The 66170-nt window shown below is 43.9% G+C and overlaps 2 protein-coding genes and 1 pseudogene across 2 annotated transcripts; 1 reads left to right on the top strand and 2 right to left on the bottom strand.

The window, feature by feature from the left end:
* Window positions 1-5723: 5723 nt before the first annotated feature.
* LOC129401860 (olfactory receptor 7A10-like) lies at window positions 5724-6538 on the bottom strand (annotated as a pseudogene).
* Window positions 6539-26808: 20270 nt separating this feature from the next.
* LOC101554280 (olfactory receptor 7A10-like) lies at window positions 26809-27663 on the bottom strand. Its single transcript, XM_055124773.1, has 2 exons — window positions 27309-27663; window positions 26809-27023 (listed from the first exon to the last, which is right to left on the bottom strand). Exons 1-2 carry the CDS (start codon window positions 27661-27663, stop codon window positions 26809-26811), a joined length of 570 nt encoding a protein of 189 aa, XP_054980748.1.
* Window positions 27664-63200: 35537 nt separating this feature from the next.
* On the top strand, window positions 63201-64418 carry LOC129402025 (non-histone chromosomal protein HMG-17). The gene has a single exon (XM_055126221.1). It carries the CDS (start codon window positions 63332-63334, stop codon window positions 63602-63604), a length of 273 nt encoding a protein of 90 aa, XP_054982196.1. The 5' UTR covers window positions 63201-63331; the 3' UTR covers window positions 63605-64418.
* The last annotated feature ends 1752 nt before the right edge of the window (window positions 64419-66170 follow it).

Here is a 66170-nt window from a genome sequence, read left to right as displayed (position 1 = left end):
AATAAAGACATCAATTTTATATTTTGTATGTATCTGACCTCCTGTATAGAAATCTGGTGCCATTGCTAATTACCAATCTTGACACACTTTTAGCTTTTTTCCAGTAGAGATCAGGATACACACTATTTTGAGTGATCTTTCATGCATCTGGGGAAGATAAATTGAGAGCTGACCATGCTCCAGATTCTGTTGAAATCAAAAGAAAAATTACAAGCAGTGAAAGTCATATAGCTTATCATATGGTAGTAGATATGTATGGAAGACTAGAGCAGGATATATGGAAGGAATAAAGGCAGTCATGTGCATAAATATTAGGGAAAGACCCAGGAATCACAACTGTCTGAACAGTAACCACCAGTTCATTGAGTATAAGGGGAAGAGGGAGAAGCCATTGTAAAGACACAGAGAAAAGTGCTCCTGAAGACTCTAGTGAAGTCCAAAGCAAAATCCAAACCAAAACAGAATGAGGCCAGTCAGGTGAAGGGAATGAACAAGAGGGAGAGTGAGGAGAGACGGTGACAGAGAATGAATAAGGAAATTTCCCTATTACTCCTAAGATTTTCAGTCTCATAGGTCCTTGTCACATAATGAGCACCAGCACCAATTGTTGCCTGAGGTCCTGCATGTCTGAGTGCACCCCTTTGCACCTCTGTTGTTTGAGTTCTTAACTCTATATTGGAAGAGCTGTTTGTGTGACATGAGCTCAGGTGCCTGTGTCCTGGGAATTTCTCTTATCTCACAAGATGCACACACATTTATACATGTGCACACACACAGCACACACCAGCACAAGGATCCATGGTTGCATAGTTTTATGACTTCCTCACTCCTAATACCATGAAGACTCTCTAGTGAATAAACTCAGATTGGTTATTTCTGAATATATTTTTTGTAGACAATGTACAATTGTAACCCTTAATTCTATCTTGGACTTTTTAAAAAAAAAATTTATTAGTGAATCACCGTGAGGTACAGTTACAGACTTACAAACTTTCATGCTTGCATTTTAGTCATACAATGGTCAAGTGCCCATGCCTCCACCAGTGCCCATTTTCCACCACCCAATGGTCCCAGCATCCCTCCCACTTTTCCCCCATCCTCCCCCCAACCCCACCGTGCCTCTTTGGCAGGGCATTCCCTTTTGCTCTCTCTTTTTGGGTGTTGTGGTTTGCAGTAATGGTATTGAATGACCATCATGTTCGTCTACCTTAGATCTTAATTCTACCATGGACCAATACACTTGAAAATTAACATGTGTTATCTTACTGTCTTTATTTAAAGAAATGTGAATAATGTGTGGGAGACAGACAAAGAGGAAGAGAGGGAGAAGAAAAGATAAAGAAATGGAGGGGACAAATAAAGGGAGAGAGCGAACAAGGGGGAAGAAAAATAGAGAAAGGGAAGGGAGAGAGAGGAAGAAAAAGGGAAGGGGAGGGATATATGAGAAAACAAAATGAGATTGTGAAAATATCTAATAGTCCTTCACCATCAGACATTATAAGGAAGTAAAAAAAATACTCGTTTCTGAGGACATTCCAACTTTTTGTTTGCTTGGTTTTCTTTTTTTTTTTGGGTGGGGGGGGCTTTACTTACTGTGCCCTGGGATTACTTCTGATTCTAGGCTCAAGGATAACTCCTGGTGGTACTCAGGGGACACATGCAGAGCCAAAGATAGAACTGGGCTGCATTCAAAGGAAGTACCATTGTAAGCTTGTACCTCACAGCTACTTTATATTCCACATATGAGTGCAATCTTTCTATGTCTGTCTCTTTCTTTCTGACTCATCTCACTCAGCATGATACTTTCCATGTTGATCCATTCATATGCAAATTTCATGACTTCATGTTTTCTGACAGCTACATAGTATTCCATTGTATAGATATGCCAGAGTTTCTTTAACCAGTCATCTGTTTTGGGGCACTCTGGTTTTTTCCACATTGTGGCTATTGTAAACAGTGCGGCAATGAACATAGAAATGCAAATGTCATCTCTACTATACCTTTTTGCCTCTCCGGGATATATTCCCAGGAGTGGTATTGCTGGGTCATTTCTGGCAGATATTTCTCTGGACTCAGTTACTAAAATACTAAAATACAGAAATCCAAACCTGTGTGGCTGCTAGTGTGGCCTCTCGACCTCATATCTCTTCATTCTCAGCATTGGAAAACAAATTATCAAATGCTTTCTTTTCAGCAGGTCGACTTTAGGGGGGAGAAACTCCAAATCAATAATAGTGAGTTTTTTGTTGAAATATTGAATGTAATCAAAGTAAAGTGAAAGTAAAGTAAAATTTACCAGTTACACATGTGGGGTGGGGGACTGGGGAGGTGGGGGTAGGCAGGAGGTATACTGTGATTCTTGGTGGTGGAATATGTGCACTGGTGAAGGGATGGATGTTCGAGAATTGTTTAACTGAGACTTAAACCTGAAAGCTTTGTAACTTTCCACATGGTGATTCAATAAAAGAATAAATTAAAAAAAATAAAAATAAAGGAAGTGCCATCATCCCTTAGCCATCTCTCTGCCCCATGCCATCTTTTTATTTAACTCCTTTATGCCCCATAAACATATATTGGTGTAAAAACACTTGTCCTAAAGTCAAAGGTAGTTATATCTTTGATGTGAAGATCTTAAAGGTTCAACTCTCAAGAGTAAATGGGTTAAGGAGCAAAACTTAAAAAGACTGAAAATATAATAAAGGAGTATAGTAAACTCTTTAGCATTGCTTTTTCCACATATTAAGTATAAAATGCAATTAGGGACATTATGCCATGAAATGCACATCTCATATACTGCTGTTCTAGGTGGTGCTTGGAAGCATTTCTTGGTTTTGATTTTTATCATCACTAGGAAAACATAATTGAATATAATTGATCTGAAAAACATTTTTTCCATTTCTGCATATCTTTCCTCGATATAAAACCATAGTCAAATATAATCCATCTTAAAAAAATTCTTCCAGTCATTGTATATATTTATTCATAGTTCTTAATCCTAACTCTTTTAGTTTTTTAGTGTATACAATGCAAGCAATTTTTTTTGGTTTAAATTCTCCAGTCAATATATTTTTTTTCCAGTCAATATATTTTTAAACACATGATTTACAGTACCATTACTGGTATAGTTCTTTAGCTAACTGCAAAGATACTGGACTTATGTCCTACTTTACCTAGAAGGAATTACAACACCTATTCCCTTTTCTGATCGAGTTTTCCTTCTTCCTTTTACTGTTGTCCAAAATTCATTTCTCTGGTTCTAACAATATAACACAAAATTTGGGATGTTTGCCTTATATTTTAGTAACCCTGGTTCGACCCCCAGCATGTAATATGGTCCCAGCACCACTAGGAGTGATCCCTAAACACGGAGCCAGGAGACAGCCATGTGTAACCTAAAATATAATAAAATAAAGTTACTTCTCTTTTTGATGTCAGGAATGCATGCACTATTTAATTAAATAAGCAGATGCACTGATCTCACTCTGGCTAGGCTTGAGTTACTCATTAGTAGCATCAGGTAAAATATTCTTGACTTAAATATCTTTGGTATCCTGCAGCATTTATTAGGCAAAGTGGCCCACCTTGTGGGGTGTCTGAGAGGAAGCTCTCAGCATAGATGTCCAAATTATTCCTGGATGGTGGATGATGGAGACTGAAGCTCTGATCCCAGACAGGAGAGCAGGACAGAGTCAGGCATTGGTCCACAGTCAGAACTCCTAAAGAAATACCCAAGTACCCTCCAGTCACAGGTTCAACAGACTGAAGGACAGCAGCAGAGAATATATTCGAAGCTCCCTATCTGTGCTGATTAGGCACATTTCCCTCTGTTCTTAAGACCTCGAAGTAATTGATTTTCCCAAGAGGATGCTGGTGTGGCCTGAAAGGAAAGTCTTCTTCTCTTCATATGTTCCCTGGAGACATGTTACAAGCCAGGAAAATTCTATCATTACCCCTCTTGAGATCTCTCTCCTCATTTTAGAGCCCTGAGCTTCCATTACTTCAACTCTGAGACTAATATTTCTTCAAAGTCTGAGAAGGTCATTTCTGACTCCATTAATCCTTGGACCTTCAAAGCATCAGTCTATGATGGGTATACAAACCCCAATACCATATAGAATTTTTATTCTCCTCATTATAAAGGACTGGATCGATAGCACAACGGATAGGGCATTTGCCTTGCACGTGGCCAACCTGGGTTCGATTCTTCTGTCCCTCTCAGAGAGCCCGGCAATCTACCGAGAGTATCCCGCCCACACGGCAGAGCCTGGCAAGCTACCGGTGGCATATTCGATATGCCAAAAACAGTAACAAGTCTCACAATGGAGACGTTACTGGTGCCCCACTCGAGCAAATCGATGAACAACAGGACTACAGTGCTACAGTGCTAGTATAAGAATGAAAAATCTTTTCCTTTTGTACAAAACCTTATGTAGTCAAAGAAAACAAGTACACAATTAACAAAATTAATCCAGAATCCACAACAAATATGGTCAGCAGCAGGGGAGAGGAAGGGTGGGGAAAATGGTGGAGGGGCCCATGTGGTGATGAGAATGGCACTGTAACTGCTACGATATACTTTCAGGCTTGTGCAAAATAGAGGCATGAAATTTCATACCCAAAATTAACATACTATTGAACTTAATGGTAAATCAATAAAAATTAATAAATAATAGAAGTTGTAATCATCAATTTTTACAGAAACTAAAGGAGATATAGCATATATAGTCCTAGATGAAGAGAAAAACCCTGAATAACACACTATTTTAAGTCCACTATCAGAAGCAAACATAGAGTAGTGATATCCAGAGGAATAATGTAAAATTTAAAAATCTGTCATCTGATAGTCTTCTTGTTAGAACCATAGAAAGTGCCATGGTAGGCAGCAATGGGAAGATTACAGATATTGACTATAGTTTTAGTAAAGCAAATGAAAAAAGAGCTGGAACAACATATTTTATTTGAAAAGAAAATTAAGGAAATTCATAAAATCACATGATAAATATAAATTCCTACATTTTTTCAGAAATGAGTTGATAATAAGTTGGGTTAATTGGAAAATTATCAAGGTGAAACCTAGAAGATATCAGAGAAATCAGAATGCTTCATAAACTGAGTTATACCCATCTTGTTTCTGTTGCTTAATATAAATGAACACAATATTAATGAGGAGGTAACAAGCCCACAACAAACTATAACACCTAAAAGGTTAATATTTCCACAATCAAGAAGGATGGTTAAGGGAATGATATATATGGAAACAATGTTTGAAAAAATTGAAAGGTCTGGTCTGATTCCTCTGTTAGAAATTTTTATACTTTTCTGCGTTTTTCCCATAGGAATAGTACAATTTATGACTATTTTCTTGGTTGAAGAGAAGAAAAAGTTCTAACTATATATGTTTTAGTTGAGGAGAAAATAATCTTAAAAGATCTATTTTCTCAAGTTAAATGAGAACTCCCAAATAGTCCAAATTTAAGGGCCACTAGGCAACTGACAGCTAGAAAAGCCACAGTATCAGAGGGATATCAGAGGGATCACAAATAAAACTTAATGAAGACAATGGCACAGTTGTGCAGAGAGGTTAAAAAATTAAAGGAAGATCTAGGACAAAAGATGGAGACATATTCTACTCCAGAGCAAGATCAAGTTTGTAGCATTTGGCTCAACTCTAAGCAGCCTATCACTGGTAGTTGCTAGGGAAATTTGCCCATTTATAATTCCTATTACAAATATCTTTTCAGAGCCCCCTTTATGTCTTTGTTTCTGAGACTATAAATGAAGGGGTTCAGCATAGGTGTGACTTATACATCACTGAGGCAATTGCAGTTGACTCTGAGTTTTGGATAACAGCAGAACTAAGATATACACCTAGAGCTGTACAAAAAAATAGAAAGACAACTGAGAGGTGAGATGCACATGTGGAAAATGCTTTGTATTTTCCTTGAGCTGATGAGATTCTAAATATTGAGGAAACAATCTTCGAGTAAGAATAAAGGATCCCAGTAAAGGAACCACCAGTCAGGAGTACAGCTGACAAGTACATCACCAAGTTGCTAAGAAAAGTGTCAGAACAGGAAAGTTGGATCATCAGATTTAATTCACAGAAAAAGTGAGGAATTTCCAAATCCATAGGGAAGGAAAGGTGCAATACCATTAAGCTCTCTAATAAGGAATGCAGGAAACCCAAGATCCAGCACATCAGAACCAGCAGTCTGCAAAGTTGGGGGTTCATGATAGTCATGTAGTGCAGTGGGTGACAGATGGCCACGAAGCGGTCATAGGCCATCACAGATAAAAGAAAGATGTCCAGTGCTGCAAAGAGCATGAAAAAGTACATCTGTGTGATGCGTCCATCATAGGTGATGACTTTGCTCTGTGTCTGAATATTCAGCAGCATCTTTGGGATGGTGGTCGAGGTGAAACAGATGTCCACAAAGGACAGGTTGGAAAGGAAGAAGTACATGGGCGTGTGGAGGTGGGAATCTGAGATGACAACCAGGATGATGAGCAAGTTTCCAAGAACAGTGATCAGGTACATGGAGAGGAAAATCCCAAATATGAGAGGCTGAAGTTCTGGTACCTCTGACACACCCAGAAGAAGAAACTCTGAATGTCCTGTAATATTTCCTCTGTCCATGTGGTGGAGGAAACTATCAGAAAGGGGGAAAATAATGACTAATTTCTACTCATCAAACATTATATCATTGAAAAGTTTCAATTTGTGCTTCTTAATACAGAAATCAATTTCAGTAATTTGTGTATGAACCTGTTCCCTTTTGGGTCCCTCTACTTTCTACCTGGTGAGACCGTCTAAATATCCTGAATCTTGTCCTATGGAAGAAAATGACCTTTGATTGAGAATCATGTGTTACCCCTTGATGTCATGCTAATTAATAAGATCATCAAAAGTGTAAATGGTATGGACACACTATGATATGCTCCATTAAAAATTATGCCGTTGTCCTGTTGTTTATTGATTTGCTCGAGCAGGCACCAGTAACATCTCTATTGTGAGACTTGTTGTTACTGTTTTTGGCATATTGAATATGCCACAGATAGTTTGCCAGGCTCTGCCGTGCACACAGGATACTCTTGGTAGCTTGCCGGGCTCTCTGAGAGGCATGGAGGAATCGAACCAGGGTCAACCACATGCAAGGCAAACACCCTACCCGCTGGAGCGATAGGAAAAAACAGTCCAATAAAATCCATCATTTAATGAAAACAATAATTATAAGTAAACTGTAAAGAAAATATAAATCTTGGGGCCAGGAAGATGGGTCAAAGGGTTAGTGAACATGCTTTGCATGCAAGAGGCCTGAGTCCACAGTCCAATGGTTCCCCAAGCATCATCAGGAAAGACCCTGAGGACCTCTGAGCACAGTCTCAAAACAAAACAAAACCTCTCTTTCTCCCCCTCCCTCTCCCGTCTCCCTCCTCCCTTTCCCTCTCCTCCCTCTACCTCTCCCTCTCCTCTCTATATAAAGTTTTACATTTGAAATTTTCAGACTTTTAAAAGTTTTATATTCATTATTGAAAAAAAATTCCTTATATATTGACTTACCACTGTTTGGATCTTACCACCTAACTCTGGGCTGAAGTGAGAGCACAGTAAGGAGGGCATTCGCCTTGCACATGACCTATCCAGATTCTATCCCCAGTACCACATGGTCCCTCAAGCCCCACCAATAGTGACCCCTGAGCTCAAGTAACTCTTTTCTGTTTAATTATGCTATGCTAATTCAAGCATTATGCTATGAATTTAAAATTAGGTACTGTTGAATTTAAAACATAGGGGAGACGAGGTATTAAAAGAGATGCATGCAAGAACATAAAGTCACTTATGATATGCTTTCCTTCCCTGTATTAGAATTTAAGGGTGAGAATATGAGTGCACACATCATATTGTAAGAAAAAGTTGAGACTAAGATCTATGACAGTCATAGAGCAATCCTGTTCAGTACGGTGTTTCAAAATAACCACATAAAAGAGGATTGAAGGGAAATCCAAAACCACCTCTGGGAGAAATATATACAGCACACAGGTCTTATTTAATGACCTCAGCAGGGCCACTAAATGAAGATTACATTGTAAAAAAAGAAATAAGACAGACTTGAAAATAAATAAGGCAGAAAATCTTTTAAAATGCAGGTAGAGGGGCAGGAGAAATAGTACTGTGCGTAAGACCTGTGTCTTGCCTATGGCTGAGCCAGCTTCAATCTCTGGTACCCTTATGGCTCCCCAAACCTGCCAGGAGTGATCCTTGAGTACAAAGCCTGTACCCCCAAAACTGAAATGTGCGAGGTGAGGGGAGGGGAGTACTTAATTAGTATGTCCTTTTACATAGATATTGGTGGATTCCAGTCTACTTGTGAAAGATTAGGCTGTTCTTCACTCACTGTGAAAAGGAATGGTCTGGGAAGGCTGTGGGTGATGCAACATTTAGAAACAGATGCAATTATCAAAGAAAGGAACAGTGACTTCTCCAGAGAGGGCAAGTAGCAGGGAGCATGCCTAAACCATGATATTTTAACATCAAGAAAACAGAAGATAAAGATATAGCAAAGTGGCAGGCTACAAAATCAAAACCCAAAAGCCCATGGCATTCTTATATACAAATAATGAAAGAGAAGAAAGAGACATTTAAAAAAAATCCCATTCACAATACTACCTCAGAAAATCATGTACCTTGGAATCAGCTTAACCAAAGAGGTGAAGGACCTATACAAGGAAAATTACAAAACACTACTTCAAGAAATAAAAGAGGACACTAGGAAATGGAAACACATCCCCTGCTCATGGATAGGGAGAATTAACATTATCAAAATGGCAATACTGCCCAAAGCACTATACAAATTTAATGCAGTCCCTATCAGGATACCCATGACATTTTTCAAAGAGATAGACAAAACACTCTTGAAATTTATATGGAACAATAAACTCCCACCAACAGCTAAAGAAATCCTTGGAAAAAAGAATATGGGTAGCGTCACCTTCCCCAACTTCAAACTCTACTACAAAGCAGTAGTAGTTATAACAGCATGGTATTGGGATAAAAACAGACCTGCCTACCAATGGAACAGAGTTGAATATCCTGTCACAGACCCCCAAATATATGACCACTTAATCTTTGACAAAGGAGCAAGAAATACAAAGTGGAACAAGGAAAGCCTCTTCAACAAGTGGTGCTGGGAAATCTGGATAGCTACCTCCAAAAAAAAACGAACTCTGACCTCTGTCTAATGCCAGGCACAAAATTCAAATCAAATTGGATTGAAGACCTCAATATCAGACATGAATCTATAAGGTTCATAGAAGAAATTGTAGGCAGAATGACATGAAGTTAAAAGCATCTTTAAGGACAAAACAGCACTGACCATGCAAGTGGAAGCAAACATAAACAAATTGGACAACATCAAACTAAGAAGCTTCTCCACTTCAAAAGAAACAGTGACCAAAATACAGAAAGAGCCCACAGACTCCACATGGTGATTCAATAAAATTAAAAAAATAAAAAAGAGCCCACAGAATGGGAAAGAATATTTACCCAATACCCATCTGATAAGGGATTAATATCCAGAATATACAAGATACTTGTAGAATTGTATAAGAAAAAAACCTCCCACCCCATCAAAAAATGGGGAGAAGAAATGAACAGAAGTTTCCTCAAAAAAGAAATACAAATGGCAAAAGGCACATGAAAAAATGCTCCACATCGCTAGTCATCAGGGAGATGCAAATCAAAACAACAATGAGATATCATCTCATACCACAGAGACTGGTACACATTCAAAAGAACAAAAGCAACCAATGCTGGTGTGGATGTAAGGATAAAGGGACACTCATTGTTGGTGGGAATGCCGACTGGTCCAGCCTTTCTGGAAAACAATATAAACAGTCCTTCAAAAACTAGAAATTGAGCTTCCATATGACCCCTCAATACCACTTCTGGGAATATATCCCGAGGATGCAATAAAGTACAGTAGAAGTGACATCTGTACCTATATATTCATTGCAGCACTGTTCACAATAGCCAAAATATGGAAACTACCTGAGTGCCCTAAAATAGATGATTGGTTAAAGAAACTTTGGTACATCTACACAATACAATACTATGCAGCTGTTAGGAGAGATGAAGTCATGAAATTTGCTTACAAATGGATAAACATGGAGAGTATCATGCTAAGTGAAATGAGTCAGAAAGAGAGGGACAGACATAGAGGGACTGCACTCATTTGTGGAGTGTAGGGTAGCATCACATAAGACTGACACTCAAGGACAGTAGATACAAGGGCCAGGTGGATTGCCCCATAGCTGGAAGCCTGCTTCATGAGCAGAGGGGAGAAGGTAGATGGAAAGAGAAGGGATCACTAAGAAAATGATGGCTGGAGGAACTAGTTGGGATGGGAGATGCATGCTGAAAGTAGATAATAGACCAAACATGGTTACCTCTCGGTGTCTGTGTTGCAAGCCATAATGCCCAAAAGTAAAAAGAGAGTATTGGGAATATTGTCTGCCTTAGAGGCAGGGTAGGGTGGGAAAAGGGGGTACCCGGAATATTGGTGGTGGGGAATGTGCACTGGTGGAAGGATGGGTGTTTGATCATTGTGAGATTGTAACCCAAACATGAAAGCTTGTAACTATCTCAGGGTAATTCAATAAAATAAAAAATAAATAAATAAATAATTTTTTAAAAGGAAACAGAAGATAATTCATTATCATTCATTAAAAATAAGTGAAGGGTGTTTAAGTGTCAGCTCATTTCCTTCTGTTAAAATTATTTTTGAGTAAAAGGACACAATGAATGACATGTATTTTATGATAAAATATTTATAAATTGCACCTATGGTGTACAAAAGCTTGTACACAGACTCAAAAAAATTTGCAGGAGTAAATGGCACAAAAAGAATAAATGGGGTACAATAAAGTTAAGGTTAAAAATCTCACTGTTTTTTAAAGAACATAGCTGGAAGCAAGAATAAAAACCATGCTAAATTCACTAAGAAAAAGCAAAAATCATATTTAGATTATCTTTTAATATACTACATATTACAGGTAAATATCAAGCTCAAGAACCTGACACTCTTCATATAATATTTTTCCATGAAATTATATGTTAAAAAGAGGCAATGAAATTGGATATCTTATGCATTGCTGTTCCAAGGAAGTATTACATCCATTCCTTAGTCTGAATCCTCTTATTAATGGGAAGATATAGACAAGTATTATCCAGTTTTTAGAAAAGTCTTCCCATTTCTCTCTCTATATGTCTCTATATACTATCCTAGTGGGAGTTCAAAAAGTGTGGGTGCCCTGCACACGCGTTCAGTGGCCATGAGCCATCTCTCTACCCTGGCCGGCTGCTGCCAATGGATGCATGGAGGGGACAGGTTTGCCAGGTTGGTTGGTGATCAATTGTCATTTATTCCAATTTCTGTCCTTTTCTAGTCGCATACTGCCGCCATTCCAGTCTCCTCACACCCCATATTCCAGTCTCTCATACCCACTCTCACAGCCATAGTTACAGAGAAATCATAAAGGGTTAGGGGATGTCAGTTACACATAGGTGTGGTTGTACAATCAAGAGATATCAAACCCTTCCTTCAGGGGAAGTTTCAAGAACAAAATCACACTCTACAAGAAGATCCATCCAAGGGCAGAATTCCATCTAGGGGTGTACTTCTCTTTTCCTTAGTCATAATCATATAAACTTTCATCTTAAATTTACTTCTTAATAACATTCCTAGTCATTCTGTGTGGACAGAGTAAGAGCTATATTAAGCTATATTAAAGGGTGGCTTTCCTGGGAACATCTCGCTAGAGATCCCAGACTACAGTCCTCAGGCAGGTTAGTCTTTCCTAACTCCAGCAGGGTCGTTATCCAACTAGTTCTTTTTGGGTCATGACACAGTTTGTCTGTGACTGTGCTCTTAACTTATTCTAAGTTTTATGGTGCTTTCTCTGTCCATTTATGATGCCAGAGTAGTTTACAGCTTGTCCCTTTTTGATGATTGGGTAGCCTATGACTTACCCTGGATCCATCCAACTTCCTCATAGGAACCCTCCTTTTGGAATGTAAGAAAGTAAGAAACTAAGGGTAACTGAGGCTTAAATCGAGTAAATATGAGAGATGCCCAGGAGTAAATATGCTCAGAGTCAACTAACTTCCCAAGTTATAGAAGCATAGCATTAGCTGTCTTCCTGTCTATATAAAAATGACATTGTTCTAAAGTAAACTAGGCAAAGGATATAAAGGAAAGAGAAAATTAATATTTCACATGCATATACAAAATTCAGAGTCCTCTGAAGAATCTGACTTTACAAGACACAGGGTCTGATTTAGGGATGTAAGTGGTCAACAGACAGGGGAAGCAGAGCACAAAGAAGTTAAAGATAAACACAGGAATGGGTGTGCCTCGGGAGCACAGTGATGGGTGTTACTTAATAAACCTAAGCTCCCTGCAGCGGAGGAGAAAGACAACTCAATGTTATCCAACACCCTAGTTCTTTTTTATTTTTCTTTCCTTTTTTGTTTTTTGTTTGTTTGTTTTTTTTTTGGCCACACCCAGTGGCACTCAAATCTTATTCCTACTAAAGTTTACTCCTGCTGGGATCACTTCTATTAGGACTTAAGAGACCATATGGGGTGCCTGGAATCAAACCCCATTCAGGTCCGTGCAAAGCAAACACCTTACCTGCTCTACTAACTCTCCATTTTTCTATCCTAATTCTTTAGCTACTTGCAAAGTCCATTGTATTTATGCTTGTGTTCACCTGGAAGGAATCAAAATTCAAATTCCCTTTATGGTTGGGTTTCCCATGACCATCACTTAGTTTCTTTCTCTCTTGCATAGTATTTAAAATTCAAATGTATTACTGACTTGATTAAGTAAACAGGCAACCACAGTGACCTTCTCTGGATCATCTTTATGATCTTTTAGGTGACCCCCAGCTACATATTCTAGGCTTCAGTTATTTTACTTTCTCTAATATTGACTGGGTTTTCCAACTCACCTTGTGAGGTTCCTGTGAAGAAAGTCTCAGCACAGACTTACAACCCCCACCCCCCTGGATGGTTGAAATGGAGATCAAAGTTCTGATTCCAGACCACAGAGCAGGAAAGTGCCAGGCATTGGTCCTCCAGTCAGAGGTACTACTTCCAAAGCAACACCATGAACCTTTGGCCCCAGGTACAATAGACTGTGGGACAGAGGATATACATCCATAGCTCCCTGTCTCCACTCATTATACACACTTTACGCTCCTAAATCTCTAAACAATTGGTTTCCCTGGAGAACACTGGTGTGGACTGGAAATAAAAATTTCTTCTCTGTCTCTATTCCCAGGAGATGATGTTATGAGCCTGATGACTTCTGTTTTTATTACATTGTTTGAGCTTTGTAGAGCTCTACGTTCCCTACACCTCAATCAGACCCGAGTATATTTTTCTGAAGTTGAGAGGATCAATACTGTCTTCAAAGCACTGAGTTGTGGTGGGACACAAACCTTGACATTGCAGTCAAATTTTACTTTTTAAAAGAGGGAAAAATAGGGGGCTGGAGCAATAGCACAGCGGGTAGGGCGTTTGCCTTGCACGCGGCCGACCCGGGTTCGATTTCCAGCATCCTATATGGTCCCCTGAGCACCGCCAGGAGTAATTCCTGAGTGCAGAGCCAGGAATTACCCCTGTGCATCGCCAGGTGTTACCCAAAAAGAAAAAAAAAGAGGAAAAAATATGTTCTTTTAATACGAAGATTCAGGTAGGTTGTCAAGACAAATAAGCTAACATATCACAACAAAAATAGCTCTTGGGGACACAGAAATAGCATAGCAAGGCAGGGTGCTTACCATGCTGGTGTCCAATCCATGTTCAATCCCTAATACCTCATACAGTCCCCAACCCCACTGGAAGTGATCCCTGAATACAGAGCCAGGAGAAAGTCCTTAATACACTGGGTATATCCCCAAAAGTAAAAATTTAATAAATTTATTAATAAATAAATAAACTCTTAAACTGTGAAGAATATGATACCTACCAGTGGGGAAGGGGGTCAGTAGGAGGAAAGGCTTAAGGTAGGTGTTCATGTAATCATGAGATGTGCTATAGATCTTTGTTGGGGGGTGCGGTGAGGTTTATAGAACATAGGGTAATGAGTGTACACTCCCACTATTTATATAGTAGTCTCAAACACTTGTAAATAAATACAATTTTAATTTAAGATACTGTATATTGGCAGCAGATTCTTCAAGTGTTTGGGTCTGACCTTGTCTGAACCAGGTGTTGTACGGGTCTTTACCAATGAAATGGCATGTCAGAAGGGAGAATGTTGGGAATGACATCTATCCTGCTGAATTTGGTACATGGGCAGGTGGACATGGCTGTCAAAGAGATCCGAGTAGAAGTCGTGAATAATCCTCTCTATTGCTTTTCTGGAGGATGTGATAGATCCATCGGGAAGTTGGAGGGCAGTCATCTTGGTCTTGGACAGGCGAGCATTGTGAATACTTTTCCCAGCTTCTGCTGCACTGGCCAACACTGCTGATCTGCTCTCTTTGAGGTCTTCCTTTATCGCATCTCTGCTCAGCTTTGCAAGCTTGGATATTAGCTTGTGGTTGCCTGAGGCTTGCGCCAAACCATGTTGACAGATGAGCTCGAGAGTTTCCGAAGACAGGCGTCTGTTTGTGTCTTTCTCACTCTCGGCATTCTTTGCAGTCATGGAGGTGCTGAACCAGTCGATCGTATTCCTCATCAATGATGTCTAGGACGGCATCTTCCCACATTGCTGCAACAGTGCAAAAGAGCTCCCAGTTGGTGCTCATTCTGGGAGTTGCCTTCTTACACTTAAATTTTGCAGACTTTTCTCCCCGCTCTGTGAAGTAGAATTTTGCACGAAGGAGACGGTGGTCTGATCCCATTTGGAATTTGGGACAGCAGAGACATCGCTCAGGCAAAACCTTCGATTGAATATGATGTGGTCAACATTCATTGTGGAACTGTCCACCAGGAGATTCCCATGTCCAGCATTTAGATTCGGCCTTCTGGAACTGTGAGTTACCATGGATGGTCTTGGTCGACGTGATGAACTCAGACAGTTTCTCACCCTGTTTGTTCCATTCTAGGCCACGGGTCCCAATGTGTAGTTCTTCATGTGTCCTTCTCGGTCCTATCTTGGCATTAAAATCACCAACAATGATCTTGTAGAAGGTGTGGTCTTCTTTTTTTAAAATTTTATTTTTTATTGAATCACTGTGAGATACAGTTACAAAGTTTTCATATTTGATCCATCACCAAACCCCCGCATACCCCCCGTCCCACTCCCCCTCTGCCTGCGTGGCAGACATTTTTCACCTTACTCTGTCCTTACTTTGATTACATTCTATTTTCAACAGGGATCTCACTATCATTATTTGGAAGATTTCCTCCAACAGTCAGACATGTTGGATGGCATCAGTGGAGAGCTAGGGCTCAACCTGAGAACCGCCACACCTTCATCTGATGAATTTCCAGAAAAAATTAATTAGTTCCTGTCTGACTGACAGTGAAACTTGGAAAATGCAGGAAATTTGAATTATTAAAGCTGTATACAGAGCACTTCCAAAGGAGATGCTCCGCTCTTATGATTATTAGTCAGGTGCTTCCTCCACCAGGTTGAACTGCTTCAGATCTCTGATTTTGTGACCTAACAGAAGGCGAAGCTTTGATCAATGCCAGTTTCAGCCTGTATGTGTGGATGACTCATGCACTGCTGATGCCTGAAGGATTAGGACCAAACTTCTCTTGACTTTAACTAAGCTCTTATGTAAAAGTAAAACATTGCTAGAGCAGTAAATGTAGTAGATAATTCTAAAGAACAACTCCTAGATTTTTTTTAGTGTTAATATTCTTATCCACAGTATCAGGGTTTTTTTTTTTTTATCTTTTTGGGCCACACCTGACGATGCATTCAGGAATTACTCCTGGTGGTGCTCAGGATGGGATGCCAGGGATCAAAACTGGGCAGACTGTGTGCAAGGCAAGCGCCTGGGGGAACCTGATCTCAGGGTCTCAGGGTGCTGGTGGAGGTGCGAGAAAGTGAACTTGAGGTAGTGGCGGGCCCCTGCAACTCTGGTATAGAATCACCACAAGCATAAATCAATAATATTACTTTGTTATAGAATATATCTGTAGATATGAATACCTATAAACTGCAGTAACGTTTGACGTTCTTACAGATTGCCACAAGCACTTGGCACAGCTGCAGCAGCCTTCCAAGAGGAACCCTCACTATCATACCCTAGAGCAGGACCTTATTGAGTTGCAGGAGCAACTGTTTGAGCTGTTTGTGGTGGTGTCTCTGCAGAAGAAGCCACCAGACACCAGCTACAACCCCCAGGTCATACAGCAGTTCCCAACCAGGGTAGGTGCAGGGAAAAAATGTGCAGGATGGCCAGGGGCACTCAGAACTATTCCTATGTCTCTGTGCATTTGCTTATTGGCTCACAGTCGGCTTTGACCAGTGTGCCTCTGCCCTTCTTCTTGTTTGTTGCACCACAGGCGACTTTGACTGTGCCGCCCACAGTTCGGAGCTGTCCCAGTCCCGCATCCTGGAGCCGTGTTAGTTGCTGCTCATTGTCGCTGGGGCTCCATCTGGAGAAGGTGTTCTGACTGTACCTCCTCCATCTGGCGCCCCGGTGTTGCTGGCCCCGTCTGGGGTCCGAAGCATTCTCTGGCCTCGTTGCTTACCGGAACGCCTGGATTCTTCTCTCAAAGGGTGTGGTCTTCTTTATAGAACGTCTCCAGTTCCATGTAGAACCTCTCAATTTCTTCTTCATCATAGTTGGATGTTGGTGCATAGACAATGAAGATAGAAACTGCCGGCAGTGAGCCACATCTATTCAAGCATAATTGTCCAATTTGGGTTGTTAGGCATTCGGATGAATCACTGCTCATGGCCAAGTTCATGCTGACAAGGACACCAATGCCACCAACGCCTCTGTTGTCACATGTTCTGAGGAAAAATTCTTCTCCAGTGTCAGAATCAAATCAAGCACTTGGATATTAAACAATTCAATGTTGAGCAATGAGTGGGTCAGGAAGGAAATCAAGGATGAAATCAAAAAATGCTTAGAAACAAATGAAAATGAAGACACGAGCTGCCAAAACCTATGGGACGCAGATAAAGCTGTGATAAGGGGAAAATTTATAGCTCTACAAGCATTCCTCAGGAAGGAAGAAAGGGCCCACATAGACAGCTTGACTTCACGACTCAAGGGACCAGAAAAAGGAACCCAAACCAGATCGAAGGAAAGAAATAATAAAAATTAGAGCAGAAATTAATGACATGGAAACCAAAAAGACAATCTGAAAGATCAATGAAACAAAGAGCTGGTTCTTTGAGAAAATAAATAAGATTGATAAACTGCTAGCAAGACTCACAAAGAAAGAAAGAGAGAAAACCCTAATAAATCAAATCAGATATGAAAAGGGGGACATCATAACAGAAACCAGTGAGATTCAAAAGATCATTAGAGACTACTTCGAAAGTCTATATGCCACAAAACAGGAGAACCTAAAAGAAATGGATGGATTCCTCCATTCCTACAATCTCCAAAGACTGAGCAAAGAAGACTTGGAATACCTGAATAGACCCATCAATGTTAAGGAAATTGAAACTGTAATCAAAAACCTCCCCCAAAACAAAAGCCCAGGCCCAGATGGTTTCACTGGCGAATTCTTCCAAACATTTAAAGAAGACCTGTTGCCTGTTTTCCTCAAACTTTTCCAGGAAATTGAAAAAACAGGAACTCTCCCAAACAGTTTCTATGAAGCACACATCTCCCTAATACCAAAAGCAAACAAAGACACCACTAAGAAAGAAAATTACAGACCAATATCCCTGATGAACACCGATGCGAAGATCCTCAACAAAATACTAGCAAATAGGATCCAACAACTCATCAAAAAGATCATACATCACGACCAAGTGGGATTCATCCCAGGGATGCAAGGATGGTTTAACATTTGGAAATCAATCAAAATTCTTCTCCAGTGTCAAAAATGGCGTGATGTGATTGATGTCTTCTCGTTTCGGTCAGACCAATAATGTCGTACTTGATCTTCTGTGCTTGCACCATCAGGTCCTCGATGGATGCTTCTGATGCCAGTATACATGCATTGAAAGTACAGACCATCATTTTAGTCTTTCTTCATTTTGGCAGTCTAGTTCATCCCCGAGATTTTTTCAGCCTCTCCTTGCTCATCTTTCTTAATGCTGCCATATTGGGGGCTCTTCTGGTGACAGGTGAATGAGGCAAATTGTTATTACTGTTGTTGGCATATTGAATACGCCACCAGCAGCTTGCTAGGCTCTGTCGTGTGGGCGGGATACTCTCAGTAGCTTGCCGGGCTCTTCGAGAGGGACGAAGGTGACCCCTCCCTCAAATGCCAGAGATTGGAGGAGGAAGACAGAAGATCTTGTTTCTAGGTCTTGTTGAACCTAGAGTTCAAGGTCGCAAAGTTCTGCTTACCTGGTTTTGCAGGGCTTCACTCGTGCATGAGGTTCAGCCCAAGTGTCCGGAGAGTGGCCTGGAGCATGGCAGTGGCTGGGTAGTAGCCACCAGTACTCATCAATACACTGGCTCGACTCTTCATATGCTACCTGTCTGAATGCAAGGTTCTGTCTCAGTGGATAACCAGTAGGACTGTTCTGTTGTACAAGAAGGGAGACATACATGACACCAGCAACTATCTCCCAATCTGCCTGCTGTCTGTCGTCTACAAGTTGTTCACTTGAGTCATCCTGAATAGAATATGCAGAACACTAGACAAAGGACAACCATACGAGCAAGCCGGGTTCCAAAGGGGATACAGCACAATAGACCATATCCACACAGTGACAAAACTCATTTAAGTTTCACGAGAGTTCAAGATGCCGCTCTGTCTAACATTCATCAACTTAAAGAAGGCCTTCAATTCTGTTGAGACTGAGGTGGTCATCGAAGCTCTGGTCAAACAGGGTGTTCAAACTCAGTATATAAAAATCCTCCTCGAGCTGTACTGTGGATTCACCACCAGGATCTCACCATTCTACAAGGAAGTGATCATTGATGTAAAGAGAGGGGTGTGGCAGGGTGATACCATTTCACCGAAACTCTTCAGTGCCACCCTCGAGAACATCATGCAACAACTAGAATGGGAAGGAATGGAGTGAAGATAGACGGTCTGCAATTACACTACTTCCGCTTCGCTGATGACATCATTCTCATAACACCAAACATTAGCCAAGCGGCACAAATGCTGGCCAATTTCGACCGCGAGTGTTTAAAGTTGGACTGCAGCTGTGCCTCAACAAGACGATTCTCATGAAAAACGAACTACTCCCTGAAGCTCCATTTGCTCTCAATGGAACGAACATCTCTGAATGCAGCAGCTATGTGTACCTGGGTCAAGAAATCAAAATGAGGAATGACTTGGTGCCAGAACTGCACAGGAGGAAGAGAGCAGTGTGGAATGCCTACAAAAGCGTCAAAGAATTGGTTAAGAGGACGAAGAACCTCTGACTTTAGGCACATCTTTTCGATTCCACCTTTCTTCCTGCACTAACATATGCCTCAGAGACCTGGGCCCTACGCAAACAGGATGAGAACACATATTTGGGTATTCCAAAGAGGAATCAAAAGAGCTATGCTAGAAGTATCATGTCTTACTCAAGTGAGAGAAGGAATCTGGAGTTCTGACCTCCATTGACAGTCAAAAATCAGGGACTATATCTTGTTTGCCAAGGCATCAAAAATCAGATGGGCCAGTCATGTAATGTGATTCAGAGACTATGGCTGGACTAGAGCTGTTACCAACTGGATTCCATGGGTTGTCAAAAAACTGAGTGGCCGCCCACCAACTAGATGGTCAGATTTCTTTGTCAAATCCCTGAATGAACGATTTGAGGCTCTTCCTGATCTTGGAGCAAGCAGATATCATTTGGCTGCACTAGCACGTGACAGGGACAAATGGCGATGTTACTGGCACCCACTAGAGCAAATCGAAGATCAATGAGACGACAAGTGATACAAGTGAAGTGATGGACTTGATATTATCAAGTGTAAGCACTTGATTATTGTTCAGGCAAACTCCTACTCATATCTCTACTCTTAGCCTTCACTTAGCAACAGGTGTAATTAATAAAATGAGAAATTCATCCTCAACAACGTATGAGGCAAAATACCAGGAAGATTAAGAAAAACCATGAATTTCTAAACTCCCTAAGGAAGATTTCCAACAGTAATTCCTATTGGTGGTCAATGAAATGAATAAATGAGCAGGAGATGAATGCCATAAAGATTATAGCAGTTGGTCTAAAAATGCAATAACATTAGGCCATTCCTCAACAGCAGAGTAGAAGAAGTTGAAATGTAAATAAGTGATCTGAGGACAAGATGGAGAATATCAGAACAAATAGAAAAATAATTTTAAATGAATAAGAGAGACAGAGTTAAAATATAGCATTAAGAGAAGCAATTTTATATCATCATGATTCCAGAAGGAGAAATAATAGGGAAGGATTATTTGTGCAAGAAATAATGGCCCAAATTTTCCCAATCTCATGAAGGTGACATGTTCTTTGAACTAGAATGTCCCCAAAGTTACAAAAATTAAATCCTAAGAGTAGGACACCAAGAAATACCGCAATAAAAGGAGAAGGAAATTATCAGAGAGAGCTTGACTCCTAAAATTAGCAAGAGGAAGCAAAAAATATATATGGGGGAGATCCCATAAGAATCACACTGGATTTTTCAAATGAAACTACAAGTAAAAAGGTAATGATATGATATACCAAACTCTTGAATGGAAAAACCTCTAACCAAGAACTGTCTATCCCATCAGATTATCACTAATATTTGAAGGAGTAATTAAAAAATTTAGGAAAACAACACATAAAGATATTTGTTGTCACTAAAACAGCTTTCCAATATATAGAACAGCTCTGCCAAAGCAGAAAACAGGATAAAAACATACTGAACCCACTTTTTAACATTCTAGGCAATGAAATTAATGTCTGCAAAGCTATTAGAATGGTTGTCCTTATATAGTAAACACAACATATTATTAAATTAGAAATCATAGAGATGATACTATGAAATGTGTTACTTATGAACTACTGCTCTAAGAAAATATTTGCCTTCATACATTGGTCTGGAGCTTTGTTTTTGTTTTTATTTGGTTTGGTTTGGTTTTTCTTGGTCATACCCAGTGGTGTGCTTATAGCTTGAGTTTTCCTGGCTGTGAGCTCAGGGATCACTCCAGGCAGGGCTCAGGAGAGCAGACGCAGTGCCTGGACTATAGCTCTGGCCCAAAGTCTGAAACTTTTTTGAGAATAGACATTACTGGTGCCCGGTCGAGAAAATTGATGAACAACAAAAATCCTATTGTCAAATATAATCCATTTGTAATTTCCTCTTGTCTCTGTATATATTTATTCACAGTCACTTTCCTATTGCACTGTCACACTGTTGATCAATTTGTTCGAGCAGGCACCAGTAATATCTCCATTGTAAGACTTGTTGTTACTGTTTTTTGGGCATAGCAAATATGCCAAGGGGAGCTTGCCAGGCTCTGCCGTGTGGGCGGGATAGTCTCAGTAGCTTGCCGGGCTCTCCGAGAAGGATGGAGGAATCAAACCCAGGTCGGCCGCATGCAAGGCAAACAGCCTATCCGCTGTGCTATCGCTCCAGTCCACACTTTCCTATTACTTTGGGAAATTGTAAAAACCCTTAGACTTAAGTTCTATGTTACCAAGAAGAAACTAAACCTCCCATTTCTTTTTCTGGCTGAACTTCTCTGATTATCATTTATTGTCTTTTTCCCTTTCATTGCTGTTCAAAATTTATTTCTCTTCTTGGCATCATAAATGTAAGTATTGATAACTTTACAATCAAGCAAACATTCATATTGATCTTTTTATGGCTAACCTGAACAAATTCTCAGGTGAAAATGTGTAAATATTCTTGGCTTCCATATCTTTGGTATCCTGCAGCATTTATTAGGCAAAGTGACTCACCTTGTGGGGTATCTGAGAGGAAGCTCTCAGCATAGATGTCCAAATTATTCCTGGATGGTGGATGATGGAGACTGAAGCTCTGATCCCAGACAGGAGAGCAGGACAGAGTCAGGCATTGGTCCACAGTCAGAACTCCTAAAGAAATACCCAAGTACTCTACAACCACAGGTTCAACAGACTGAAGGACAGTAGAATAGAATATATTTGAAGCTCCCTATCTGTGCCGATTAGGCACATTTCCCTCTGTTCTTAAGACCTCGAAGTAATTGATTTTCCCAAGAGGATACTGGTGTGGCCTAAAAGGAAAGTCTTCTTCTCTTTATCTGTTCCCTGGAGACATGTTACAAGCCAAGAAAATTCTATCATTACCCCTCTTGAGATCTCTCTCCTCATTTTAGAGCCCTCAGCTCCCATTACTTCAACTCTGAGACTAATATTTCTTCAAAGTCTGAGAAGGTCATTTCTGACTCCATTACTCCTTGGACCTTCAAGGTACTGGTCTCTGAGGAAGGAGGATACAAGCCCTCATACAATTCTTATTCTCCTCCTTATAAGATAAGCAAATCTTTCTCTTCTGTATAAGACCTGTAATAGTCAAGACAGATGAGCTAACAAGTAACATAGCTTCTAGACTGGAAATTTTGATGACTACCAGCAGGAGAAGGGAAAGGTGGAAGGAGAGGATGGAGGCAGTCTGTGATGTCATTGGAATGACCCTAGAATTTTGGTGGTGGATGTATTAAGGTTCATACAACTTGGAGGACTAAAGTCACACTCCCAAAATTTAAGTAGCATTGCAAATAAATGTAAAATGAACAAAAATATAAAATAATAAAAGTTATGCTTTGTAGGATAACATGGGGTTTGTCCTTTTAGCCTTGCCACAGGGAACTTAGTTTACCTTAAAGCAATGTCCTTTTTGTATGGACACAGGAAGACAGTTAATATTATGCTTTGTAACTTGCAAGTTGATGGACTCCAATAATATTTACTCCTCGGCATCTGCTTTCTCGACTCAGTTGCCCTTAGTTCCTAGAACCCAAAAGCAGGGTCCTGACGAGGGATGGAATGGACCCAGGACAAGCTGTGAGCTACCCTGGCATCTAAATGGGCCAGGCCAAAGCGCCACAATACTCAACTATGAGTTGAGAGCATGGTCATAGACAAATGCTGTCATGATCCAAAAGTAATGATGAGACTAGGACCCTGCTGGGGTTAGGAAGACTAACCTGGCCTGAGAACTGTGGTCTGGAATAGGTAGTGAATGTACTCAGGAAGAACCAAACTTTAAGTCTGATATATCTCTTACTGTGCTCATACAGAATGACATTGCTAGAAATATTTGCGGTAGATTTACTACAACTAATTAAGTGGATTATTAGCTGAGGAAAGAAGAAAGTGACACACCCTTGTTTGGATCCCCCCTTTGAGTGGATCTCCAGAACTCTGGAGTAATCTCCTTAGATGAGATTTTGTTAATCTCCTGGTGGAGTTGTCTTACTCCTCTTTGTTTGTTTGTTAATGTTAATGTTCAACCCACCTTTGTGTTACTACCCTGTATGATTTCTATATAAACTAAGACTGTAACAGAAGTAGGTAGGAGACACAGAAGCAAGGGAGAAGAGACAGAGGCAAGACAGAAGAGAGAGGACACAGAGGGAGAAGACACAGAAGCAGAGGTAACACAGAAGCAAGGAGAAGAGACAGAAACGGAGAGAAGACAGAGGTAAGGCAGAAGACACAGAAGAAGACACAGAAGTGAGAGGGAAGACACAGAAGCAGAGAGAAGACACAGAAGCAGAGACAAAGAGAGATCAGAAGAGACCAGAGGAAAGACAACAAAGAGACAGGGATAGAGAGACAGACAGAAGAGAGCACAGCGGCACACACAGAATCAGAGTACAAGGAGGAGCCATCCCAATCTGGTCCATACACAGCGGTTCAAGAGCACCAAATGTGAGCGACGAGAGAGAGAGAGAGAGAGAGAGAGAGAGAGAGAGAGAGAGCACCGCCCCAAGAGCTCGCGAACAACACAACACACATCACATTTCCCTCTCCCATGCAAGCGATTTTATATTTTTTACAATGCTTCTAAACTGAAACAGAAACCCTCAGTAGGAAATGAGAGGTTGTACAGGAGGTAAGCCTCTTGCCTTGAATATGACTGCCCATGAGCACATGTTCCTGCTCCAAGAATCACTCTCATCCACATGGCCCATACACACAGCCACACATCCACATCCACACACTTCCTTTAGTGCACCTTTCACAGTCAGTGTTCCTTCCATATGAACACTGTTTAGGCCATGAATGTGTGCAACAACTGGGGACAGGTCCCTTTGGTATGGATTGTGCCTCAGAAAGAATGCCTATTTCTGCAATTGTCACTGTGTTTATGTTTGGGACATGCTTTGGGGAAAGAATGTGGAAACATATGGAATTCTTACACCAAGAGGAATCTTCGTCAGTGTTCCCCTTAAATCTCCCTCATTCAGGCTCTCGAATGAAACACCCAGAGGCAAGCATAGCAAGTTCATAGAAATGCACTTTAAAATTAAAGTTTGAGACTTGAAATCTATTTTCAAATATAACCAAGGCAGGGCTGGAGCAATAATATAGCGAGTAGAGTGCTTGCCTTGCATGCAGCCAACTTGGTTCAATTCCCAGCATCCCATATGTTACCCCAAGCCCTGCCAGAAGTGGCCTCTGAGCATAGAGCCAAGAGTAATCCCTGAATAATGCCAGGCGTGCTCCCCTGACACCCCCACACAAAAAAGAAAATTGTAGTGAAGGCTACTCTATTCTTTTCCTACAGGTTTTATTACACATAATAAAAATCATAAATATTGTCAAAATAATTATGTGTATATTTTCCTTAAGATCTCAGTTCTTGGAATTAATGATTTAAAATTAACTCAGTGTTAAGAGAAATAAGTCAGAGAGAAGGGAACAAATTCTGGATAGTTTCACTTATCTGTGGTGTACAGAGACAAGAGAGTGGAAGGTGTTTTTCATGGCCCTGGATTACAAAATTTTTCTCATGAAATTGATTTGGATGTGAGGGAAGTATGTCATTGGTGATTTTAATATCACCCATGTATTTTCTCCTATTAGACAGTGCGTGCCTTGACTCTCTAACAATGTTATACTCACTCACCTTTCCCACCTTAGAACTTATTTAGCTAAGAACTCTATGTAGGGAGGGGGACCAGAACAATAATACAGTAGGTAGGGCATTTTTCTTGCATGCATTCATCCCTGAGCACCGCTGGGTATGGCCCACCAAATCAAAACAAAACAAGTATGGGAGCCTGAATAACTGTACAGTTGGTATGGCACTTGCCTTGCATGTGACTGAATCTGGTTCAATCCATGGCACCTCATATGGTCCCCTTAACTTGCCAGAAATGAGTCCTGAGTGCAGAGCCAGGAGTAAGTTCTGAGCACAGCCAGATGTGCCCCTGACCCCCCAAAAAAGTAATTGCTAAATGTTATATATATTGCATGAAAAAATGATTGAACATATTCTCAAATTGATACTGAGATATAATGAAGTTAGGAAACATTAGAACACAGTAGAAAATTTCTAGAAGACTATTTTCCATCTTCTCAACCCAAGTGTCCAAGAGTAGATGACTGGATAAGGAAACTATGGTACATAGTGAAATATGAAATGAAATATTCAATGAATATTACATTGAAATGAAATATTACATTGACATAGGAAAAGATAAAGCCATAAAATTTGCTGCTACATGGAGGCATCTGGAGAGTATCATGCTGAGTGAAGATAGACGGAGAGTGACACTGAATGATCTCTCTCATATTTGCGACATAGAGAAACAATGGTGGTGGAATAACTAATATCCAAAGGCAATGGAAACAAACAATATGAGAGCTGGCATTCAGTAGGGAACATGCCACGTGAGGGGGCTGGGGAATAGAACAAGAAGAGGGCAACATCTATGGGGAAGAGAAGCGTTCAACCAGAAGGAGGAGATGGTGCTGAGAGATGGTAAAACATCTTGTATGAAACCCTATCAGCAATATTATTGTAAACCACATTGAAAAAATGTACTTTTAAAAGCACCTCTTATAGAAGTAGGGAGGGAAGTTAATGGTGGTGGGTGGGGGCAGGAATTGGTGAAGGGAAGTGTGCCTGGGTGGAAGGATCAGTGTATGCCTGAAACCCAATTATGAATAACTTTTTAATTTCACAGTAAGCAAATAAAAACTTAATAAAGAAAGATTAGGGTATGAGACTACAGTTCCTAGGAATCAAATATATTTGAATAAATAAAGAAAAATCAGAACACATCACACATAATATAGTGTACCTACAAAATCAACTCAAATGGATTGATACTTTGATTTCCTTTTGCAAAAAATTATGCAAACAACTTAGTGTCAAGTATACTTTGTTCCATTATTATATGGGTAATATAATTTATGACTTATTTTCATTAAATCAAAAGATAGTCAAGGTTGTATAGGCTATTTGAGAAGAAATTATTTTTAGAAAATCCACATTACCTTGTTAAATATGTGAGACTTATAAATATTTCTGTTTTATTTTGGGGGGGAAAAACTTGGAAAGAGGGAAACTGGACAAAAGGAAAAACAAAATATCAAAGCAGAACTTACAATGTGTTAAATAATTTGGTTGCAAGGTAAAGTTGATTTAAAAAAACTGAAAATACAGTAAGTAAAAAGGAGCAAGTCAAACCACAATTTCTGTCACCAAGACTTTTATCCTTCCAAAATCACAGGAACCTCTTCAGCCCCGCACTTTTGGCCATTTCATAACTTCTACCCCAAAGATCCTTTGCAGAGCTCCTTTGATGTCTTTGTTCCTGAGACTATAGATGAAGGGGTTCAGCATAGGTGTGACCAACATGTACATTACTGAGGCTATTGCGCTTGTGTGTGAGCTGTGGGTCCCATTGGAGCTAAGATACACTCCTAAGGTTGTACAATAAAATAATAAGACAACTGACAAGTGAGACACACAGGTGGAAAATGCTTTATACTTCCCTTTAGTGGATGAGATTCCATGTATGACAGACACAATCTTAGAGTAGGAGTAAAGGATACCAGCAAAAGGACCACCACCCAACAGTGCAGAGGCAACATACAACACTGTGTTATTAAGAGAGGTGTCAGAACAAGCAAGTCGTATCATCTGATAAAGTTCACAGAAAAAATGAGGAATCTCCAAGTTTCTACAGAAGGACAACCACAACACCATTAAGCTGTGCAATAAGGAATGCAGGGCACTCGCGATCCAGGACACCAACACCAGCGTCCCACAGAGCTGGGGATTCATGATGACGCCATAGTGCAGAGGGTGACAGATAGCTACAAAACGATCATAGGCCATCACGGTCAGGAGAAAGTCATCTAAAACTCCAAGGAATAATGCAAAATACATCTGAGTGATGCAACCTTCATACGTGATGACTTTGCTGTGTGACTGGATGTTCCACAGCATCTTAGGGATAGCAGAAGAGGTAAAACAGATGTCCACAAAGGACAGGTTAGAGAGGAAGAAGTACATGGGCGTGTGGAGGTGAGAGTCTGAGCTGACAGCCAGGATGATGAGCAGGTTTCCAAGCACAGTGATCAGGTACATGGAGAGGAAAATCCCAAATATGAAGGGTTGCAGTTCTGGTTCTTCTGAAAATCCCTTAAGATGAAATTCTGTAATTTTTGTATAGTTGCCTGGTATCATTTGATGATCTTTATAAACTGAGAATAAAAATTAAAACTCATTTTTCACAATATAGCACTAAAATTTATTAAAATGTTATATTTTTATTTTGCACTCAAGACATCTATATATCTGCTTGTGTATGGATTTCATCCCCCTTAAGAAATCATACATAATATCTTAGATTAGGAATAGCTAATCATGTTCTGTTTTTTTTTTTCAGAAGAGACTATGCTAAAAAGAAAATTTTCTTGTTCTTGCAGCATTCCAAACCATGCACGAATCCCCAGATACCCAGAAGAACAAAAAAGGGAAGCAAATTCCAATTTCTCTTTAAGAGAATGGGGTGATGTATTTTTATGTCAAGATATCTTGCTGATTCAAAATCCTACTAAAAAGGCAAGGAAATGTAGGAAACTCATGAAATACACGATGTATAGGAATGAGGAATTTTAAAAGATGAGATGGTAAAATACTTTTAAAATAATGTTAAATAGGGACTTTAGAGATAGTTTAGTGGGGAGGGTGATTGCTTTGCATGTGGCTGCTCTGGGGTTCGATCCCCAGTATCCCATATGGTTCCCCAAGCACTGCCAGGAGTAATTCCTGAGTGCAGAGCCATGAGTTACCCCTGAGCATTGCTGGGTGTGGCCCCCAAACCAAACTATTTAAATATTGTTATATTATATTAGATGCAATGTGTTTGGAAAACTGAGTTTTTAATCTTGGTTCTACCACAAACTAAATTACTAGCTGTTTGGACTTGGAAGTTCAGTTGACTTGTTTTGTTGTGAAAATGTTCACCAAAATAGTAAAAACAGTAACATCAGTTGTCCTGAGGAGATCTACACATTTAGTTAATGTATAAAACTTAGTAGAGTTATATTCTATTACCAACATAATGGTATCACTGGTGACAAAATTGTTGAAGGTTTTTCCTATTATTTATTAAATGTTTCTCTTATCCTCAATGCTTCTCTACCTCTCCATAATTAGGTAGCTGCAAAAAACCATAACGTTTGCCTCTTCACATAATAAAAGCAATTTTCCTGTTAGTGTCCAATGTTGGGAAGGATACTGAAATGTATTTCTCAAGAACTGGCATACCAAGTCAATATAACTTCTCTTGGTTTATTTCTTTCCAATTCTCACAGAATGCTCTCAGACATCTAAAAAATTCTTAAATGTGCCCTCAGTTCACTGTCTACATCTCAAGGTTACATCCTACTCACCTTGACGCAAAAACACTTTAGCTATGTTCTGTGTTCTTGATATGACTAGGTGCCTTCCTTTCCTCCCTCAGTCTTCTCAAACTGGTCTTTCATTCCCAGCACTCAACTGTAAGCAGATCCTTGTATTGCTGAGTCCAAAAGACTTCTCTTCTTTAAAAACTATGAAGCACATTAATTACAAATTAGTCTATCATAGCAAAAAGTGAAGCAATATCTTGGACCTAGGATAGGCAGGTGAGGATCTCAAGAGAGTACAAGTTAGAGTTATCAGCTCTCATCTTCTCAGAATCATTCCTGAAGTAACTGCTGGGCTCTCAGACTCACCAGTTAGGATCTTTGCAAAGAAACTTACCATGTGGGTGTCAAAACCCACCTGGATAACTGATGATGGTGACTGAAGTTCTGCTCCCAAACAGGATAGTAGGAGGGAAATTGTTCCCTGAGTCAGAACAGAACTCAATTGTTCCTTGAGCCAGGCCCTGCTCAGCCGAAGACTACATACACTGAGAAGTATAGCAGAGGGGATATTTACAGTTCCCTTTGTCTGCTCATTAAGCACTGCTCCTATTGTCATCCCCACCTCTCAGCACATCATTTCCTCATGAGACCCTCATCTTGGCACAAAGGAAAAAACTCCTGCTCATTCTCTATTCTCAAGAGACTAAATTAGAAGTCAGGTGAAACCCATTTTTAATATTCTTTCTCCATAAACTCATATCTATTCTAAAATTCTAACCTCCTTGTAGCTTATTCCAAATTTTAGTTATATTTTCTCTAGATTAAAGACTGCATATGCTGTCTTAATTAGATCTCAAACACCTCTTAACCATTGGCATGTGGTTAAGCTGGCAGAAATAGCCACCGATCTCTCTAGAAAACTCGAGTTTAATTCTCAATGACAGAGAGAAGTATGTTCCTTTGCTATAAAATCATGGGTGTAGTTATTCGGTAACTATGGGGACCCCCAGAAATGAAGGACTATTCCTCGAGTCAGGGACAATGGATGCTCAAGACCTGCGAGGGCAGCATGGCTGAGACCAAGCACCCACATGGGCCATAGACTCGTGGTCACACAACAAAGTCTATTAGGAAAGGCAAAGGTTAAGTAGAGGCTGAATGTGCCTACATGCACAACATGCAGGTGATGGAGGGAGGCAGGGTATTGTGATGACAAGAAAGAAGCTTCTGGAGCAATGTCCTGGGTGCTCTAAGGCAGAGACAAGGTTGAAGTACAGCTGACACCCAAAGATGTCTGCTTCCCGCACCTCAAGGCGTCGCCTCTGGAAAATCAAGGCCAGTTAATCTAAGTATACAGAAATTCAATAGTCGTGTTCCCAGAGAAGTTGGGACTGAGGAACTCCATACAGATCCAGCGACCTCTAGTGGTCAAAGTGAAAATGAAATCTAGAGATAAAAAATTTTACTTGTAACCCTGACTTTTCTTTCACCATGATTAAATATCCATAAGAACAGTGCTTTTAAAATATTATGTATATTTTTCTTTCTGAGATGAAATAGTTATTGGTGTATCCTAATTAGTCCTTGGGCAGTCTGGGATCCACTAGTGATTCTTGCCAAATAGGTCAGTAGTTAAACACAGGAGCCTGAACAACACGATTCTGCCAAGTCTTGTGATACTGGAGGTTACCCTGCCCACCCTCACAGTGCTTGAGGCTTTTAGGGGACCTCCAGGTCACACCTAGTGGTGCTTGGATGCCTCCAGGGCTGTACCCAGTAATGCCCAGGGGACTATGTGGTGCAAAGGGTGTATTTACTAAAGGACTGCCATGCTCTATCTCTCTCCGCCGCCTGCGTTTGGTAGTCTCGGACCACTTCCCCCACCTCGGAGAGGCCGGTGGTGACAGGCGAACGAAAGAAGGAACAAGGGCCAGGCTGGTTGGTGTCAGTTGCAGTTTATTCCAGTCTCATCTCCCTTCTCCTCTGATTCTCTTTCTGCTTCTGCCCTTCTGGGTCCCCCAGCGTCCTCTTACAGCCTAGATAAATCCCAAATCATGAGGGGTTGAGGTAATAATTATACAGGTGTGGTCATACAAACACCAGAGGTAAAGATTTTCCCTCAGGGGAAGCTTCTTCTAGGACAAATTCTCATTCAGCAGGACAACCCACACAAGAGTGGAATCCCATGGCTGTGTCTCTCCTCTCCTTGTCCAACAAACATATAAACATTCATAATACTAATCATTTTTTATTAATTTATTTTTTATTAGTGAATCACCATGAGTTACAGTTACAAACTTGTGAGCTTTCATGTTTGCATTTTGTTTATATCCTTCCACCAGTGCCCAGTCCCCTCCACCAATGTTCCCAGTATCCCTCCCACCCTCCCACCCCATCCCCCCTGCCCCACCCCACCTCTGTGGCAGGGAATTCCCCCTTGTTCTCTCTCTCTCCTTTTGGGTGTTGTGGTTTGCAACAGAGGCACTACGTGGCCATCATGTTTGGTCTATATTCTATTTTCAGAGTGCATCTCCCATCCCGTGCAGGTCCTCAAACCACACTTTACTAGTGTTCCCTTCTCTATGGGATCTGCACTCGAATGTTCATTGCAGCATTGTTTACAATAGCCAGAATCTGGAAAAAAACCGAGTGCCCGAGAACAGATGACTGGTTAAAGAAACTTTGGTACATCTACACAATGGAATACTATGCTGCTATTAGAAAAGATTAAGTCATGACCTTTGCATATAAGTGGATCAACATGGAAAGTATCATGCTAAGTGAAATGACTCAGAAAGAGAGAGACAGACATAGAAATATTGCACTCATCTGTGGAATATAAAATTAAATAACAGAATAGTAGACTAACACCCAATAATAGTAGAGATAAGTACCAGGAGGTTGGCTCCAAGTCTTGGAAGCTGGCCCCACATGCTGGAGGAAGGGGCAACTCGCATAATACTAATCATTTTTTATGGACACAGTAAGAGATACATTAAGCTTATAGGATGCTCTCCTGGGGCTATAGATCTCAGACTACGCTATAGATCTCAGACTACGGTGCTCAGGACAGATTAGTCTTTCCTAACTCTAGCAGGGTCCTAATCTCATCATAACTTTTTGGATCATGACAGCATTTGTCTATGACCATGCTCTTAACTTACAGTTAAGTATTGTGGCGCTTTGGCCTGGCCCATTTTGATGCCACGGTAGCTCACAGCTTGCCCTGGGCCCATTCAGTCCCTCATCGGGACTCTGCTTTTGGGGTGCTAGGAACTAAGGGCAACTGAGGCTTAAGTCGAGGAAGCAGATGCCCCAGAGTGCTTATTCTTCAGAGTCAATTAACTCCCAAGTTACAAAAGCATAATATTAACTGTCTTCCTGCATCTATACAAAAAGGACATTGCTTTAAAGTAAAGTATGCAAAAGGACATAAGGAGAGGAGAAAGGCAATATTTAACTTACAAGTTCAGTGTCCTTAGAAGGATCTGACCTCACAAGTTAACAGAGTCTGATTAGGGGGAAAGGGTGATAGACCAGTTGGGGAAGATAGCACAGGGAAGTTATAGATAAGCACACAAAAGAATGGGAGTGACTCAGGAGCACTGTGATGGGTATAACCTGATAAACCTAAGCTCCCTGTGGCAAGGGAGAAAGGACAAATCAACGTTAGGCCTAAAATGTTTAGAGCTATATTACAACAGCAAGGTATCTAATTTTAACTGAACCATAGCCTCTGAAATATCTCCTGGCCCCTCAAATTAAGATTTACATCTATATACCAGTAGGAGATATATGTCTGATGACCAATTTCCAACATGACTTTTATAAAATTTATGGAAATCAAGCTGAATAACAGAATAAAACAGTACACCCTCTCTATAACACAGAAGCACAAATTCTATGATGTCCAGTCATTCCATTAAGTCATTGAAACAGAAGAAAATGTCATGCTTAAATGAAAACTGTGGTACAGATTTTATTCTGCAATTAATTACTTATAAGTAGGTGGCTGAAAAGATAGTACATCAGGTGGGTCACTTGCCTTGCACACAGTCAAACCAGGTTTGATGTTCTGCATCCCATATGGTCCCCAAGCACCACCAAAAATAATTCCTGACTGCAGAGCCAGGAGTAACTCCTGAGCATCACTGGGAGTGGCACAAAAGTTATTTTGTTATTATATCTATTCTCATTTCAGAAGTGTCTCTGATTTTTATGATTAAAAATTTATGTGCCATTTTTAATATTTTTGTCAATATGAAATCAGGGTTTTGATGATATTTTCATATGTTTTGGAAACATGTATTGAAAACTAATCATCATGAATAAAAAGTGCAGAAAATCTGATAGCTATGATGGAGAAAGGACACAGTAAAGGTAAAATTTCAAGGGCTAGAGAGATAGTATAGCAGGTAGGGTGCTTTATAGATAGTATAGCAAGTAGGGAGAACTTTACCCTGCTGAGTTGATCCCAAGATGTAATGCAAGTAGAAAATATCTCTCCTCCTTATTTTCACTTAGTGCGTATATTTTCTGAGTCACATTTCTGAAGATAAGCTGAGGTATAAATGATCTAAAACTATGGGGTACACACCCCATCAAAATAAAAATCTCTTCTTTCTCTCTTTCTCTTTCTTTTCTCCCGCCCCTCCCCCCCTCCCCCCACCTCTCTCTCTCTCTCTCTCTCTCTCTCTCTCTCTCTCTCTCTCTCTCTCTCTCTCTCTCTCTCTCTCTCTCATACACACACACACACACACACACACACACACACACACACACACTCCTCCTGGGCTCAATTCTCAATTCTGATCATGCTTTCCTCATCCCAGCCATCATGATAGGATACATGTTGTCAATATCAACTATCTTTACCTTCACAGATGCATAACAAGTTTACAAATTCTATTTGCAGTGTCCCTTAAACATTTCCCATTTACAGGTGACTTTTGGACAGAGATCTCCAAATCTCTGGAGATTTGTTTAGTTCAGGGACTAAACAAAAGCATAATTCAAAAGCACGAGAGAAAAGAAAGAGTGCCGATCCATAACTTCTAATAAGTTTGGATGGCCCCTGAGATCCTGTGAAGAGAGGCATCCTCCTTAGCTCTGGTCAGGCCACATTCCATCTCAACAGCTTCTCAATGATGCAGATAACTAATCAAAATCCAAACAGTGAATCTAAGGGAAAAATGATGAAAAAATTATCATCTAAATGTGTTATTGATCAAACCTCCCATTTCTAATATATGCTGAAGAAAAAAATCCATTTTTAAATAAAAATATGATGTTCAATGATTTGGGGTATTTTTAATAATGAAATTGTAAAGTACTTTTTAAAATGATTTTAAATGAAAAAAATTATAAAAGTGGAAAATGAAGTCTGAATCTCAGAGATTAGTTGCTTGAATTTGAAGAGACAACAGAAGTAAAGAAGTCTTGGGTGGGGTGTGGGGGAGAAGAGAAAGACAGAAAGCAACAGAGAGCATAGGTCAAGGGGATTCAGATACACTGGTGGTGTAAAGGAGTCGCAGAGCTAACTACCCAAATCACAGAGTCAACAACACTGAAAACAAGAGATCTGGACTTCAACAACCTAACTTAAAAATGTGCCTGTCCAGATGGCAGGCTGGGTGTTGGGGTGGAGGGGAGAGGAACCCAGAGGCACTGGTGGAGGGAAGTTGACAGTGGAGGTTAGATTGGTGCTGGAACACTGCATGTCTAAAACTCAACTATGAATAGCTTTGTAAATCATGGTGCTTTAATAAAATTGAAGAAAATTGAAATAAAGAGAAAAGACAACAGATTCTCTTACATATTCATATTTTCAACTATAGTGGGGTTAATGGAATATTCTAATATGATAGACAGATTTGAACAACAAATGAAAAAATTAGAATAGTAACTTTCAGTTAGTGAGTGGCCATTAGCTGTTAAGATAGTAGATAAATTTTTTCTTCCTCTAATCAGGACTCTTTATTTTGATACTGAAATAGTTGCAAGCATAGTTGATTAGCAAATCTATATTTTAAACATGAGATTTATGTGTGATTACCTGGAACAAGAAAATGGTATATTTCCAGAACTGCTGTTGCAAAGTAGCATTATCCTCCATCATCCAGGATTTCTAATAAATTAGATAGTGCTCAATTACATATCATAAATATATATTAAATTCATTCATTAATTGCACTTGACTCCAATAAAATACTGCTTTCCTACTCCTCCTAACTACAGACTATGTATAAATTGTTCTAAATTTATTGGAACCATTTTTTGTCTTTGTTCCTGCCTCAGTCTCATTCAATTTGATTTCCAGTTCCATCTCCTAATTCCTACAATGTTCCCTTCATTGCTAAGTCCAGCTGCCACCTTCAAAACTATATATATACTACTTTTACTATAAATTAGTCAACTATACAAATAAATAGGACATTATCTCGGCCCTGAACTAGGCAGTTTAGCTTAGGGAAGTTTAGGTAAAAGTACTTTCTCTATGAACCTTTCCTGAATTGCTGGAGGTTTTGAATCACCTGAATGTAGTCTCTTGGAGAAATGGTTCTCTGTGGAAGTCCAAGTTCTGTGTGACTAGAGGCGATGGAAAGAGGAGCTCTACAGAAGGTGGTAGTCAAGCATTGATCCTCCAGCTCAATTTCAGTCTCTAAGATAAGAGCATGTGTGTCCAGTCATCTAGGGACTGCAGCAAAGCAGATATTTAAAGCTTCCTGCTTGTTTATTAGCAGGATACTTCAGACATTATTTACCTGGGGACTCTGGTCTGGAAAACAAAGGGAAAATTACCTCAATTACCTTGTCAGGAGACAAGATTAGAAGTCAGATTAATCCATTTGTAGTATTGTCTATAGCAAACTTATCTACCTTCAGGAGGTCTAATCTCCTTGTAATTTAACCTAACTTTGAGTTTTTATGTTCCACAAACATATAACTGAGTAATTGACATGCATAGATACCATACATCTTCAAAGTTTGGAATTTTGGTGAAGAACACACAGTCCTGTTTCTCCATTAAATTTATATTCTCCTCTTCAAAGAGGAAGGGTGATGTTTTGGGATCCTAGATCCAAACCCCATGTGGAAGTGATTCCCCACACCACAACGAACAATTATCAGTCACAAGCAGTAACGTGATCTGAGAAATGAAAGCATCAAGTTCCATGATGAAGGCTCAGTCTCATGCACCCCCGCCAACCCCTGCCCACTCTAAGTAGCTATTATCCACCTTTGAAAACTGCTGCAGTTCTGGCTATGATGTAAAAATCTAATTGTTCATATAAAGTGGGGATCTATCATCTCTTTGAATTTCGGCATCCAGTCACATTGTCATCTGCACTTTTGAATATTTGGCTAGAAAACAGAGGCTTCTGTAATCCTGTCCTTGAATTCTTTGGACTTAAAAGGACAGATTCCTAACTCAGAGAAGCAGTTCGCTTTCTAGTTTATTGATTTATGCTAAAACAAAACTAAGGAGCAGCCATATGGAGGTGGTGCCTAGCAAGGTATTGTGAAAGCAAGCTGACCTCCCTTCTTCCATGCCCTTTGTAGATTTTGCACCTGCCTTGGTCCACCACATGTTCACCAATTCAGGAGTTCTCAGAATCAGGTGGCCTTCAGGTGGTGTTTATAGAGGCTCTATCACATAGTCATAGATTATGACTGATTAAACCCATAGCCGTGGGTGTAACATCAATGGAAAGAATACGTGCAAAAGAAAAATCTTTTTACGAGTGATCAGAGGTAGTATGAATTAGGGGCTTGGTATGAATCCAAGTCTGAAGGTGAAGAAGGAGACAGGGAGGCACTCCAATGCAAACAGGGTCGAGTGAGTATCCTAGAGAAAAAGTGAAAGGTGTTCCTTCTTTATTCGGCAACTGAGGCATCTGTGAATCCCATGAAGGGGGTAAAAGAAAGGAATTGTTAGTCCAGACACAGGGTCCTGGCATGGTCCAATCCACAACCTGTAAAAGTGGAGGGTGAGGAATGTAAGTCCAATAGACATGTTTAGCTTCCACTTATCACGGGACTGCAGAACAAGACTACCAGGAATAGGTTTTTAGGGGAGAAGAAGATGTAGGGTGCTCTGGGGGTATTTTCTCCTTTTTGGACCTGATCCTTGGTGTGACCCCAGAATATTTTACAAAGGCTAGAGGTCTTTGTCTGGGGATTTCTTCTGCCAACCTGTAGGGGTCGCATCTTTTTTGGTAGATCCTCTGTTGACAGAAGTTCCTTCGGTTTCTTGATTTTTCTGTGAGCGAGACCACTAGTCGGTCACTCCTGACGTGGCTGATGTGCAGTTGCGGGTGTGGTGGCGATGAGGAGAAGCAAATTCCAGGGCAGTAGCATTTGCCTAGGAGAGAGCAGAAGGGACACTGTCCTCAGAGGATTCATTTATCCTCTGGGCAGAAGTCAGTTCAGCCAGAGCAGGTGTGTCGACCTGCCTTATCAGTCATTCGGGGAGCCAGCGGGCTACACCACCAGCAGCATCAAATATGCAGGCTGACCCTCGGCCCCATATAAGGACTGGATCGGGGCCCTTCCATAGACTGCTCAGAGGGCCTTTCCACCTTACTTTTGCGTAAGTGGGGCTGGTGGAAGTATGCCAAAAACGGTCCGCCGCACTGCGGCTTCCTTTATCCAGTATGAGAAAAAGTTCATGACAAACAAAGCATGAGATAACGTCTTAGGGGAAAGCAAGGCTGGGTACAGTTCCTTTTCTGTCCAGAGCTTCTGAATATATGATTTAAGCGTGAGATGGGCTCGCTCCACTATCCCTGTATTATGTGAAATCTGCAGCTTACAAAAATGCTCAAACTTTTTTCTAGTGTATCCTGGACCATTGTCTGTTTTTATTAGCTGCGGTTTGCCCAGGTCTAAGAATTACTGACTTTATTTATTTATTTATTTATTTATTTTGCTTTTTGGGTCACACCTGGCCATGCACAGGGGTTACTCTTGGCTCTGCACTCAGGAATTACTCCTGGCGGTGCTCAGGGGACCATATGGGATGCTGGGAATCGAACCCGGGTCGGCCGCGTGCAAGGCAAATGCCCTACCCACTGTGCTGTCGCTCCAGTCCCAGAATTACTGACTTTAAACTAGCCTTAACACTCGAGTGTTCCACAGACAGACAGACAATGAACATCACACATACATGTGCACAAATATACACTTAATCGATCAATCTGACCCTTTAAGAATGGCAGGGAAAAAACTGATAGACTGAGAAAGGATGGGGTACTCCCCAGGGCAAAGTGAGCCCTGTCGGCCGATTGGGAACATTGCTCCCCATTTCTCTGCCTGACCAGCCAGTTTTCTACTTGTTAAAAACGGGTCAAGAAAACGCTTTTGTTGGGGCTGGAGAGATAGCACAGCGGGTAGGGCGTTTGCCTTGCACGCGGCCGACCCAGGTTCAAATCCCAGCATCCCATATGGTCCCCTGAGCACAGCCAGGGGTAATTCCTGAGTGCAGAGCCAGGAGTAACCCCTGTGCATCGCCAGGTGTGACCCAAAAAGCAAAAAAAAAAAAAAGAAAAAAAACCGAAACCGCTTTTGTTGACATAAGCTGGCAAAACCTTTTCAAAGTTGTTGAAACCTAAAATGGTCAGATGCTAGCTTTTTTCTTTCTTGGTCAGACTAGTTCTGAGGCTGGGAACTAGTATCTTATTATTATTAAACTCTTAACCACATGATCTTGCATTTTCCTGTCTTCTATGCAGATAATAATAAGCAGAACTAAAAGAAAGATAATGAGACAAATGCACACACGCCGGTCCTTCTTTCATGCAGGTGCACACCCTGCACCACGTTCACACTAAGACTCCCCAACCTGTCCTACGGGCATCCACGTTATCTTTGGTCTTATCCCCCTGACAATGGGGTTGCTCCAATGTACATTGGTCTTTTTCTAATTAGTAGCTGGCAAACTAAAGGCAAAGTGGGGGCAATCATCAGGATGCATGCGAATTGAGAAAAAGCAGTCTTTTAAATCGAATACTCTCTTACACATTTCTGAAGGAATGGCTGCTGGGGATGGCAGTCCTGGTTGAAGTGCCCCGAAAATTACCATGGTTTTATTTACTGCTCGTAGATCCTGTAGCAGTCGCCAACTGCTGTTTTTCTTTTTTGTAACAAAAATGGGTGTGATCCAGGAGGAGGAGATGGGTTCTATGTGTCCCGCCGTGAGTTGCTCCTGCACTAACAACTTGGCGGCCTGTAGTTTTGCAATGGGAAAGGGCCACTGGTCCACCCATATAGGGTATCCGTGTGGGGTGCAGGAGGAGCAGTGGCAGTTACCGGGAAAAAAAAAAAAAAAAACTAAGCCTTTGCGGTCATTTTTCACTGGGGCGAGGGCCAGCAGCGCAGGCATGCCTTGGAGGTTTTTTCCTAGACCCTTTCCGGAAGAATAACTGGCCACAAGGAGAATGTCTAGGCCCTTGGAGTCAATTAGTAAAAGGTCCCTTTGTGAAAGAATATCCCGGACCCAGAGATTGACTGGGAGCCCAGGCAGAACAGAAGGGCGTACCATCCCAGATTTTCCCTCCTTGGTGCACCAATCAAGTGTGGATGAGCTTAACATAGGGTTTTGGGATTGACCTATACCCTGAAGGTGAGTCAGTGAGGGGGTGAGGGGCCACCCTTTTGGCCAGTCTTTTTCAGCAATGACCGCTACATCCGCGCCAGTGTCAATCAGACCTAAAAACTCCTTCCCATTGATTTCTAAAGTCATCATGCCCTTATGATCAAGAATGAGCTGGGCAAAAAATGCAAAAGTGTCTGACATTGGGGTTATTTTTTGTACTGTTGTTGTAGGAATGAATAATAGATGTGCTAGCCGCGCACCAGCATCCAGGACTGAAAATGGGGAGATTGATTGACTACTACTCCAATCTGCCCTTGAAAACCAGCATCTACAATCCCGGGGAGTACTTGCAGGCCCTGAACGAGCAAATTGCCCCCCCCCCCAATAATTAGGCCAAAAGTTCCAGATGGCAAAGGGCCACAGGCATTGACATACACTATCTGGGGACCCTGTTCTTTAACTAATATTGTGCGGGAGGTGGCACAGAGGTCCAATCTGGCTGATTAGGGGATGTCCAGGCTGCCGACAGCCAAGGCACAGCTTGTTCTGGCCGTTTGCTGGTTTAATGGCAAGCTGTTTTAAAGCAGCCCCTATAGTAAGCCAGGGTGCCCCTATAGTAAGCCCTATTTTTTGGGTGGTGGGATCGACATATGAAGCTAGAGTTTGGTGGGGTGAAGGAGAGACCAAGCTTTTCTTACTAGGTCCTTGAGAGACGCTAGGTCCTCGAGAGAGGGTAGAAGGCTGCAGGGCACTCACTAGTTCCTTACCCAGCTGCCTTATTTGAATCAAAAGTCGGACATATTCCTGCTTCTGTTGGAGAACTGCGCTTAAGGCAGCAGTGTCCAGGGCAAGCTGGTGGGATGCCTCACTGGCGTCATGTGGGGAATTAAAAAAGGCAGTGGCATGGGGCAGATAAGGGGGTGGCTGTTTTCCCGACGGGGGCCAAGGGACTGAGGGCTGATACCTCGCCACTTCATCTTCCAGGATAGCCCTATCCTCCAGGGGCACGGGTTCAGGTTCCTGAGGAGAGGGATCGGGGATGCCAGAAACCACAGGATAAAGTCTCGAATGCGCCTTTGCGCGGGAGGGCTCAGGTAGGGGAGCAGGATGGTCAGAGTCTATAGTGGTAGAATTTGAGGAGTCAGCCCCCTGCATGGGGGTGGCCTCATCCCCACAGAGTGAGCGAGCTTTGGAAACAGAGGATAAACAAGAAGAGAAAAGAAAGGGTCACTGGTAGGCTGTTTCTGCCAACTCGACAGAAATGAAAGTACAGGAAGAACAAGGCTTCACAAGAAGGGGGAGACGGGGGCGCTCATAACGGCCCACTCAGATGCATGTCTGGCCGGTGAGGAACTTAGCCATAGTGGATCAGCCTGAGAGGTGACTTGCGGCCGGTGTCTAAACCAGCACCACCCTAGACCATATGTTCCTCGTGGAATCGCAGACAGCCCAATCGGATTTGTAACCTTAAAGGGATCTTAAGGATGCCAAGTCGTGGAGCCACAGACTCAGTACAAGGACGAGGACGTCCAAGACTGCACAGTCACTCACACATACACACAAGACAAGGGAATACAAGCCTTCCACCAGTGACCGTCTCGTCCTGAACACGAGACTGTATTCTAGCCCGGTCCCATACCGGGGTGTGCGCCAAGAGAGAGGCGACCCTCAGAGATACTCACTTTTCCGTGAACTCGTTGGCCGACGTGAACCTGACCGGGCGTTATGTGGTCCCTATTGCCCCGCTAGGTGCCAGGTATGGGGGTCCTGTGCTGTCCAGCAGGGAGGACCCTTCTTGGGGCTGAGTAGGAGATGCAGCCTAATGAACAGATGCAGATCCAAAAGGAGGAGGAGAGAGAGAGAGTTTATTGTATGGCAGTTACAGTATTTATGCCTTTCTGCTGGGTAAGCATGCCGGGACCCCCAATACAAATAATAGCGAAAATCAGGGTGTGGCATGGGCGTTAGCTAGTGATAAACAAATGGTGATTAGGATTAGGAGTGGCAACCTTGCTACAGGAATTCAAGTAAGCCTCTGTTTAATCGGAAGATAAGAGCCAAGCTTTGTAAACTGGCTCCCTACAGATGCAGCACAACCTCGAGCAACAGATCCAGGTCAAGTAGCAGGGCAAGGAGGTGGGCAGATGTGGGGGATGCTGGGTGCCTGGGGGAAGGGAGTGGGGGCCTCACTGCTGGGGGTGGGTGCTGGGATGGAAGGGTTGCATAGAAGCCTCTGGAGGCAGTTTCTTCCTCTCCTCTGACCAGAGGACAATTCTCTGCAGGGGAATCATTCTAGACCCTGGGATAAAAGTCAGCTGTCCACTCCTCATTAGCCCCTCATGTGATGCCCCCCCAAAGCTTTCCTTTGGGTATTCCTCTAAAACACAGTGTGGAGACCCTCGGGACAGTCCCAGCGGGTAACAGCCAAATCTGTCCCTTTCTCCGTACACTCAGATCAAAGCGGCTCAGGTCTCAGCAGCTAGGACAGGGCCAACTACTACATCAGACATGGCAGACTTCTCCTCAGAGCGTTGTCAGTGAGGTGGCCAGGAGCTATGTGGCTCAGGGGTGACCAGCTCTGTGGTGGGGTAGGCAGCTGGTGCACAGGTTTGATGGGTGTTTCCTCGGGGACTCTGATCCCTAAGTTCCTTGTCCTTTGGGTATGATAAACACTCTTGTTTGGTTTTGTTAGCTCTGCAGCACTGTGACATTATTCGTATGGACCTAAGAACCCCTCCCCCTGGGCACGCAGCCTCTGTTGGGCTCGAATCACAGGGTTCCCCCCACAGTGGCTCAGTGGGATCTTAAACCAGCGTCTGGACAGGATGGCTGCACCCCTGGATTTGGGGGGCTTTGTTTTGGAGTATAATTTCCATTTTGTTTGTCTTCAGTCCTTTAAGTCTTCAGATGCTTTCCACGGGTTATGGTGGAGGTCTTGAGGGAGCATCTGTGGATCTCAACTGGATGAGGGCGTTTGGTCCTTGTGGGCTTCATGAGAATGATTCCTTAGTACCTTACTGTGAATGGCACAGCACACACCATAGTGTAACTGCACATGCAGTTTGTGAAACATAGCCTCAGAAATGCTTGCTTCAGAAACGTCCCTCACAGCTGCAGCAAAACCCCTAGCCCTGTCCTGCAGCAAATGGGTTTCTTGTGCTGTGGCCTTTTGTGGCTAGCCCTTGGCGCCTTCCTTTTTGGTCATGAAAATGAAGACACAACGGGGCTGGAGAGATAGCACAGTGGGTAGGGTGTTGCCTGCCATGCAGTCGATCTGGTTTGGATTCCCAGCTTCCCATATAGTCCCCTGAGCACCACCAGGAATGATTCCTGAATGCATGAACCAGGAGTGACCCCTGTGTATGCCGGGTATGATCCAAAAACCAAAACAAACAAACACACAAACAAACAAACAAAAAAAGAAAATGAAGACAGGAAAGAGCTGCAGCTCTGGCTTTAGATGCCTGGGTTCCGGCATTCACATCTCCAGAGAAGCTACAGCTCTGCTCATGTAGCCCCTGGGCTCCCTCACCCCCCAGCTGCCCTCCCGCCCCCAAGCGGCTGCTCTCCCCTTCCCCATGTGGCTCCCCTCCCCTTCCCAATGAAGCTGTGTATCAATCCGAAGGGCGGTGCTTCTCCCTCAGAAGCTTTGACGGCGTCTGACTCACAAGGATTTCCGCTCCTGCCTGAGAGGCCTCAACTACTACCTGCCCATGGTGGAGGAGGGTGAGCCCGAGCCCAGGTTTGAGAAGATCCTGGACGCCGTGGACCCAGGAAGTTAGGAAGGCCTTGCCCTGCAGTGGGGATGCAGGAATGGGTAGAGTGGGCTTGGACCATTGGAGAGAGACCACAGAGCCAGGAAACTCCGAGAGAGAGGGGCTGAGGTCTGGGGCAGGAGGTGTGGATGGGAGCAGCCTGAGACTCGAGCTCAGAGGGATGGCGACTCTGTCTGGGGAGCTGAGGGTGCACTGACCCACTGTCCACAGGAAGGGCTGTGTCTCACTGGAGGATTACACCTCCTCCCTAATCAACAAGGAGTCAGAAAACATCAAGTCCAGCGATGAGATTGAGAGTGGGTTCCAAGCCTGGGCAGAGGGCAAAGCCTACATCACTGAGGAAGACATGGAGCAGGCGGGGGTCCGTGTGCCCGCCCAGATGTGCTTCACTCAGTCGCCATCTCAGTCTCCTCACCCCAGGACTGCCCCCTCCCCCAACACCTACCCTCTGTCTGCTCACCCCAGTCTCCTCACCCCAGGACTGCCCCCTCCCCCCATACCTACCCTCTGTCTGCTCACCCCAGTCTCCTCACCCCGGGACTGCCTCCTCTCCCTCCTCATGTACCCCACTGCCCACCCTGGTCTCCTAGCCCCAGGACTGTCCACTGTGTTCCGCTTTCAGATTAGACAGGCTTGTGTGGTGGCCTATTTGCTATGCTCAACATTTGGATTTGACTTGAGCAAGCGCAAATCAGAAGACGTGTTTCTTTTTAACTTTTTGTGCTCACCTGGGTGTTCCTTTGTTCAAGGTGTCTGTTATAGGGTTTGTTCAACCTGCCCCCCCCCCACTTGGGGCTTCTTTCCAGGTAAAAGTTCGTTGCTAAGGTTACCAGGGGGGTTGGGAGTGGTGATGGCCTTCTTTGGGGAACCTCCTGGGGAGGGGCCCATTATCCTCCAGAGATGGTTTCCTCCGGGTCTTTTGTCTTAAGATCTGCAAGTCTTAAGATTCTCCTTCCCAGCAACTGTTAAATCTAAATTTCCATTGCCAAGGGCCTTTCCCTACCTGCCTACATCACCCAGACCCAGCTCCTTCTCCTGGCTCTCTGCACTTTCTCCTCCTCTTGGGTCTCCAGGGTCAGGTAGGGCTCGCGTCCCCACGGCCGGTACGAGCAGGCTGCTTAGGCCCAGCTAGGGCCCGGTGCAGGATACAGGCAGGGCTGGGTGAGGTTCAGGTCAGGCTGGACTCGATGCCCAGGCAGCGATAAGGAGGTGGACGCAGGGGGTGCGTGTGGCCGCGGCTGGAGACTAGGAGACTCCTGGTACGGTTGGGAGGCCCCGCGACAGGCCCAGAGCACAGGGGTCTCGCCCACGCGCACGGGGCCGGAGACGCGGGAAGGGTACAGGGGGTTGAGAGTGAGGCGGGGTGTTACCTGGTTATACCACGGGCAAGGAGAGGCCCAGACGTCTGGGGAGCCACCGGAGCCCCCTACTTTATTCTGCAACCACGCAGGGGTTAGGTCTGCTGGGCACTCAGGACTCACTCCCGTCGGTGCTCGGGCACGCTACAGGGCGTTGAGGATCAAACCTGGGTCGCCAGAGTGCGAGGCAAACGCCCTGCCCGCTGGAATATCTCCCCCGCTTTTCCAAACGGTTTCTGAGGAGAAGCTGATGTGCTCTGTTCCTCTGTTCGCACAGCCTTTCGCGCCAGCTGGGGGTGGGGGTGGGGTCTCCCTCGCAAGGGCCTGAGGGGGTAGAGTCTAGATGTCGCCTGGGGGTGTGGCCCCACTTGGGAGCCTCCTGGAGGCGTGGCCTCGCCTGTGAGCCTAACCGGGGTGTGGCCACGCATGTCTCACCTGTGCCCCCGTGGGGGTGTGCCCTCACCCGTGCCCCTCCTCGCGGCCCTATTTCCGGCGCTCTTTCAGGGGAGGAGACTCGGCGGTGACTGAGGGTCTGTGCGCCCGAACTCGTCTGTGTAGTTTGGTTCCGGCTGTTCCTCTGGGAGGGTCGCAGACTCGGTAAGCCCGGGCCAGGTTTCCCTCAGTGCTGGCTGTTGTCTCCCGTCTCACCTCAGCGCCCTTCGCTTTTCCCGCAGCGACGCAGCGCGGGGGCGTTTGGCCTCACATGCCGCCGGGAGAGTGGAGCTGCTTTGGCCAGTCAGGCGGGTGTTTGTTTGGGTTGGTTTTTTATTTTCCTCGCCCGGGCAAGGCAAATCTTCCTCACCAAGGCAAGGCGAAATTTTCCTCACTGAGGTAAGGCGAATTTTCCTCACCGAGGCAAGGCGAAGTTTTCCTCACCGAGGCAAAGTAAATTTCCCTCACTGAGACCATGTAGTATTTTCTGAGAAAGATTTAGAGATGTGAGCGGGGAGGGAGGGAAAGAGAGGCAGGAGATGGTGCTCAGGTGAGAGCCCGGCTGCGTAAACAGCCTGCACAGGTGCATCTGCGTAATCAGCCTGCATGTGTGCATATTTGCCATTTGGAGGCTGCGGGTCTAGCCTTGGCACAACGTGTGGCACCACTCGGAAGGCCCCCACCGTGCGTGGATGTGGGTGTGACCCTATTGGATAAGTTTGTGTCTGTGGTGATTGTTTGTCTGACACTTGGTGTCCGAGTTTTTAGGTCTTTGGTTTGACACCTTTGACACCTTGAGGTCTTTGAGGACACTGTGGCCGCTGCAGGTGACGTTTGTCTGACTGGATGGAAGGTGTGGTGCTTGGTGGGGACAGTGGCCTGATGCTACTCAGGTCTTGTGATACTTGGAGATGCAGCGTTGATCATGTCTGACTGCTGGGCAGGGACCTGAACCTCAGGGGTTGGAACTAGATTTCTCTTTCTCAAGCATTTTTCCCCATTTCAGCGCTGGCCAGTGATGCCTGGCTGTGTTCACCATTGCTGGGAACTGTCCCCTGCCTTTTACTTTTTTTGAATTAAGCTCTTATTTTTATTTTTAACTATTTATTTATTTTTAAAAATGGACTCAGTGAGATACGCATACAAAGTTGTTAATGATTGGATTTCAGTCATGAAATCCTAATGTTCCAACACCCATGTCCACCAGTGTACGCTTCTCACCACCACTGTTCCCAGTTTCCCTCCTGAGGGCCGGGTACACTTGTGTGCACCAGAAATGTACCTTACCTGATCTTTGTGTTCTTTCATCACTAGGTTCCATTGGAAGCTGTGGATGGGCACCAGAAGATGATGTCAGAGCTCCCGAGCTTCAGAGGTAGGACTCCTGCTTGCTTATTACTCCCCTTTAGCGTAGCAACCAGTGTTACTATAAGAAGATCATTATTGCCCTTTCTTAGCATAAGTGTCTCAAGGGAGCAACTGTAAAAGATCATGGAGTGTTGAAGGGAGCATTCGTTCTCAGACTGCATTCATTTTAGTGTGAGTGAGCTAAAAATTCAGTTATTCACATGCAATACATGACAGGATTGTAGATTACTGGTTAGCTTCACTCCCCCTTCCACCCTGTCTGAGACAGTGACTAGTGCTCACTGTCAGATGGAGGGTGGCATGCCCTCACACACTGCTCTGCCTCTGCACAGTGATTGATTTAGTCATAGGAGTATACAGATCTGAGAGAGCACTGGGTGACCACCTCCCCACCCCCCGAAAGGTCTAAAGGAGAAATCCACAGAAATGGAGTGTGCTGGATATCACGCCAGTGACCACTTGCAGATATCACTCTGGCTCTTACAGGCACATCCCTGACCATATCCATCCATGGGTTTTCAGCAACCATTACATGCCTGTTTTCTAGGTTTTACTGTCGGCCTCCAGAACCCCGACATGCATGCATGGCTTGATGTTTATCATGTTCCACCATAGACCCACATGACTGCTCCTGCCACAACACTGTTAGCTTCCAGCTCCAGCATGCCTAAGGTGCTGTGCAGAGGTGAGTCATCGCCGATCACACACAATGCACATGTGTCGTATCACAGGCTCGTTTTCACATCACGTGGAAAAATTTTTATTGCATTCAACTGTGGTTAATCTTTTCCAGTTTTTACAATGGCTACCGATGATTCAGGAGTGAAGTTTCTCTTTATACAGTGAAACGTGTGTAATGTACAGAACATGACCGCATGTTTTCTGTGTGTGTTGACATCACTATAGAACATGATAAGAGATTAGATTTCAAGAAATCCACCATTTGCAGCATTAAGGAGTAACAGTTACCAGGCTCTACCCTTTTCCCTAAATTCCTGGTACTATGGGGCTGGACCTACGCGTTAGGGGGTGCTGTTTGTCTCTTGGCCACCAGATCACCCAGTTTCATCCTTTATTTATGTCCTCTGAATAGCATTGGGGTTCAATTCTGAGCATATGCACAGGGTCAGGCATTGAGCACCTGGGGTATACTCCAGAAATGCCTCCTAAGGCACGATTATGGGCTTCTGCTTCCCTCCAGGGGCTACAGATGGGCCCATGGTGGCCCCAGGGCACGCTTGGTTGCCTTATCACTGGGACACAGGGAGCACAGGGCAGGCAGTTCAGGGACCCCCAGGCTGGCACATTGCATTGCTGTGCCAGATACTTCCCTCTGGATCTTGTATGTGCAAGGTCTGTGCCCCCTTGCTGAAGTGGATTTTTTTTTTAATTTTTACCCTTGATTTTATTTTTATTTTTCATTTTATTTTTTTAATTTTTTTTGCTTTTTGGGTCACACCTGGCAATGCTCAGGGGTTACTCCTGGCTCTGCACTCAGGAATTACCCCTGGCGGTGCTCAGGAGACCATATGGGATGCTGGGAATCGAACTCCAGGTCAGCTGCGTGCAAGGCAAACGCCCTACCCGCTGTGCTATCGCTCCAGCCCCTTACCCTTGATTTTAAATGGATGAGGGTCCAGACAGCATGCACTGCAGCTTACAGGAGGTTGAGATTTCATCCCTGTCACTAACTTCATGATTCTGAGCCCAGATGCAGGTGTTACCCTGAGGGCTGCTAGGTATATGTGTGCTTTGAGTGCAAAATCAAGCTAGGATAAATGCATTTCTTTTCCTTTCCTCTTTTTTTTGTCTTTTTGGGTCCCACCTGGCAATGCACAGGGGTTCCTGGCTCTGCACTCAGGAATCACTCCTGGTGGTGCTTGGGGGACCCTATGGGATGCTGGTAATCGGCCGCGTGCAAGGCAAATGCCCTCCCTGTTGTGTTATCTCTCCAGCCCCCTTTTCCTTTTAATTTTATTAAAAATATTTTCCCTTGTACTGAAGAACTTCCGTTTACTCCTCTCATTGCTGAATGAATGCTAGTGCAGATTTTGTAGCTCCCGCTTTCTCCACAGGCCCATTGTTCTGCATTTCCTCTCTGTGAAGCATTGATGCTGTCAACAGCCGAGTACAGCTCCTTTCCCACTGTTTGATTCTGCCCAGTATGGAGATCTTGAGACTGCTAGTGAAATGATTGAGGCATAAATAGGACCTGTCTACATTTCCTTAAGCAGCATGGCCATACTTGCTTTGTCTGTTGCATGTGCTTTGCATAGTCTGCTGCTGTATGATCTTATCTCAGGTGCCTTTGGTGGGGAACAATAGAGCTTGACCACCAATATTTGTCCTTCATTGACTTTGAAATTGTTATGATGCTCAGGTTGCTGTTATGAAATTATGGACATGATTTACAGTCCTTTTGTGCCGGAGTCCAGCTCCGGAATGAAGACCACCGACTCAGAGATGATGTGTTGACCAGCAGCTATCGAGGCTGAAGGCCCCGTTTATTCTCAAGCAAGCAGTTTTATATTATTTGCATACCTTGGCCCAGGCACGTAGCCAAGTCAAAAGATGTTCTCATGGGTTAGACATATTTTGTGTTTGTCTCAAGATGTTCTCATTAAAAATACCAAGTCAAATTATTCCCAAGGTTACTTAGAGCACGAGAAGTATGTACGTGCAGGATGTGTCCTGCTTATCTTGCTGGTAGGTTTTACCTTCAAGGCCCCTCTTTCAAGAGGCCCTCTGCACAGGAATCTCCCAAGCCCCCAGTGCAGGTCATACAAAGTTCATTGTCCCACGCTGGTCTCTAGTCTCTAGTCTATGTGCTCCAAGCAATCCCACTACACTTTTGCAGTACTCATTGCCTTGCTGGATTCTTTATTTGCTTATAAAGCCATCCATCTGAATCGTCCAGTCTGCTGCGATGTACTATTACTGTACACTTTTAACCGTTGCAGAGTCCATTTATTGTGAAGTTCACCTCATGACTGGCAGTTGTTCAAATTGTTTTACCTTGCTCCTTTAGCAATAGCCCTGCACTTTAGTTGTGTGCGTTTCTGCTATAACGGTGGTGTTTCTGCTATGTGCAATACCCTATGTCACATGCAAACTTTAATCTTCTAATTTTCCTCCTGCTGGTTTGTCAAAGGACTAGAATATACTTCCTGTCTTTGGAAGTACTTTGGCTGATTATTACCCTGAGTAACAAATCCCCAGAACACACTCACCCTTGTAGGTTCGCTCATTGTTTTAGCAGGGATCCACTCCTTCAGTTTTGGGTCCTCACAGTTTACTGGGGTTTTTGATTAGATTATGTATCAGACAGTCCTTACTGTTGAGGCACTTTTCTGGTGCCAGTAGCCTGGGACCAGTCGAAGGTGAAAAGGCTTTGAAGCAGTAACATGTGGAGCATTCAGGAAAGAGACAGAAATAAGAGACAAAAAGCATGGGGTCAGGGACCTCATGAACTGAGGCCCTGGATGTTAGCAAACACAGATGCTCTCACAAATTCAGTCCTCACATAAAGTGCATTTGCAGAAATCACCATTTGTCTAGCAGGTCTTTGGACACAAGAGTAAATCATGATTCATTCTCGTGTCTATACTTTTTGAAAACATTGCATATGAAAAAATATGTTATACACTCTGCAGCACTTCCTTTGCATGTCCATGGCAATGTCCATGGCATGTCTGTGTCCCTCTCGTGGCTCTTGGTTGGACGTCACATCAGACGGTCTGCTATGGCATGCCATGTTGTTATTGTCCAGAATTTGTTTTGTGGTCTGTGCCATTTAGATTTTGTGGCTCACATTTAAGTTTTAATGACTTGATTTCTGATAGACGCATGCAGAGTGTTACTGCTCATATGCCGTGTAGTGGCAGTGGTTTTCCCACTGCAGCCACACAGCCCAAGTCTACCTAGTGTCAGATCAGAAACATGCCTGCATCCTTGTCTCAGGAAATCTTACTTCATTTTTTCCCTAGTGCTGTGTTCCTGTATGTGCATTCTTGCGGTATATGTCAGTGTGATGCATGATTTACTAATGATGATTTACTAGTCACACATGCACACACATGGAGCTTTGTTTTATGCCTTAGTTACTTGCACGTGTACTTGCTGGCATGTATAAGCGTGTATAAGCCTGCAGAGCTCTCCCCCATGCTTTGTTTCCTTGGTTTGGGCACAGGGCGTTTTAGGGGTTGCATACTGTTTGCTGGGTGTGACACAGCTGTCCTGCACTGCTGATCATCATTGAAAATAGATCATCTTTTCCCACAAGGAGCTTCCTGGGAAGCACCACCTGTATTTCATGACCATGAGTCCTGAACAGCTTTTTAGGACTCAGCAACTCCATGACAAAGCATGCTTGGAAAGACCACTGTCAGCACATGTAATATGTTGCAAAAAATGTATGCACTATATATGCAGAAATATATGCAATATTTATTCACATGGATGCGAAGTGAGTCCCAAGTTTCTTTTGGGCTCTCCAGACTAGTTGCACTCATGTATAGATTTGCCACCCTTGCTTATGTGGCACGCTGTACTTTGTTTCCATGTATTATCCAAGTGTGCTTTTATTCTATACAGAGACTGTATTAGTAGTTGCAGCAATGCCAGTGTTTGGATCGTCTGCTACTGCATTCATCCTGAAAGATGATTAGTTCTTATGAACTGGTTCTCTCAATGTGTGGCTTTTCAGGTTTTCTCCCTTTTTCGGCCTTACAAGTGGGCCAGTGAGGAAGTCCCAGTGAGGGAGAGGAAGTGAACTGGGGGACATGGGAGGCCCATGATTTCAGGGCATTAGTCGGTCCTTGAGAAGGTGCATTCATGGTACGCAATTGATTAGTGTTCAGAGTATTCACTGTCAGTAAGAACACTCGGGAGGCCTTTATTTCTCTTCGCAGTTTACTCTGTGCCTTTTGTCAACTTTTGGTGAAACCAAACACTTTGGGTAGGTTCCTGCAAGTTATGTATGTATGGTCAAGTCTGTGGTCTGTGGATGGACATTTCAGTCCCTGTTGCTCTATTTGTCATTCTGGTAGTAACTCAGGAAGGCCCCTGGTGAGTGAGTGGAAGAGTGTTGGCTGGGTTCCTCTTCTGACCTCAGCGCTGCCTCGTGGACACTTGAATGTCTGCTGTGATGTTGGCAAATGGCTTGTATTCCGGACTCCCTGGTGAAGCTGGACTTTGTGTGGTCGGGGTGCTGTTGCAGTGTGTCTTTTACCACCAACACATGGTGTCAGGTGTTCTAGGTTTTCCTTACAGGTTGACTGTGGTCGCTCACTCAAACAGGGACCACCCACACACCATCGCTGGGTGTGTTTTGAGGAGACTAATAAAAGACTACAAAACCTGTGCCTGGGTCTTTTTATTAATTCACTTATTTTCCTTGTGTAATGTTTGTTTGTGCTATTGCCCCCATGCTGCCCCTGTGTATTTATGCAATATGTTTGTTTATGCTTCGTGGTGCTGCTGCTTTTGCTGTTAGGTTTTATGTCATGGCTGAGGTGACCATGATCTAGTGTTTCTGAACATTGGTATGGTTATATTAGATTAATGTTACAATGGTTACATGGGTATGTTAAGATTGTTGTACTGATACTTAAAAAACTCGGTAAAACTGGGATCACAGGATACAGGTGAACACAGATGGTCTTGATAACTCATTGCTCACATAAGATGCATTTGCAGAATCACCTTTCATCCAGCCAGCTGCTGAGAACAAGGTTCAAATTATACTCATTCTCGCATGTGTTGTGGTTTTCATGCTCTGACTTTGACTTAAGTAAGCTGTTGCTTAACATGTAGTGCTGTTTTCTTAAATTCTCTATGTTCCCTATTTCTTGTTTTACCTGTATGTTTCTTATTTCTTGTTATACCTGTATGTCCCGTATTTCTTGTGTCTGTATTTTTTGTATTTCTTGTTCCATGATTTTGTATCTCACACATGATTTACTAACCATAAGTTATCAATTATGATTGGCTAATCACAAATGCACACACACACAGAGACAAGAAGTTTTGTCTTATGCCTTAGATGCAGATACGGGCTGGCAAGTAAGCCTGCATAGCTCACCACCTAGGTGTGATTTCCATTGCTTTATTTCCTGGTCCTGATCCTTAGACCAGACACAGGCATGCATGTTCATTCACTTGCCACTGGGATCCCATGCATGTGTGCACACTCACTGAAGGTTTGCTTTAATCAGTCATGTTCTTTGGAAGTAACTTGGCAGATGCAAAATTCACAGCCAAATGTCTGTTTACTATCTCTCTTGCATGTGCACACACACACACCTACATGCTCAGACCATGGCTATTTATTCTTTGCTTATGAAACAGGAGTTTTTGGCTAAGCTTTTCAGGCCCGGGCATACTAACACACACCTGCTTGTGTTACCTTGGTGCTCACTTGGGTGTGCAAATTTGCTTTACACTTCATTTTTATCACATGCTTAAATTGGATACTAAATAATGTGTTCATATTTGGTGTGCAGGCAGCTTAAGCTTTCACAAGCAGCTCTTGGTTTAGCGCACGTTGTACTGTTTTCAGGATAGTCTGGCTTACAGCACTTTGCCCTGCCGCTCAGAATGCTGCTGCTGTGTGCTTCTGGCGCCTCACACTTATGTGTGATGTTTGATAGACTGGAGCAGGAATCAGATGTTCTGTTGTCAAACATCCCTATTTTGAGGTTGGCATCATTATAATTTCATGGCATTAATACCACAGTTATAAATATTTTATTCTGTGGTCACACATGTCCAGCGTTCGTACTAGTCAGCCACACAGTTGAAGCATGCACACCTCAACCAGTGTTTCTAACACTCATTCTAAAATCAGGGTCATCCATGTATGGAGACTGTGAATTAAGCCTTTGCCCCTCGCCGGCTAACGGAGGAAAGAACCTTCCTTCTTGGTCTCTCTCCCCTCCGGGAGAAGGCGTGGTGTCCGACATTTTGTGGGTCCGTTGAGAAGGTACGAACTTGGTGGCGCGGAAAAAAAAAAAAAAAAATGTGTGCTTTGAACTTGAAACAGCCGCAGGATACAGAGCCAGCCCTAGTCGGGCCCGTGCTCGGCTCCGGCCGGCCGGGTTTTCGGCCCGGGCGCCCATGCCCCTGCAGAGCCGGTGGATGTGGAACAAGCGGGAACCAGAGACAGCTTTAGGAATTGGGGTTCCAGCAAGTGCCTGCACCCATGTATGGAGACTGTGAATTAAGCCTTTGCCCCACGCCGGCTAACGGAGGAAATATGTAATTTCTGGCAGAATTTTCCCAGGACTTTATACAGAAATCCAAAACCGCGCGGACGCGGCTTAACATTTATAATTGTCATCAATATGAAAGGGTTCCATTTGAACAGGTCAGACTTGGGGGGGAAACTCCAAATAATAACAGTAAGTTTTTGTTGAAATATTGAAGGTTCTTAATGTAACAGCCACCTCTGGACTATGAGCTAAGCAAAAGCCCCACGCTGGCCAACGTGGCGTGGAGTACACCATACTATGAGGCACAGGAAGGGGGATGAGGGGGAAAAATTTAAAAAAAAAAATGGAAAAGGAAAAAGAGAAAAAAAAGAGAGAGAGAGAGAGAGTTATGTCAACTATAGTGAGTTTTGTGTTGAATTATGGAATGTAATCAAGGTAAAGAAAAAATGAAGTGAAATTCATTAGTTATACAGTAGGGGGTAGGGGGTAGGGGGTGGGGGCGGGGGGTAAACTGGGGTTTCTGGTGGTGGAATTTGGGCACTGGTGAAGGGATGGGTGTTTGAATATTGTATAACTGACATATAAACCTGAGAACTTTGTAACTTTCCACATGGTGATTTAATAAAAATTAAAAAAAAAAGAAAAATAAAAAATAAAAAAATAAAATCAGGGTCATGATGTCTTGGTTGGTGCAATCCAGTGTATGGACCCTTCTTTGGAATCCTTTCCTTGAGCACTGCTATGCACCCTTGTGTGCATTCCTGTAATCTTTTTGTGAGCACAGTTAGTTACTTCCTCATTGCAGAAAGCATGGGGTTGCTCCCTTTCTCACAGAGTCACATGCGAGCCTCTGTTTTGTTGTGCCACCCCAGCATGCAGCAGCTTATTTTCTGGTTTGCTAAGCACACACCTGCTTGTGTTACCTTACTCCTCACTTGGATGTGCAAATTTGATTTATCTTCCAGTTTGTCACGTGCTTGAATTTGATTCTCAGTGCTGTGTTTGATTTGTGGATTGTGCTGACAGCTTAAGCTTTCACAGTTAGGTCTTGCTTCAGTGCACATTTCACTGGTTTCACTGTAGTCTGGCTTACAGCACTTTACACTGCAGTCAGCAGTAACGAGGAAGCACTGCATTTTCCCCCAGGGTTAGCACCTGAACATAGGGGAAAATATTTGACTACTCCTCTTGACTTCACACAGTATGTTTCCTAAGTGGCATTTGTGATTAGACTTCTAAAAGGGTTTGCTTCAGCCTGTTCTTTCATTGAGTAAACATTTTGTACTTCAGTACACAGCTCGAATGTTTTTTGGCTACCTAACCAGTGTTCTCTGTCTCTGTCATACCCTATAACATCATGGAAATAACGTCTCCTACTGATACTAATGTTGGTGCTACTACAGTATCAATGACTATTCATATTACCTATTTTGTGGCATGAAGTGATAGTGCATGTCACTCCTTTCACTAGGCCAGCTGGAATTCCACCCGTGGTCTTCTATATGGACTCACCACTGCCAGAAATTAACACATATCCATGAGTAAACCCTACCTAAGATTTGCTGTGTATGGCCCCAGTAACATTAAGAAAAGGCACATTTTTTCTTGCCTAGTTGTGAGTGGCTATTCTGAGTACCCTCATTCCTGTGATCACAGTGGACATATTATCATTTCTGTTCATGGCATGCACTTAATGCGTTCCTTATATTTCCTGTTTTGATTCACTGTATGTTGTATTATGTGCTATTGGTGTCCTGCAATGCCAGGTAAGTTAGACTCATTGACATCATATAGGTGTCCCTTGTTTGCAGCTGCATCACCTGCCCAACAGTGGCTGGAAGGTAGGTCTCAGGTAGGAGACTGGGTGGTTGGGTGCTTAGGTAGATTGTTATCTATGGGCAGTGATAGTGGGAGGTATGGGGTTAGTGTATAAAGTGTGGACTGGAAGTTTATATGTTCTGAGGTAAAAAATTGGACTAGAGTAAGTTGCACTGGGATTGGATTCCGTATAGGATTACGGAGGAGTAGGCTTATGTTTAGGGGTAGGAATAGGATTGGGGTTTAGGGATAGAGGGTGTGGGTTGCTTTAGGGTTAGGGTAAGGGGTTAGGAGTTCGGGAAGGGATTAGGAGTAAGGGTTGGGGTAGGGGTTAATGTTGGGATAGAGTGACAGTAAGAGATAGGGTTAGAGTTAGGCACTCACCTCTGTGAGAATTCATGGCAACAAGTGCATTGACTCTCCAAAAATTTGCAGAGTCCAATCCAAAATCAATAAAATTAGGTATGATTTATTCTCTCCTTTCCCATGGTTGAAAATTCTTTCACCTACAGAGCTTCAGTCTGAAGTATGCAGGTAGTTGTGTGGTGGATTTGTTCATTCTCTGATGTTGGATTCATACTGGAACAATGATGATGCCTCTGCCCCAGTCACATTCCTCTCGTTGTCAACTGGCTAGGAACACCTAAGCCTCCTGTATACAACTCAGCACGCAACCACACAGATCCATGTGACCTTAGGCTCCTTTCCTAGGTGATGATCCCTGGGGTATCCAAACCCTTTTGTGAGTTGAACACAGCCCCAGCACAGTCGTCAGTTCTCGATCTACTGGACCCAGAACTGGCCTTAGTTATAGGACTCACAACACTACCAATGTGCTCTTCTTGCTCTCTGTGTCACTGACATTGGATTGTTGCTTCAATGAACATCGTTTCCACAGCACTAGGAGAGACCTGTGCTACTCCTGTACGACCCCTCAGAGAGGACAGATGCAAATTGGGGGGATCAGCATGCTGAGGGCATGTGTAAATGACCAGCTATGCCATCCCTGACAATTTCTTTCATGGACACCATGGGGTGGCCCTCACGATTTTCCCTATATTACAAGGTGTGGGTTGTTGAGGTCAACCACCATGGGTGGCCTCTTTGATCCTGAGTCCCCTGTATGCAGGACATGTGGGTGAGCAGGGATAACACCTTACCAGCCCATGTGAGACTCGCATGTCTGCAGGTTCATGGGGGCAGACACCAGAGATGGACATTAGAGATGAATTGATACTCACCAGGGAGAGTGAGCAGGAGTCCAATGCCTGGGCCTCAGGGTCAGCACAGAATGGGGGAGAATTTAGAGGAGGGCAGAGATCGTTGGGGTAGGTTCCACCTCAGCTGAGGGACAGGTCATAGGATGGGCCAGTATGGTGGGAGATATCCCCAGGCAGCAGAAATTGGTGAGCTGATCAACTCTGTGTGTCCTCGTGTCCTGTCTACAACAGACCGGTGCGTGGACTCACAGCCACATGCAGCTGTCCATTGTCCAGCAAGTCAGGGGTCCTGATGCCCAGAAACCATCATTAATGTTGTCTTGGCTGCCCTGAGTAGGTCAATACTAATAGTGACTCAGGCATTAGACAGAAACCCGCACTGGGGCACACAATCCGGCTGACCCGTCATCAGAGCATTTCTGCTGTTGCTGTTCCAACAGGAAACTGGGACCCTGGGTGAGAAACCCTCCCGGCCCTATGCTCCTGCTCCTGAGCTGCAGCTTTTCTGAGTGGATGTGAGCAGCCCCCGCAGGGCAGCCCTGGAGCCGCCACAGTCACAGTCTGTCACAGTTTCCCAAATTTTATCTTCCTTTCATCATTTGGCCCTTGTGTGAGAGTGATTCACAGTAAGAACCACTTTCATTCTTTGTCTTTGTCATTGACATTGAATAATCATATCTCTTTCTTATAAAAAAGACTCAATGGTGCAGTTTTTGCTAAATAGACAGCTTTGGAAGGTAAACAAAATAGGAGAACAGCTCAGTGGGGTCACCATGTGAGAGGAGGGGAGGCTATAGATTCTAATTCCCAAATTTATGTTATTGAGAGGGGGGATGTCCTCCACTACCCAGGCACCACCACACTCCAGGCCTCTTTCCGGACACTCTGGCAGAACCTCACCCATGAGTGAAGCCCCATAGAACCAGGTAAAGCAGAACTTTGCGATCTTGGACTCCAGGCTCAATGAGACCCGGAAACAAGATCCTCTGTCTGCCTCCTCCAATCTCCAGCGCCCCGCCCCAGGGATTAAACCTAGACAACCCAGCCTAGTGGAGCCAGATAAATACCTCACCTGCAGAGCTCCACTACCTCCACTACCCAGCCCTCGCCATGCTCCAGGCTACTTTTTGGACCACACAGCTGCAAAGAAGCTGAGCAACACAGTATAAGACACTTAATACCCATCTTGCAAAATTTTTGCACCATATTTGATGGGCTTCAAATTCGGTGGAACCATGGGAACACCTGTAAGGTCGATTGGAGGCTTTTAGCTTTGCAAAGCTAATAGCCTCCATAATTCTCGGAGAGCCCGGCAAGCTACCGAGAATACCCCGCCTTTATGGCAGAGCCTGGCAAGTGACCTGTGGCATATTCGATAACCAAAACCAGTAACAACAATAGACCTCATTCCCCTGACAGTGAAACAGCACCCAAAATAGCAGCATTAAGACAGAGGAGCAATGAGGCTGATAAAATCTCAGGGACAAAATAGATTAGGGTTTGGGGTTAGGGTCAGGGTCCGGGTCAGGGTCAGGGTCAGGGTTAGGGTCCAGGGTTAGGGTTTTATGGTTTTAGGGCTAGGCTTAGGGTTTTAGGGTCAGGGTTTGGGTTTTAGGGTTTTAGGGTTAGGGATTTAGGGCCAGAATTAGGGTTTTTGGATTTTAGGGTTAGGGTTTTAGGCTTTTAGGGTTAGGGTTTTAGGATATTAGGGTTTGGGATTTAGGACCAGGGTTAGAGTTTTAGGCTTTTAGGGCCATAGATTAGGGTTAGGGTTAGGGTCATGGTTAGGGTTAGAGTTAGGTTTAGGGGTTAGGGTTAGGGTTAGGGTTAGGAAGGGTTAGGGTTAGGGTAGGGTTAGTGTTAGGGTTAGGGTTAGGTGTTAGGGGTTAGGGTTGGGGTTGGGGGTTAGGGTTTAGGGTTAGGGTAGGGTTAGGGTTAGCATTAGCAAGGTTATGGATAGGGTTAGGATTAGCAAGGGTTAGGGTTACAGTTAGCGTTAGGGTTAGGGTTGGTGTTGGGGTTTAGGGTTAGGGTTAGGGTTGGTGTTGGGGTTTAGGGTTAGGGTTAGGGTTGGTGTTGGGGTTTAGGGTTAGGTTTAGGGGTTAGGGTTAGGGTTGGGTTAGGGTTAGCAGGGTTAGGGTTGGGGTTGGGGTTGAGGTTGGGGTAGGGGTAAGGTTAGGGCTAGGGTTAGGGTTGGGTTAGGGTTAGGGTCGGGTCAGGGTCAGGGGTAGGGGTGGGGTAGGGTTAGGGTTGGGGTTGGGGTAGGGGTATGGGTACAGTTAGGGTTAGGTTAGCGTTAGGGTTACGGGTTAGGGTTTAGGTTTAGGGTTAGGGTAGGGTTAGGTTAGGGTTAGAGTTAGGGTTAGTTTAGGTTAGGGTTTTAGGGTTGGGGTTTGGTTAGGGTTAGGGTTAGGGTTGGGGTTGGGGTTGGTGGTTAGGGTTGGGGTTGGTGTTGGGGGTTAGGGTTAGGGTTAGCAAGGGTTAGGGTTAGGGTTAGCAAGGGTTAGGGTTGGGGTTGGGGTTGGTGTGTAGGGTTAGGGTTAGGGTTAGGATTAGCAGGGGTTAGGGTTAGGGTTTGGATTAGCAGGGGTTAGGGTTTGGGGTTAGGGTTAGGGGTTAGGGCTAGGGTTAGGGTTAGGTTTAGGGTTAGCAAGGGTTAGGGTTAGGGGTTATGGTTAGGGTTGGGTTAAGGTAGTGTTTGGGTTAGGGTTAGGGGGTTGGGGGTTAGGGTTGTGGTGCTTACTGGTGTGTATTTGCAAGGAAATCCTTGTGGATTTTATTCACTTTGTGAAAACATAAAATCTTTGGCTTCATACTCTGTCTATCCGGTAATTAGCGACCCTACAGATTTCCTGCTGACTTGATCCAAGTTCAGAAACAGGGAAAAAAGTCCACTTTCCTGACCAGAAAGTACCATGTCAGGAATAGTTTGAGTCTGGCTCTTTAAAACTCCGGCCGGAAGTGTGGGTGACGTCACAGAGTTCCTTTCTGAGGTTGGCGGCATTTCCGTTCGGCCGCCATTGTCAGAGCATGGGGACTGGGGTAGGAGGGGAAGGGGGATCCCGGGGCGGACAGGGCGTCCTGGCTGGGTGGCTTTGTGCCGTGGCGGGGGGGGGGGGAGGGGGGCGGTGGCCCCACCCGGGTGGCCCCCTCGCCGTGCCGAGGTTTGTCCCGCTCGTTCCTGCCCTTCAGTGAGACGAGGGGTATTCTGAGCGAACTTACCTCAGGGCTGCTGGCGGGGCTCGGGGCAATTCCGGGCTCTGCACTCGGGATCCTCCGGGGGTCGGGGGACCCCTTGGGGTGTCGGACAGTGCCCCGCCCTCCCTGCTGCCCTGTCGCTCAGGCCCCGACCACAGAGAGAGACAAGAGGAGCCCCAGTTCCCCAGTTTCGCGCATGTCAGCGGGGCGTGCGCGGCCGCCTGCCCATTGGTTCCTGCAGGGACACTCGGAGCCCCCCGGGGCACGGGCTGGGGAGGGGGCTCACCCGGGAATGTTCCCGGGCCGGTCCTTGTCGGGCTACTTCTGTCATTGGGGTGATTATGGAGTCGGGGCCAAAGGGTCGGTTTCCCTGGAAAGGGGGGAGGTGAGTCTCTCTTTTAATTAAAAACAATGTTTTGTTTCATAATACTTGACCGACATCCCGCAGCGTTCAGGGTCCCTCCTGGCTCTGCACCAGGGGACTCTCCTGGCGGGACTCAGGGTCCTGTGGAATGTCAGGCTCAGTCCTGTCAGCCGGTGCACGGCCGGTGGTCTCCCAGTGCACTGCCCTCTGCACTGGCCGGGGACTCAGGAGTGTGTGGCTGACCGTTTGATTTTCCCGGGTTCTCTGCGCCTGCGGTAGGTTTTTGGGATCCTGGGAGATGCGGAGCTGAAGAGACTCTGGCAGAAGTGGGTCTAGCATCCGGGCTGTGTTGGCGCAGAGTGGTCCGTCGAACCAAATGTAGCAGGTGGTAGACTGGTCACTTCCAGGATGTACCCCCAGATGTACCATAATGCAATCTAGGATTTCCGTTGGTCACCACACCCTTATTTCTTTCTTTTACATAATTTTTAGATTTTTTTAGGTTGAGGGAACACATATAAAGTTCAGGGGTTATTCCTATCTCTGCACTCAGGGATCACTCATGGTGGTGCTCAGAGAAACATGGGATGCCGGCAGTCAAACCTGGGTAGACATGTGCAAGACAAGAACCCCATCCACTATATTTCTGTTATTATCAATTGTAGTGTTTGGTTCACAGCTGGCAATTGCTCAGGGCTCACTCTTGGATCTTAGCTCAGGCGTGGCTCCTGGCAGTGCTGGGGTGGGGAAACCTATGTGCTCTTGCACATTAACCCGGGCTCAGCTGCTTGAACGAAAAGCATCCTATCCATTTACTATCTCTGCTAGTTCTCTGATTTTATTTTTCCCCAGAAAAATAATTTCTGCTTCACCTGTCAGGTTTCAGAGAAATCCCTCATTGACGGAGGTATTTCTCCAGGACCAGAGGCTGCCCCTTCTGTTCTGGTGAGTACTTGCAGAAATGGGCTTTTCAGGGACCTGTTGCACTAGGTTTTAGATGTCTCACTCTAGGGGCGGGAGCCTTAGTACAGCCAGGACAGTGTTGGTCTTGCTCAGGACGGACCTGGCTTCAATCCTCCCATACCCCATAGGAGTGTCTGAGCATCAAGAGATCTGGCCCAAAAACCACAAAGAAAGAAAAGCTGAGGGGGCTGGAGCGAAAGCACAGCTGGCAGGGCATTTGCCTTGCACGCGGCCGAGCTGCACTCAATTCCCAGCATCCCATATGGTCCCCTGAGCACCGCCAGGAGTAATTCCTGAGTGAAGAGCCAGGAATAACCCCTGTGCGTCATCAGGTGTGACCCAAAAAGCAAACAAAAGAAAGAAAAGCCGAACAATAGGAGAGCAGACAGGGCACTTGCCTTTCATGCGCTGAGGGGTTTGTTCTCCAGTACTTCATAGGGTTCCCTGAGCACTGCCTGGTGTTTCCCAAACCTTTATGGCTGCTGTGGGCTTCTCTCCTACCTCATCTTTTTGTTTCCCTCTTTTTGCTACAAACTTGGAGTGGATCAGGGACTCTGCCCTCTGTCCATGTGTCCCTAGATGTAGGGGAGCCGTGCCATGTCCCCCACCAGTAAAGGAGATGCTCAGCCATTGAGCTACTCTCCCTGGGTCCATCTAACCACTTGGGGAGCAGACGGTCTGAGATTTGAGGACACACCTAGCAGTGCTTGAGGGCTGCGGCCTGCTCTGTTCACATTAGCAGTGCCAGTGGGTACTGGTGAAGGTCCGCGAGGTTCCATGTGACCAGCACATGCTCCAGCCTGGTGTGCTCTCTCCTGCCCCTCTGTTCATACCTTCATTGGAAGTTCTTAGATGTGAACATGCTGGGAAACTTCGCACAAGATGCTGTCAGAAGGAAACAAACGGGTTGGACTCTTTGAGAAAAATTATAGACTTTCATCATTTAGATTTCTTTTTGGGCCAAATGTATGTTCCACCTACTTTTCTTACACAGGATCACATGCCTGAATGAGTAAAATGACATAATCTGTGAAAACTTGACCTGTAAGTTCTGAGCATCCCAGGGTGTGGCCCAAAAAATAAACAAACCAAAGAAATGAGCCTTGAGATTTAATGCTGGATTTCACACATCTCTGTTAGCAGACGACTTTTTCTGTGCCTTTGTCAGAGGGGAGGGGAGTGGCGATCTCAAATCCAGCAGTACTCAGGGACTCAGGGTGTAAAGTTGAGTCAGACGGATGCGAACCTTGGAAATCACAGCCTGTTTTCAGCTCAGGGTCACACCAGGCACTGCCAGATGTCCATAGCCCTGCCATAAACTCTACCAGTTGGGCCTTGTCCTAGCACCACTGGCATGCCAGTCTGTTATCAGAGGGTTCACAGGATTTATGTAGAATTTGGATTCTGGGGTAAGAGATAGGCCAGGAGTGCAGGCCCTGGCCTTGGAAGCAGACTGCCACAGTATTATAGTTTCATTTTCAGTTGGTCATGCCTTCGATGCCAGTGGGTCACTTCTGGCTCTGCTTTGATCATCCCCTGCAAGATGTGGGGACCCTTTCCATCTGATGGAGATTGAAAGTTGATTGAAGTACATGCAAGGCAAGCACCCTATGCTCTGTGCTGTCACTGAGGCCATCATAAAAAGGTTTTTACTCTGGTTAAATTCCCGGAAGTTGTGATAGTAAATGTACTTTTTCCTACTAAGTACACACCTCACTTTACTTGAATGTGTGATTTTGCTTTGGGATTACATCCACCAGTATTCTGGGCTTCCTTCTGAGTCTGCATCAGGAATTACACCTGGTGGGTTTGTGGACAGTATGGATGAGGAATGTCAAACCCGGGTAGCTGTGTAGAAGGCCAGTGCCCACCTTTCCCTGTGTTTTATTGCTCTGACTACGGGACCTGATTTTTAACTATTCAGCTATATATCTTTTTTCAGATATTATAGAACTTTCAATTAGGGTAGACGCAAGAGCCCTAAGAACCGGGAGCAGTGTGAAGAAGAAGAGGCGAGAACGACCCCTGGACCGACCAAAGCCCGCGCGCCGCTGCACCCCGCGTCCAGCGCCCACGTCCCGCCGCTGTCGCCACCATGCCCAAGAGAAAGGCTGAAGGGGATGCTAAAGGAGATAAAGCCAAGGTGAAGGATGAACCACAGAGAAGATCTGCAAGGTTATCAGCTAAACCAGCTCCTCCAAAGCCAGAGCCCAAGCCTAAAAAGGCCCCTGCAAAGAAGGGAGAGAAGGTACCCAAAGGGAAAAAGGGGAAGGCTGATGCTGGCAAGGATGGAAATAACCCTGCAGAAAATGGAGATGCCAAAACAGACCAGGCACAGAAAGCTGAAGGTGCTGGAGATGCCAAGTGAAGTGTGTGCATTTTTGATAACTGTGTACTTCTGGTGACTGTACAGTTTGAAATACTATTTTTTATCAAGTTTTATAAAAATGCAGAATTTTGTTTTACTTTTTTTTTTTTTTAAAGCTATGTTGTTAGCACACAGAACACTTCATTGTTGTTTTGGGGGAAGGGCATAAGTCACTAATAGATGGTCTCCAAAACTGGATTGCCCTGGGGAAAAACAACTTTTCCTCACTAGTTTTGAGAGACTCCCTCTTGATTTCCAAGAGGAGGGATTCCTTGACTTGACACGGTAGCCACCCTGGCACCCAATGCCTTGTGGTGGGGAAAAACTAAAATGTGTTTCTGTGTCCTGTCTCCCTCTCCGCCTTCAGCATAGACTTGACTCCCTTAACCCCAGAGAGACCTGTTGAGCCTGGACTCCCAAAAAGTGGTTACCAGGATGTCAGGCCATCTGGATTTTGCAGTGCCCCAACTGAGACGGCAGCCCTCAAAAGAACGGTTCCTTTTTTAGATTGTGGATCTTCAGATTGATCATTCTGCCATTTTTCTTTCATTTCTTGAAAGTCAGGGTCGGCTTGTGAAAAGTTGTTAAACAACATACTAAATGTGAAATGTCAACCCTCACTCTAAACTTTCGCTGTTCAGAGCATCAAATGAAGATGTCATTGGGTTTTATAGTGGCTTTCTGATTTTGGTAGTCCATTGAAGAAGGGAGTTTGAAAGTTATTGTATACTGTTAACGATTGTCTGCCCATGTCCTGCCTGAAATACCATGATTGTTTATGAAAAGTATCTTTAATAAAGCTGGATACAGTTTGGCTTGGAAAAAAAAAAAAAAAAAGAACCGGTCAGCAGGTCAGCTGCTTGCTTTACCTTCCATGAGAGCGAATGGCATCGTGGATTACAACGCACTTCTTTGTCCCCTGGAGAGGAAAGGACATCCGGGAATGTTTTTCTGAGTGGGTCTGTGAGCTGTGCCTGAGGGTGATGCTGGTCATGGCCATGAATTGTGCTCCATTCTGGAGCTCATAGGTCTGACTTCTCTTCCAGGTGATTCCACGGAGCCACCTGCTGATCCTTGGGAATTACAGAAGCTGCAGACAATGGTGACCTGCCACTGACACACTCTTCCAGGTAGGAGGAGAAGAATGTGGTGACATGATGCAGTAACATGCACGTACTGGTTTCTAGGGTCTCTCTCTCCTGAGTTTCAGGAAGGAGTCCTGGGATGTAATTCCTGGTCTGATTGCTCCGACTCTCTGCTATTTGAAGCTACTTTGTCCTTGTCTGTTGTTTTCCTTTTATTTGGATTTAGCCACAACCAGCAGTGCTCTGTGAGTACTTCTATCTCAGGGTTCAGTTATTCCTACCAGATCTCAGGGTCCCTATCGGGTGGCATGGATTCAAGACTGTCTTCAGTTTCATTTGTTTTTTTTCTTTTGAGCAACATTTAGTGATCATTATATTTTAGGACAGGAATTATTGTGTGCTTTATATCTGTTTCACTTATAGTAATTGTCTTTGCAATGTAACTGTACTTTGATCTATGCAACATTTTCCTTTTTAAATTTTTTAATTAGTAAATCACCGTGAGGGTACAGTTAACAGATGTACATATTTTCGTATTTGTGTTTCAGTCATGCAATGCTCGAGTACCCATCTGTCCACCAGTACCCCTTCTCCACCACAGATAATCCCAATATCCCTCCCACTCCCTCACTCCATACCCCACCACCCGTCTCAGCCTCTGTGGCAGGGCATTCCCTTTTGTTTTGTGAGGTGAGGGGAGGGTCACAACAAGTGATTCTCTTGGGTTACTTCTGGCTCTTCACTCAATGTTGCAGCTGGCAAATGCTTGCCGGACCAGATGGGACAGTGGGGATTGACAGTCCTGCCCACTGTCCCCAGACCTGCTATAGTGTAACTCCATCTGCCACTTTCTTTTCTGTTGTATTTGTTGTTATCCCACAGCGTATGATGTACTCAGGGCCACTGCAGACCTGCTACCACCTACGGGCCTTCGTTGTGAGCAGCCTGGGAGCAGGGCTGGGCTTTGTGTTCCCCAGGGACAGTGGTTCTGATGGGCCAGGATTATTGACAGCAATGTTGATAACTTTCATATGTTCATCTCTTTTTCTGTTTTTGTTATTTGGCCACACTTGGCAATTTTCAGGCTTGCTGCTGGGATTCAGGGGATCTACCCAGGTCAGTCAAGAGCATGGGAAAGCCCCACACGTGCTGTACTATCCCTCAGCTTTCTGTGAATAGTTCGTTCCATTGCTAAATAAATCTACTTCTTGTACGACCACAGGGGCCTATGGGGGTGCTGTGGACTAAACCGGCTCAGCACCTATATGGCAGGTATTCTATTGTACCTGGCCTGTAACTTCATTTGTTATTTTTTTTTTCAGTTTTGATTATATTAGGGGCCTATACCCAGCAGTGCTCAGGGATAACTATGGCTGTATATTCAGGAATATCTCGTGGCATTGCTCCTGGCCCTTATGGTTGCTAGGGATCAAACCTCTCTCTGTGTATCATCAGATGCCTGCCCTGCTGGACTATCGCTC

Source organism: Sorex araneus, chromosome 2, assembly GCF_027595985.1.
Source record: "Sorex araneus isolate mSorAra2 chromosome 2, mSorAra2.pri, whole genome shotgun sequence".
Classification (NCBI taxonomy): domain Eukaryota; kingdom Metazoa; phylum Chordata; class Mammalia; order Eulipotyphla; family Soricidae; genus Sorex; species Sorex araneus.
This window is presented reverse-complemented; position numbering and strand designations above follow the sequence as displayed.

Coding starts and splice junctions, on each gene's coding strand:
- LOC101554280 (XM_055124773.1), bottom strand. CDS start 27,663: ATGTACCTGATCACTGTGCTTGGAAACCTGCTCATCATCCTGGCTGTC. Junction 27,024..27,308: donor GTTGGTGTCCTGGATCGCGA/GTGCCCTGCATT, acceptor CTCACTTGTCAG/TTGTCTTATTATTTTATTGT.
- LOC129402025 (XM_055126221.1), top strand. CDS start 63,332: ATGCCCAAGAGAAAGGCTGAAGGGGATGCTAAAGGAGATAAAGCCAAG.